Below are 72,089 nucleotides of genomic sequence, written 5' to 3' on the forward strand. Positions count from 1 at the left end.
GTGATACTAATAAGGGTCTGATTTAAGAGTTTGCTTGTGACCGATTTAAAAAGAACAAACGTGAGGGTGAACAGATTGATAGAACTTTATTGAAGCATGTTCTTGATATATTTCTTGAAATTGGGCTGACATGTCTTTAATAAAGATCTATCAAGCTGTTCACCCTCACATTCTTTTTCAATCTGCACAAGCAAGCTCTTAAATCGGACCCTCATTAGTATCATAAGACTCTGGAAAAATGAAAAGTAAAATGAGAGATATGATACTTGCCAATTCGAGACTCAGATTGGAGATGTGCAACCCCTTCCTGACGTTTGGTGGCATCAGTGTACCCTAACGAGGTCCGTTCATCGTCCTTAGAGCTAATCCTATGTCCATATCACCTGAAAATATAAAGGCTCCATATCCACTATTGTAAGGCCCTCTTCGAACCACTTCTAGTTGATCGATCAACTCCATCGTCTTAACCTGGATCATACATGAAAAAAGAACACGACTATTAAATAATTTCATAGTGTACAAATTTGTAGCACCATGTTAAATCTAGAAAAGAAACAAACTTTAACTTTGGTTTTTTATAGTATTAAGACAAATAGATAAGCTCGTTTGGTTGGGGAACAAGTTAAACCCGGAGTGCATACGAACAGCTTCAAAGTTGAAGTGAAAGATTTTGTGATAGTGACTTTGAAAATGGATTACTTATTTATACTCTCAAAAAGAAAAAACAATTATAGTAAAATCTCACTAAATTAATGATGAATCATACAATATTATTATTTTGAGAGATTCAATAATGAATGCTAATTTTGACTATATTAAAATCATTGTTGTAACCTATTAATTTATATATTATGTTTGTCCATTTTTATTTATCATATTGCACTTTTCAGAAGTCAATTTGACTAATTTTAAAAGTAATATTAAATGACATTAATTTTGACCACATTAGAATCATTAACATAACTTATTAATTTATATTTTTTCTATATTTTTCCACTTATTAATGAAAGTTGATTTGATTAATTTTTAAATATGGTCAAAGTTATTATTGTTTGACTTCAAAAAAAGAAAATTATAATAATTAAAAGTTGATGTTGGTAGTATCACATTTATTGAATTCACATAAAAATAAAATTATTTATTAATACATAAAGTACAATAAATACATCAGAATAATTGCATTTACTAATTATATTTATTGAATTCATACAAAATTATATTTACTATACATAAAATACAATGTGTGTATCATTCTTGTGTGTATATATATATATATATATAATGTGTGTATAATTTATTGAATGATTCATCGCAAAATAAGTTCCAATATTCGAGAATTCATTATACAAAATTTTCATTGTTTCTTACAGTCCGTTTGGATTGGCTTTAAAAATAGCTATTAAGTCAAAAATATAAAGATAAACTTAGATGACTTTTAAGTCAAAAAGTAAAAAGTAGGAAAGGCCAACAACTTTTGGCTTTTGACTTATTTTAAATCATTTTAAACTTTTTAATGTTATTTTAACCGTGTCAAACACTTCCTAACCTATTTTAAGTCATTTTGACTTATTTTAAGATATATTTTCCATTTGTCAAACACTTTCAGAAGTTAAAAAAAAAATCGACTTAAAGTAGATTTGACTAACTTTTAAGTTAATCCAAACACCCTCTTAATAATTAAACACTCTCGCCGTCCCGTTTTATGTCAATCATTTCTATAAATAGTTGAACCACAATACTTTTCATTTTATAAAATTTATGCATAAATTATCTTGTTTTGCCTATTATACCTTTGATAGAATAGTAGGTTAATCTTGTCATTTATTAATAATGTCTTAAGAAAATATTAAATAAAGGTAGAAGGATAAAGTTACATCATATCTTAAAGCAAGCTCAAATTAAAAAGGTACTTATAAAATGGGACGGAGGGAATATTATTCTTTGTGTTTTTACTAAAAACATTTATTCTCGAAAACAGAAGGTCTATTTCTCGACATCTGTCATAAAAACATGCAACAACTAAGCACTAACAAAGGAAACCACGCACGATAAGAAAGAATGAAAATAGAAAGTTTTCTAACAATTAATCTTCATAGTCTCTCAAAGATAAGTATAGATGTATTTGTATCCTTAAGACTCTACTTGAATTTGGCTTGTACACACATGAGATCTATGAACCTAACTCCGATACCGTTTGTCGTAAACAAAAAATGAACATGATGGCACATGTCTATTCCCAGAAAGACAAGTCAGCCTCAACCAAACGAAATGAAATAAAACTAGTAATATAAGCAAAGTTAAGAAAAGACAGAAAACCTATTCATTTTATTAACACCTCAAAACCTGATTGTCACGTGTATAAGTCTCTAATACTTAAAGTGTAGGATTAAGAAATAAATACAAGTTTCAATGTTTTTGTTTCTCAAATAGAAATGCTCACACATAACCGGCTTAGAACCCACATAAGTGTAGAAGCAAGGGGTGAGTATCAACAACACGGTGCCCAACAATCAACCTAACAAACCAAGTCGAATACTCATTTTCGTTCCAACCAAACCTCCTCAAACTAAAACCTGCAAGTCCAACCTAACAATTCTACAATGAAAAGGTCCACAAGTAAAGAACCAACATGCATCAAGCAGTTAGATCACAAGTATCAAGTACACCAATTGCATTAAACAGTAGGTCGATCATATGCATCAAAATGCATCAAACCACCAGTCGAAAATCACCTCGGGTTTATATCAATCACTAGCCAAAATGACCTTTAGTTTATATCAATCACTAGCCAGAAATGAACTCAGGGTTGTTTCAATCACTAGATTAAAATAAATTTGTTTTTATATCAATCACTAGCCAAAAATAACCTCGACATCCAATGAGAGAAGGCATGCTGGAATCTTCAAGAAGACTAGAATCAATCTTTTGACGATCAAGTTGAAATGTTAGCAATTTAATTAGTAACTACCATAATTTTTATGATCTATGAAGTTAGGCTTATATAAATTTTATACAATAATAAGGATCAAACATGTTTTACGTTTCCATGACTAGTTGTTTATATAGACACCAATGTCTTACTCGTTCCTTAACTTCTAGTCTGTATTTTACTCATGCAAATTAATATAAATATTATTAAAAATAAGAATTACCTTATTTTGGAAAGATATAGAAAAACTTATAATTCCAATAAAAGAGTAGAAAAAGAAAAGAAAAATTTGATAACTCCTACAGATCTTTTTTGAACATTTTCTTAGAAAGGTTTTTTTAAAACATCGAAAAAAGTTTGAGACCAATAATAAAAGGTGCTATATTACCACTATTTTATTATTTCATGGCAATATTTGCATATTTTTTTCTAGTCAACCATATGGCGATTTTCATATTTAGTAATATTTTCAATTAACACACTAAAGTAGAAAAAAATGAAGTGAGGAAAAATTGAAGAAGTGTCATCTATATAAACAATAGAGGATATGCAATTAATAATATTGTTCTTCTTTCATAAAGTTAAAGTCCGTATTAAGTTCTTTTGATTTTCTTAACAACATAACAATTAATAATATTGTCCTTCTTTGTATTTATTTAATTTATTGTTTTTTATGAAGAGGGTTATAGTACATTCACGCGTGAACAAAATAAATATATTATGACATAAGAAAAGTAAAAAAAATTGTAAATGTGTTTTGATTTAGTTTTGCATTAATCTATATAATTATGTTACATATTGTAGTGATAAATAGTGTTATTATCACTACAACAAAAATGATCATTAGCGGCAATTAATTCTTAAAAGCTGCAATTGTTGCTCCTTGTATATGTCCCTAAAGCCTTTAGCGACATTAGATCTAATGACACTTAACTAATGCTGGTAAAGACTTTAGCACTCTTTATAAGTGTCAATATTTAATGCCGCTAAAAGTTGTTTTTATTGTAGTGTATGTTGGCAAGTATCATATCTCTTATTTTAGTTTTCATTTTTCCCGATTCTTGTGATACTAATGAGGGTTTGATTTAAGAATTTGCTTGTGCAAATCGAAAAAGAACGTGAGAATGAGCAGATTGATAGAACTTTATTGAAGAATATTCTTGATCTATTTGCCGAAATTGGAAGGGGGGAAATGGAGTATTAGCCGCGATACTTCCCAAGATCGCAAGGTTGACATGTCTTCAATAAAGCTCTATCAATGGCTGCGGTTGTTCTATACTCTCATCAATTTTCTCTTCAGTCCTCACGTCCCCTGAAGCTTCGTTTACAATATAATATAATGTCCATACAAACATATTTGGGAAAATCTCCTTTTAAATCAACAAAAAAAACCTTTACTCATGCACAACTTGGTCTAGCTAGTTTTGTTAATCGTGCATGGCTAGGTCAAGTTGCACACACAGGCTTCCCCATTGCCAATGTTAAAGAGTGTTGGGTTTTAAAAGGTGTGCAGGAAAAATAAAGAGTTGCGACTTTTATGAAAGGTTGCGATTTTTATGAAAAGTTACGACTGTTATGAAAAGTTGTGACTTTTATGAAAGTTGACGACCTTTCCAAAAGATTATGACTTTTCCAAAGGTTTGTGATCTTTCCGGTAAGACACAATAAGAACTTTTTCGCACTACACCCTTTGTTTTCTATAAATTGAGAGATTTGCTCTCATTTTAAAAAGAGATTTTTCTGGACTTCTTCTTATACTACTAAATCTAATATTCTATGTGTACTTTATTGCCGTTGAGTGGCTCACTGATACTAGCGTTTTGGGTATCAATACACTCGTGATTGAGATCATTATATCATGGGAGGACATATTCCAAATCAAAAATCGGATACTAGAGGGGAATAATTTCCTTAATGGGACACTATGCATTTAGTGGGCTTGATCTTCTTTCTGTTTTTCCGGATTTTGATATGTGTTACAGATTTTAGATTTATGAATTAATTTATGTTCTTCTTTTGTTCTTCACTGGTTCACTAAACTTTGATAACTTCGTGTTGCTGCAAAAATTTTCAAATTTTTGTTCTAAATATGTTAGGAATACAAGATGAACAACAAAGACTCATTAACGAAGAAGGTTGGGGAATGAGATTATCCATGGCAACGCTTTAGTAGATGAGAGTACGCATTAAGTACGAGTAGCCATCTTTGCATGTAATATAGATAGCTCAATCCTGTTGAAGATATTATTATTATTATTATCCATATAGACACCAATGTCTTAGTTTTTCCTTAATATATACAAATACATATGTATAATATATATGGATAATAATAATAATAATATCAATGGAGTATTAGCTGCAGTATGGATAATAATAAGACATTGGTAGGGCAAAAAGAGGGAAATAGGTGAATTATATATGGATTGGTAGATAACTGTATATTATACATATGTACCATACAGGCGAGATCTCTCTTGTCATATACCAATGGAGTATTAGCTGCAGTACTTCTAAAAATCGTAAGGCTGATATGTCTTCAATAAAGCTCTATCAATCTTGGGAAGACATGTCAGCCTTACGATCTTGGGAAGTATGGCGGCTAATACTCTATTTCCCGCCTTCCAATGTCAGCAAATATATCAAGAACATTCTTTAATGAAGTTCTATCGATCTGCTCACCCTCGCGTTCTTTTTCAATCTGCACAAGCAAACTCTTAGCCTGGATCATACATGAAAATATAAAGGCTCCATATCCACTATTGTAAGGCCCTCTCCGAACCACTTCTAGTTGATCGATCAACTCCATCATCTTAACCTGGATCATACATGAACAAGGAACATGACTATAAATAATTGCATGTTAAATCTAGAAATGAATGAAACTTCGACTTTGATCCTTATAGCATTAAGACAAATAGATAAACTTGTTTGTTCGGGGAACAAGTTATCATGGGATTTGTAAGAGATCCATAAAAAATGAATGATCAAAGAATTTAAAGTCAGAGAGTGTAACCTTTGGTGCTCCACAGATGGTCCCAACAGGCAATGCAGCTGGGAGTGCATCCCAACAAATTAATGGGATTTGTAACATTTTCATCAAAGTTGAAGTGAAAGGTTTTGTGATAGTGACTTTGAAAATGGAACACTTATTTATAATCTCAAAAAAAAAAAACATGTATTGTAAAATCTCATTAAATTAATGGTGAACCATAAAATATTACTATTTTGTGAGATTGAGTTAATGAATGTTAATTTTGACTATATTACAATCATTAAGGTAAACTATTAATTTATGTACTATATTTTTCATATTTTAAAAGTCAAATTGACTATTTTTCAAAGTTAAATTAGATTACATTAATTTAATATTTTTATAAATAAAAAAATAGACATTCAAAAATTTTCATAATTTCCAGTTTATTGCTGCTAACCTGGAGTTTGCACTCCTAATTCAACTTGAAAACCATGTGGTGTACCTATCGCACCACCCTAAGAAGGTTCTCTAGCACACCAAATATACTCCACAAAGTCTCCTGAAATAACTCTTCATGGTATATATCAAACAAACAACAACAATATTGATTCATTTATTCAAAGAGAGATATTATCAAGCTTCAAAACAACAAGGGACCTGATAGAAATGTTTTTATTATTTTCTGTACCAATTGCATTTGTTTGCTTGTAATTGTTCTTATATAGTAGGATTGATTTCACTTGTGAAAGAAACGTTTCAAACTTGTGTGAATCATTCTAAGAAATTAGTTAAAGATAACTTAGGCTCTTGCTCTAAAAGTCTATATTAATCAAGTTAGGATTAGTACAGTGAGTAGTATTGTATTTGCTCTGGCTTAGGTAAGTGATAGGAGAGATTGCTTAGTGTAGAGATTAGCAGGCTAATCTTGTTTTGTAACTAACTTTCACTTTTTCTTGTTGAAGATTAGTAAAAGCAGTTTGAAAAGTCCTATTGAGAACAGGTCATAGTTTTACTCCCTTGAGCAAGGAGGTTTCCACGTAAAGTTGCTTGTCAATCTATAATTTCTGCATTTGTTCTTTACTGTAATAGCATTGAGGACTTGGTCCCATCAATATAAGTGTACACATACATTCCAACACCTCTTACTGGTGCCGCTACATGGACACGGCCTCTAGCCGGTGCAATTCCACGAGCATGGTCTCTAGATCTAGCCCAACTTCTACCCCTAGTTGAGGTCTCATGAACTGCTCCCCTATCTCTGGAAACAGAAGCTCTAATCCTCAACATCTGCCAAAACAACATGCATCAACTAAGCACTACCAAAGGAAATCACACACGAGAAGAAATAATGAACAAAAGAAAGTTTCCTATTTAGATGTATGTCTCCGGAAGCATTGTGTTCCTTTGTCTATTTAGATCTGATTACTTATTAAGATTTAGATCTTCATTAAGTGTTAGTGTTAGTGACTATGGATTACTTTCAGCGTCAAAAAAACTTAATGTCTAAGATCTATTTTATTAAGATTAGAATCTTCATTAAGTGCTAGCCTCAGTGGTTGTGGATTACTTTTAGTGGCAATGTTAATTGTTGTAAACACTTCTAACGGCAATTGAGTTAACGTCATTGCATCCAGAATCGTCAAAGACTTTAACCACATTTATAGAGCGTTGTTTAAAAATACTTATTATATTGAATATTGTAGTGAAATTACAAGTTAGGAGATTTGAACCCTAACTAACTGAGTTGCTAAGATACTCCGAATTCATTCTCATTTCATTTGGATAGTTAGTTTCTTTTTTTCATGTACTCTGCCCCTTGAAAATACATTTGGCACAGAACCATTTATCTTAACTACGGATGGTCTTCCCTTAACAAAAGTTAATTCAGCCAAGTCAATTGCCCTGCATAGAGAAGCTACTTTATCTTCACATTCTTTTTGTTTCTCATCAGGATCACTATCAGCAACGATTCGAGACTCAGATTGGAGATGTGCAACCCATTCCTGACGTTTGCTGGCATCCGTGTATGAATACATTGTGTCATAACGAGGTCCGTTCATGAACACCATCATCCTTAGAGCTAATCCTATGTCCATGTCACCTGAAAATGAAATGCCTCCAAATCCACCACTGTAAGGCCCTCGCCGACCCACTTCTAGTTGATCGATCAACTCCATTGCCTTAACCTGGATCATACATGAACAAAGAACAGGACTAAAAATAATTTCATGTTAAATCTAGAAATGAATCAAACTTCGACTTTGGTCCTTATAGTATTAAGACAAAAGATAAGCTTGTTTGGTTGGGAACAAGTTATCTTGGGATTTGTAACATTTCCATCAAAAATGAATGACCAAGGAATCTAAACTCGAGAGTGTAACCTTTGGTGCTCCGCAGATGGTCCCAACAGGCAATGCAGCCCGGAGTGCATCCCAACAGGTTAAATGATCAAGCAACTCTCCCGACACCTGTGGCAGAAAAAATGCCATGCTTGTAAAGATTGTCTAGACGTATCAAGTAGTAGGAAGTCAGATTTTTTATCACATGAAACAACCAAAGATCATTTTCCGAGATATAATCTACTGTATGCTATCATAAACAGTATAACCTCGGATAAAATTAAATATGGACTTACCGTGGAGCTCATGTGCATTATATCGGAATACCTCTCAACACTCATGAGCTTTTCAACATTCACAAAACCAGGTTTAATATCTTTTAACATCTGCATTTCCAACATCAGATCCTCATCAGGCATCCTCCCTCTTGTGCTTGTCCTAGCTAATGGTCGATTAACAATTCTTCTCTGTCAATGGAACAAATGATCAACATTACAAACTCTCAAAAACTAATTAAATGTGTGAAACAGAGAAAAGGGGAGAAAAACAACATCATCCCTCTTACTTTCTTCACACGCGTCAAAGTTTCTGGACTCGATGCAACTAGAGTACAGCCTCTGGCCTGATATAGAAAAGATAACATAGTAACTTCACTGAAAATCAGATATTTACTCACACTGAAAACACAAAGAACGAACGACTTACTTGTATGTAAGTCATGTATGGGCTTGGATTCACAATTCTCAATGCTCTATAGACTTCGAATGGATCAGCAAATGTTCTTCTCTCAAAACGTTGACTCAAAACAATTTGATGTATGTCTCCAGAAGCAATGTGCTCCTTTGCCTGTAAGATGGCGTTCTTGTACTCCACACGTGTCATGTTTTTTTGGGTTAACGATGTTTCAAATTCGTGAATACAGAAATCCACAGAACCCGGAGATAACCTTGGACTAAAAATTAAAAATTCAAAACGTATATAATGTTTCTCAGTTTCTTGTTTTTATGCAAAAAAAAAAAACAAAAAAAAAAGGACTTACGACTTAATTCCTTGTACTCTAGACATTAATATTTCCAAGTGTTTCTTCCCATCAAGATAAGCCTCAGGAAGAGAGGAATATTGATCCAACCACACCCAGTGAATCACATGCGCTTTCTACAGGAATAAGAAGTATTTATCCTGTTCTCATATATATGAAGCAAGTGTAAATCAAGAACAAACGACGATAACAGCTAGAGAGACATCTCATAAGTGCAACATTCGACAAATATACCTTTTCTACATGATCAAATACAATGACATCCTCATAAAGTCCTAACTGAATATCTGCAAGGTTCCGGTCATCCTCTGGAGCCCTTAGGAATGGTAACTTGTTGTTTACTACATATCGAACTGTGTCATATGAGAAGTAACCAAACCATCCACCTGTTTGAAGTGATATTAATGACAGTAAAATTGTGATTTAATTAAGAAAATGCAGAGTGAAGTAACGGTACGAGCAAATACAACATTCCCTATTCTAGTACTATTATTGCTGAAGCATGCTAACTTCCGAATTCTGATGCAAAACTACATCTATGACCAGGCGGAAAATTGTACTATTTATACATGGTTAAAATTTTATTTTATGTAAATATAGTAGATGTTGAACCCTTTTCGGCTACTCCGTGTGTCTATTTCTACGAACTTTGAACCCTCTTATTGAAAATTATACTATTTATACATGGTTAAAATTTTATTTTATGTATATATAGTAGATGTTGAACCCTTTTCGGCTACTCCGTGTGTCTATTTCTACGAACTTTGAACCCTCTTATTGAAAATTCTGGCTCCGCCACTGCCAGTAACACGCATATGGAAATATTTATGACTCTCATGACATTTATGTATTCAGATGAACACCCTCGCGGGGCCTTAGATCCGCCCCTGAATATATCTTTCCAGTGAAATCTAGTTGTTAATCGAGAGCGAAGCCCTATATTTAGTCCTTGTAGCAAGCTATAGTGGGAAACTAATTAACTAAGTTACTCGTACTACAATAAGTGAAAACAGAATACTCACCACAAAAAGTATCAGGTAGTTCATCATCAATAAATCCTGGTTTCCATCCGTTGGAAATACTTGCTGGAATTGTCATCGGATCTTCGACCATCTTCTCTGTCAATTTTCCAGCATGGTGGTCCAATATAGTCACATTGTGTTCCTTAACTATGATTTCCATGGATGGTTGAGCTCCCACCACGCTGTATCGACCCTGAGAGAAGCAACTATAACTAGTGGAATTTATAGTAAAATTTCACAAACTATAACTATAACTGCATTTTATAGTGTTCGAAATGTTAGGTTGTGGAGCCTGATTAATATTTGATGTCATATATTAATGTTCACGCGGTCCAAATTTTAGGTTGTACTATTCATTCTCCATATATTCTCTGTAACTATTCATACTCTGAAACATTAATATATCCCCCACCGCCGTGGAAGTTTACCCACGGGGTGTTACCAAGAACTATTGGTTTCTCTCTTTCTCTCTCTAGATCTCTCATCTCTCTCGAGAAAGTTCTTGTGTTCTTCATTCATCAAGTGTGTGTGTGTTTGGATTCGATCCTAACACGAAATTGAAGTGAAAGATTTTAGTGATAGTAACTTGGAAATTGGATCACTTATTTATACTCAAAAAAAAAATTATAGTAAAATTTCACGAAATTAATGGTGAACCATAAAATATTATTGTTTTGAGATAAAATTAATTTTGATTACATTAGAATCATTAACATAACTTATTAATTTATATTCTATATGATTATATCTGTCCACTCATTAATGAAAGTTGATTTGATTAATTTTTTGAATTTGGTAATATTATTGTTTGACTTCAAAAAAAGAAAATTATAACAATGAAAAATGGATGTTGTTAGTATCATATTTATTGAATTCACATAAAAATAAAATTATTTATTAATATAAAAAGTGTAATGAACACATAAAAAATAATTGTATCTTACTAATAATATTTATTGAATTCATATAAAATTATATTCATTATACATAAAATACAACGTGTGCGTATAATTCATTGTAATATATATATTTTTGTTGAATGGTTCATTGTAAAATAAGTTCAAATATACGATAATTCATTATATAAAATATTCATTGTTACTTAGTGTCCGTTGGGATTGACTTAAAAATAGATTTTAAATCAAAAATGAAAAGATAAATTTAGATGACTTTTAAATCAAAAGTAAAAAGTGTAGAGGGACATACTCTTGATTTTTGACTTATTTCAAGTCATTTTAAATTTTTTATGTTATTTTTAACCTTGTTAAACATTTTTAAACTTATTTTAAGTCATTTTGACTTATTTTAAGATATTTTTATATTTGTCAAACACTTCCAGAAGAAAAAAAATGACTTAATTTAGGTTTGACTAACTTTTAAGTTAATCCAAACTCTCCCTTAATAATTAAATACTCTCAACGTACTATTTTATATGTCATCTCTTTCTATAAATAGTTGAACCACAATACTTGTCATTTTATAAAATTTAGGGAGAATGCACAGGTACCACCTAGACTATGACCGAAATTTCAAAGACACACCTTAACTAAACTAAGGTCCTATTACCCCATAAACTTATTTTTCTTGTAATTATATACACCTTTTGTCTTACGCGGCACACTCTGTGACCCTACGCAATTGAGGCCCGTGAAAGATATTTGAATGCCACGTAAGTCAAAAAGGTGTACAAAATTACAAAAAAAAATAAGTTCAAGGGGATAATAGGACCTTAATTTAGTTAAGTGTGTCTCTGAATTTCGGTCATAGTCTAGGAGGATACTTGTGCATTTTTCCTAAAATTTATGCATAAATTTCCATGTTTTGCCTATTATAGCCTTGATAGAATAGTTGATTAATCTTGTCATTTGTTAATAACGTTGACTTAAGAAAATATTGAATAAGACTAGAAGAGCAAAGTTACATCATATCTTAATGCAATTGCAAATTAAAAATGTGACATACAAAATGGGACGAAGGGAGTATTATTCATTGTATTTTTACTAAAATATTCAATGTATAATTGTGAGAAAATAAGTTATATAAGCAACATAGGAAATTTTTGAAACCATATCCAAATATGGATTCTCATTTAAAAGGTATCACAAAATTAGCAATGACAAATCAAATACGTAAAGTGTTATGTGAGTATGAAAAAATCATTCCACATGCACTTAAAAAGCCTTGCAGTCGTTGCAACACCGAAACTTTCGGATCCAATAAAAAAAGTTAGAGATGAGCTTCAACTAGCTAGATTTAAATTTCAACAACAAACAAAAAACACAATAGAATCATATTTCACTAAATTCTCTTTGATATATGTGTACTTTCAAAGAATTTTAAAAATATAATATTAATGAAACTATATATTTATATAGGAATCTTTTGAAAATATATTATCTTATCAAAAACTTAGATAACAATGTTGTGTTAGAAAGATTATTAATTTATTGAGATTTTACTGGAATTCTACTTTTTTTGGCCATACATAATGATCACGTGTCTCAATTAATAGGGATAATATAGTAAAGGAAAAATACTCAAATATATTGAATTTTGAGAAAAGTATTATCTATATCGTTCGTAAAAAATTTGGTTCATGTATATCATTTTCATTAGAGAAAAAACTCATCTATGCTATTATTTGTTAAATGAAAAAGGTTTCAATTTTGCAAAATTATTTTTATCCGTGGTCAATTATGATCTGACAATGCTATTAAGTAAATCATTTTTTTAAAAAAAAAGAAAAATGTCCAAATATGATATTATACTTTGAGAAAAAATTCATTTATGTCATCCGTTTAAAGTATGATTCATCTATATAGTTTCAATTAACAAATAATGGCATGGATAAATCTTTACTCAAACGAATATGATATAGATGAAGTATTGATATAAAAAGTCTTTTCTTAAAGCTAAATAACATATTTAAGCAGTTTTTCTATAATAAAATAATATAACAATAATTATTTTCTTAATAAATATGCCAAATTTAGATATAACAACTAAAAATAAACTAAAAAAGTAGTAATAAATTTAACTGCAACCGACTCCCAAAAAATTGTGACAACTGTTCTATTTATTATTTTGTTTTAAATTTCTTAACCTACTGGAATACTACTATTAATTCAAAATTGCTATTTGCACCATTGCCATAAATGAGGAATTTATGACGTGCAGGCAATGACCACAATTATGTGACTAAAATATGATAATAAATATCTCACGTTTTAAAAAGGATGATCAAATTTGATTTTGAACGGAGTTTAGGAAAAAAAATAAAAATTTTTAATCTTGTGGTTCAAGTTATGTCAAATGTATCAAAATGTTCTTTAATTTTGTGGTCTTAAACATGTCACGTGAAAAGTTAAAGCTAAAGTATTGTCAAATATAAAAAAAAGTAATTCTTTTTTAACAAACTAAAAAGGAAATAAAGACATTCTTTTTTAAACGGAGGGATTATAAAAAGATCAATATGATCCTTTTTTCTCCCAAACAGAGGAAAAAATTTATTCGCATTCAGTGTTTATATTAAATTAATTTAATTTTGGAAAAATATATAAGTACCTTGTAGACTATGATCGAAATCTCAGAAACACATCATAACTAAACTAAGAACCTACTACCCCTTAATTTTTAATTTTCTTTTATAATTTTTTGCACCTTTTTGGCTTACGTGACATTCAAATATTTTCCAGCGCCTCAATTGCGTGGGGTCACAGAGTGTGCCATGTAAGACAAAAGGTGTATATTATTACAAAAAAATAAATAAGTTCAAGGGGTAATATGACCTTACTTTAATTAAGGTGTATTTCTGAAATTTCGGTCATAATCTAGGTGGTACTTGTGCATTATCCCTTTAATTTCTATTACAATGTAATTTAATGAAGTAAAATTTATGTTATTAAGATTAAGTAAAATGAACAATAAAATTTAAACACATGATAGACATGTATTGAATTGATATAAGCATCTTGTATGAATAAATTTTATCTCAAATAAAACTAAAGTCTTTAATATTCCTTTAAATTCTAAAAGTTCAGATTATTGTTATTCAAGGGGAAAAAAATAAATATATTTTTTAATTTTGCGATTTAGAGTGAATATATCTTTTACTAAAAAAATAATTATATATATATATATATAAAATTTAACTTACGGTGCATATTTGTTATATTTCAGCCGATTAAAATAAAAGTTTGTTGCTTGAAATGACAAATTAAATTAGGAAATGACTACTCAATTAACATTTTTATTATTATTGTTATTGTGAAAAAAAAAAAAAAAACTAGGCAACCTTTGATGTTCCTAACTAAAATTCATTTATTTAAATTATTTGTCCATTCCACATGTATTGAGAAATAACTAAATAAGAAAATTTAAATTTGGGAGGAAGAGCAAAAAAGCAAATGACTAATCTAGCATAATTAAAGTAATAAAATCTAATTAAATTAAGTATGTCAATTTAAGTTGAGAGAAGCAACTATATAACCAGTGAAATCTAGGAAGGATAGAGTGTACACAGACCTTATAACTACTTCACACAGATAGAGAGATTGTTTTCGATATATACATCAAATCAATCAAAAAGCTAAAAAATAATCAAAAGAAAAACTTACAACACTAGAACCTTCAACTGACTCATATAAAAAACTAGGAGCTTCATGATCCTCTTCTTTCACCAAACATCGATACGCCAACACCGGAGTCAGATGATCGGAAAAAATGGTAGTGTGCAGCGGAATCAAGTTTCCGGTTTTAGAAACTTCAATGAACCTCTTCTCATCCATAACTGAACAAAACAAAAAAAAATAATTTATTTATTTTGTTCTCACACAGTTTAATCAGTCAAATTACGTCACATAAATTGAAATATATACCGTGACGAAGAGATGAAGAGCAGCAATGGAGACGAGCATAAGTTGAACTCCGAGAGATCGGCAGAACATTCCGATGACAGATAGGTAACAACTGCATTTTATAGTGTTCGAAATTGAAGTGTGAGATTTTGGTGATAGTGACTTGGAAAATGGATCACTTATTTATACTCTCAAAAAAAATTTATAACAATGAAAGTTGATTTAATTAATTTTTTAAATTTGATAATAATATTGTTTCACTTAAAAAAATAATTATAACAATGAAAAGTGGATGTTATTAGTATCATATTTATTGAATTCACATAAAAATAGATTATTTATTAATATAAAAAGTGTAATAAACACATTAAAAATAATTGTATCTTATTAATTATATTTATTGAATTCATATAAAATTATACTCATTATACATGAAATACAATGTGTGCGGATAACTCGTTGTAATACATATATATTTTTGTTGAATGGTTCATTGTAAAATAAGTTCAAATATACGATAATTCATGATATAAAATATTCATTGTTACTTAGAGTCTGTTGGAATTGACTTAAAAATAGCTTTTAAATCAAAAATAAAAAGATAAATTTAGATGACTTTTAAGTCAAAAGTAAAAAGTATGGAAGGACATATTTTTGGTTTTCGACTTATTTCAAGTCATTTTAAACTTTTTTATGTTATTTTTAACCTTGTTAAACACTTTTTAACTTATTTTAAGTCATTTCGACTTATTTTACGATATTTTTATATTTGTCAAACACTTTTAGAAGTAAAAAAGATGACTTAATTTAGGTTTGACTAATTTTTGAGTTAATCCCAACTCTCCCTTAATAATTAAAGACTCTTAACATACTATTTTATATGTCATCTCTTTTTATAAATAGTTAGACCACAATACTTGTCAATTGTAAATTTTAGGGAGAATACACAAGTACCCTCTAGATTATGATCGAAATTTCAGATACACACCTTAACTAAACTAAGGTCCTATTACCCCCTAAACTTATTTTTCTTCTAATACCTTTTGTCTTACGTGGCACATTCGGTGACCCCACGCAATTGAGGCGCGTAGGAGATATTCGGATGTCACGTAAGTCAAAAAGATGTACAAAATTACAAAAAAAATAAGTTCAATGAGGTAATAGGACCTTAGTTTAATTAAGTGTGTCTTTGGATTTTGGTCATAGTCTAGGGGAATACTTGTGCATTTTCTCTAAAATTTATGCATAAATTACCATGTTTCCTATTATATCCTTCATTGAATAGTTGATTAATCTTGTCATTTATTAATAAAGTTGACTTAAGAAAATATTGAATAAGACTAAAAGAGCAAAGTTACATCATATCTTAATGCAATTGCAAATTAAAAATGTGACATATAAAATGGGACGAATGAAGTATTATTTATTGTATTTTTACTAAAATATTCAATATATGATTGTGAGAAAATAAGTTATATAAGCAACATAGGAAATTTTTGAAATCATATTCAAAAATGACTTCTCATTTAAAAGGTGTCACAAAATTAGCAATGACAAATCAAATACGTAAAGTGTTATGTGAGTACGAAAAAAATCATTCCACATGCACTTAAAAAACCTTGCAATCGTGATAACATCGAAACTTTCGAATGCAATAAAAAAAGTTAGAGAAAAGTTTCAACCAGCTAGATTCAAATTTCAACAACAAACAAAAAACACAATGGGATCATATTTCAATAAATTCTCTTTGATATGTGTGTACTTTCAAAAAAATTTAAATATATAATATTAATGAAATCATATATTTATATAGGGATCTTCTGAAAATATATTATCTTATCGAAATGCGTAATTTATTTCATTAACCCAAGTCGAAAACCTAGAGAAAAATGTTGTGTTAGAAAGATTATTAATTTAGCCAGTATTAATTTATTGAGATTTTACTGGACTTCTACTTTTTTTGGCCATACATAATGATCCACGTGTCTCAATTAATAGAGATAATATAGTAAAGGAAAAATACTCAAATACATTGAACTTTGAGAAAAATATCATCTATATCGTTCGTAAAAAATTTGGTTCATCTATATCATTTTCATTAGAGAAAAAATTCATCTATTCCATTATTTGTAAAATTAAAAAAGTTTCAATTTCGCAAAATCATTTTTTATCTGTGGTCAATTATGATTTGAAAATGCTATTAAGTAAATTATTTTTTTTAAAAAAATCTAAATATGATATCAAACTTTGAGAAATAACTCATTTATGTCATCCATTTAAAGTATGGTTCATCTATATAGTTTCAATCAACAAATAATGACGTGAATAATTTTTTACTCAAACAAATATGATATAAATGAAGTATGATATAAAAATCTTTTCTTAAAGCTAGATAACATATTTAAGTAGTTTTTCAATAATAAAATAATATAACAATTACTATTTTCTTAATAAATACATCAAATTTAGATATAACAATTAAAAATACACTTAAAAAGTAGTAATAAATTTAACTGCAACCTACTCCCAAATAATTGTGACAACTGTTCTATTTTGCACATAGGATAATTTATTATTTTGTTTTGATTTCTTAACCTACTGGAATACTACTATTAATTCAAAATTGCTATTTGCACCATTGCCATAAATGAGGAATTTATGACGTGCAGGCAACAGCTAAATGACCACAATTATATGACTAAAATATGAAAATAAATATTACGTTTTAAAAAGGATAGATTTAATTTAATTTAGAACGGATTTAAGAAAAGAGTTTAAGAAAAGAAAGAAATTTTTTTAATCTTGTGGTTTAAAATTAAAATTATGTTAAATGTACTAAAATGTCCTTTAATTTTGTGGTCTTAAACATATCACGTGAAAAGTTAAAGTGTTGGCAAATAAAAAAAGAGGTCATTCCTTTTTAAACAAACTAAAAAGGAAAACTAAAAAGGAAATAAAGACATTCTTTTTTAAAGAGGGATTATAAAAATCAATATGATCCTTTTTTCTCCCAAACAGAGGAAAAAATTTATTCGCATTGTGTTTATATTAAATTAATTTAATTTCGGGAAAACATATAAGTTTCTTCTAGATTATAATCGAAATCTTAGAAACACATCTTAACTAAACTAAGATCCTACTATCCCTGAATTTTTTTAAAAATAATTTTGTGCACCTTTTTAGCTAACGTGACATCCAAATATTTTTCAGCGCCTCAATTGCGTGGGGTCACGAAGAGTGTCATGTAAGACAAAAGATGTATATTATTATAAAAAAAATAAGTTCAGGGGGTAATAGGACCTTACTTTAAGTAATGTGTGTTTCTGAAATTTCGATCATAATCTAGGGGGTATTTGTGCATCTTTCCTTTAATTTCTATTACAATGTGATTTATTCAAGTAAAATTTATGTTATTGAGATTAAGTAAAATGAACCATAAATTTAAACATATGACAGACATTTATTGGATTGATATAAACATCTTGTGTGAATAAATTTTATCCCAAATAAAATTAAGTCTTTAATATTCCTTTAAATTCTAAAAGTTCAGATTACTATTATTCAAGGGAAAAAAATAAATATATTTTTTAATTTTGCGATTTAGAGTGAATATATATTTTACTGAAAAAATGATGATATATGTCTATAGTTCAATTTACGGTGCATATTTATTATATTTCAGCCGATTAAAATAGAAGTTTTGAATCTTTTAATAAAATATTAATTGCTTCAAAATAACAAATTAAATTAGGAAATAACTACTCAATTAACATTTTTATTATTATTGTTATTCTTATTGTGCAAAAAAAAAAAACTAGGCAACCTTTGATGTTCCTAACTAAAATTCATTTATTTAAATTATTTGTCCATTCCACATGTATTGAGAAATAACTAAATGGGAAAATTTAAATTTGAGAGGAAGAGCAAAAAAGCAAAAGACTAATCTATAGCATAATTAAAGTAATAAAATCTAATTAAATTAAGCATGTCAATTTAAGTTGATGAAATAAATAAACATCGTAGGTCTACTAAATGTTGAGGTGTTGTATGTTTTAATGCCATCATTTATGCTTTTATTCCCCGATATTAATGTAATATTGTACATCTCCACACCAATTAGAACAATATTGGTGTTCTTCAATTTTTTTTCGGGAAAATGCACAAGTATATTCAATCTATGCTCGAAATTTTAAAGACATATTATATTATATTAAGATGATTTTACTACCTCCTAAATTTATTTTATAAATAATTTTCTATTTCTTTTCAGCCTACGTGGCACTAGATTGAAATAAAATGTCAACACGCGCTTGACCCACAAGATAGTATCACGTAGCCAAAAAAAGTTTGAAAATTATTTATAAAATAAGTTTAGTAAATAATAGGACCTTAGTATAGTATAAATGTATTTCTAAGCATAAATCAGAGATAACAGTACTTGACTACAATTTTTTATAATTTGAATATATTCATGGTAAACTCTTTCTTAATTTTTATATATTAAGATTTTACATTATAATTTGAGACCATCCATTATAGTGGTAAAATCTCATGAGCATTGTTAGCCCAAACGTATCCATAGCATGACATAATATAGTGCACACATTTATTTTTTTTAGACAAAAACGGAAAACATAATTTCAAGCATTTGAGAGGAAATTTCTTATAAAATAGATACTCTTTATTAATTATATTACAATGAGAAAAGACATAAAGACACCATCAAAGTTGTCCTATATTTGCATTAAGACACCTTAACTTTTAAAATGTCCTATCACCTCACAGAACTATTTAATTTCTTTGTAAATGGATCATTTTGACCCATTTCCTAGTCTGAGTTGTTACCACGCACTTGAGGCGCGTCATGCATTATTTTTACTGCCATGGACCAGTTTAAAGGTGTCATGTGTCATTATTTTTCTTTATTATTAATTATTTTATCAATTTATGTCATCTTCCCCAAATTTAAACCCAAAATAATCATTGTTAGCCCTAATTTTTCAATTTCATAGTTTTTCAATAGCAAAATCAATGTTGATACTCTTTGTTTGACCACTTCATCATCTTCTCTAAAAAAATAAGACAACACTATTGGCGAAAAAATTTTGGAAAAATGAAGAATGTGATTTTCTTATTCAATAAATTCAAAGTAAACACTTCCAAGCTATGGATGCTCATGTCTAAGCATCACAACTGACCATAATGGCTGAGAAAAAGATTGTCTGCCACAAGTTGGCCAATGGAACATGATGAACAAGAAAATGGTTAATGGAGGAACTGTTGTCAATTGGATCTGCATTAACTTTTCTTGCAATGTGCAAGAAAGTGTTACGCATGGGTTTTGTTCTGAGTTAGCATAAATGTATGAGTTATTTAGGTCTGAGTTTTGCTACCAAAAGGGTTGCAACTAATAGCAATCCCACATTCAAAATTTTGTTGTCACTTAACTCCATATCTGAATAAAAAAAAATCCGAATGAAGAAAAATTAAAGAAAATTTCTTGAAGGTGCAAGCCAAACAGAGAAGAAAAGAAATGGAGAAGATGACTTCTCTTTAAAGAATAGGGTCGGGTCGGGTTGAATAGGAAGTTGAGCAACACGCGCCACTACATAGACGAGAAAATGGGTCAAAATGGCCCATTTACAAAGAAATTAATTAGTTCTGTAGGGTAATAGGACACTTTAAAAGTTAAGGTGTCTTTATGCAAATACGGAACAACTTTGATGGTGTCTTTATGTCTTTTCTCTATTATAATGTTAATTATCATACAACAATATAACGGCTAATAATATTTAATGATGGAGGCAGGATTTCTATCGAGGAGGTTCAAAAAATAACTAAGTATACTAATAGTATTTGTAGAAGTAGAGCGGATGAGGCGGGTTAAATATAAATGAGTTTCAGATATAAGTAACTAAAAAAATTCAACTCTACCTTAACACAACAGTAAAATTGAATAAATATATTTTTGACATAACATTAAATTGAGTAGGAGAGAATGTATTTTTTAAAACTATAATTATGAGTCTTGTCCGTGTCATTGTGGTATATATACATTATTCAATTTTTGAAACTTTCTTACTCCGATCATATTGTAGCAATAAAATTCGCATCGAAAAAATAATTATCAAGATTGAAAAATATCGCGACAATCATATTTATTTATAAATTTTAAATAACTACTCTTATTTATTTATAATTTTAAATAATTATTATTTATTTAGTCTTACTTATAATTATATTATTTTTTAATTAAATATAAATTAAGCATTTGACTTAAAATGAATACGAGAGAATGTATTTTTTAATTTTAATTATGAAAACTTAAAAAAGGTTATAACTTTTACTTAATTCTATAAAAATAGAAAATAAAATTATTTTTTAATGTCTAATAAAATATTATTAGTCCCAATAGGTTTCCAACAAAACAGATCTTTCATTTATTTAGGAATAAAAATGAAAATTAGTTGAAACAATGGAGAAAAAACATTGTTATCTATGGAGTTGAACTCGCAAGCACTTACCTAGCGAATTCTTGAACCCCTTTACCACTGAACCAAGCCCCTGGCTTATGTTCAAGGGGTTCATCACTTAGTATATATATAAATAAAGGAATTGAGCCTATGCATATTGTATAATTTTCCCAATAAAAGGGGATCGAATGAACCCCTCATATTCATGTAGATCCACCCTGTCGATACACCTTAAGAGAAATAATCTAACGTGCTGAAAGATAGGAGTTAGGGAACCCTTGAAAGCAGGGTGGGGGCTCATCCAAAAGTAGGATATGAAAATTTTAACGTGTTGCTTAATCGGTGTGTCTAGCTACATGCATTAGCCTGCATCATTTAAAAATATATAATACCCCTAACAGAAAGAATATAAGTAGATATTAAATTGTGTTATACATAAAATGACATAATGAAACATGTTCACACACACACACACACACACATATATATATATATATATGACATGAAAAGGATTAAGAAGTCAAAAGTCATTAGGTTGTCTTAATATTTAGGCCCCATTTGTTTGCACTCAACAAATTCAAATTCAACATTATTAAAGTTCATTTGCTTTTTTTTTTTTAAAAAGAAAACTTTTAATGAATTTGAAAAAATTTGAACAAGAGAGTCTTAAGTATTAACAACATTGAGACTTATTTAATACGTCACAAGATAATCATGTCGTCCGCCTCTCTCGCTGCCCAACTTTATCTCTCTCGCTACGACCTTTCATCCTTTCCTTTCTCAACCAAACACCATTTTTTCTCTTGAATTAGTAAGTTTTTGATGGACTAACACTCATATATAGCCGGTCTAATTATCGCTTTGTAAAATTTGCCTTTTAAGGTTTGATGACATTTTCTAATCACGTACAACTCTGAAAGTGAGCCTCCATTTTATCTAATCTACACCTATACGAGGTGTGACACTGTTGTCAATTTCCTTTTTCATTAAACAATAGACCTAAATACTTGAAATATCCTCTCTTTTGAATGACTTATGTATCAAACCTCACTTTCATGCTAGCTTCATACATTATGTCACTGAATTTTACTCCAAATATTATGTCTTGATTCTAATCAATCTAAATCTCTTAAACATCAAGGTTTACTCCGAATATTTTACTTATTTTAAATCTACTTTAAATCTTTTCAATCAAAATTATGTTATCCATTAAAAACATACACCATAATAAATATATGCGCATCAATACATCCATCACTAAAATAAATAAACAAAAAAGATTAAGAATTGATCCATGGTGAAATCCCTATCATAATATTTATATTCTAAAATTCCACATAATTATTGCTACTAAAACTAATTCAATCTATTAAATTTATGGATAACCCATTTTTATAATCAATTGTGCTTAGCAAGCATTGAACACAGTGATGAATTTGTTTATCAAATATTTTATGTAAAATGATAATTATTCACTAACACTAGTATAGTATAACAAGGAATTTACATTCATGTATACTTCCAAACTTAGTCCAATTTTAATAATTTAAAATTAAACAAACAACTATTAAAAATTCAACATAGAACTCATTTTTTTCTTGTAAAAATCTGGACTATAATATCTTCATTTACTATTGAGAAATATTGTTGATAAAACAACATTTTAAAAAATTAAAGAACAAGGAAATGAAGTATCAAAACAAATTTTGATAAGAAGATGATAAATATATGTTGCAATCAAGCATTTAAAAATTTAATTTATAGGAATCATATTTAAATATAGTTAAACTCATAAAAACCACGTATGACAAGGCTATACAAAATTCTATAACATTTTAAATTAGCTAACAAAATATAAAAGTTATATTCAATTCAATTCATTTTTTCTTATTTAATATCAAATCAAACAAAAGCAAATATATATAAGTATATAAGCAAATACATTGAATTAAATCGAATTTTAAAATAAAGTTATCAAACTCATTAATTTTTTCTTTTACTATATTTATTTTAAATTTATTGGGATTTAAAGCAAAAAAGTTCAATTTATGTACCAAAATAAATATTGCATCCTTAAACAATAAAGTGCTAAATATTTAGGCCCTAAGAAAAAAATAATATAAATAAACATCCCGCCGTGACCTATCGCCGGTGATTATCTCCGAAACCACGGCAAACGGCAATTCTTTTACCTTGTTCGGAATTCTTCCGGCGGAACATCGCCGGAGATATTAGAATACTGATACACTTGTTTTGAGCCTGTAGAAGAATCAAAACTGAAAAAAAAGCGAAGAAAGAGCATTAACAGAGTAATGGATCGGTTAGTAGCAGCAAAGGAGCTATCTTTTCGAATAGGGTTTACTGGACACAGTGGTCACCTCACGATCGAGCCTCTCCCTCCTGTTGAACGCGATACTCCTCTCAATTCTATTCCTGACTTCATTTTGGTAAGCTTTTCTGTCACTCACACTCCTTATTTTTTCTTTTATTAAGGGCTTCATTTGGTACGAGGGATAAGAGATAATAATACAGTCACAAAATGCAGACTGTGTTAATCACGAAATACCCCTAAGGGTGGTATTCTGGTCACCTTGCTTGCAACTGGGACTTTTTGAAACATGAAACTTTCTACAGAGATATATCTAGAATTTTTAGGCAATAGGTCCTGAATTAGGTGTATCATTTGAATTGCTATGTAGGCATTTGTTTACAGAGTGTTCAAAGCCCACTCTTTCTGCACTTTCACCTAATTCATTGATGATAATGATTGAAATGTATCAATTAGCAATGGAAATAATGATTCCAAGAGCATTGCGTGGTATTTTTCTAGTTTGATTGCAACGTATGGTTTGGATAAGTAAGTTAGAAAGAAATTCTTTCTCCGGAAGGGAAGCAATTGGTGGTTGGATAGGAAGGAGAGTGATTGGAATGACGTTGGGTAGAAAGAGGGATATAGTGCTCTTTAATAGGCATTTCATCTATTTTGGGTTCTATTATTTTTTAACAACGATCTTCAACATGTGTTTACTTGGAATGACTTTCAAGTTTCATCCGAGTCTTTGCTCTAGCATGAAAAAGTTCCTTTTTTAGGAAGGACAACTTACTATTATACATTTTGTATTATCGAGCCCTACTATGGTCTTAGAACACATAAACACACTCTGGCAACATGCTCAGACACATTAGGTGTTCATCCATTTTAGGTTTTAGTACTTCATAACAATTATCTACAACATATGTGGACCTGGAATGACTTTCATGTTCTTGCTCCATCATGAAAGTTTCATTTCACCGTAGGTAAATGTAGCATGATAGTTTCTATTTCATCGAGCTCTATTTTCGTCCTCCGATAGGAATACATGTTAACCAATCACATGTAAATAGGGTTTGAATCAGAGTTCACAGGTTTCATGGAACCTGTACTGGATAGGACTTACTACTTGGTAACTCTGTCAACCAAGACTTAGGTATATGAGAGGAAATTACTTAGCTTTTTATACATTTACACTCCCTATCTATACATTCCTGAAGATTTACAGTTCTATGTTTTTTGTTATTTTAGTTTGTTGATTGAATGCATGTTAGTTAGCGACCAATGAGAAGAGGAAAATGAATTTTAAATTAATATGACTTGCTTATGAAAACAATGAGAACTACACTTAATACCAAATTGTTGGGTCAATTATATGGGTACTCTGTATTCATTCTGCTATATTTGAAATGTTATATGCTCCCTACATAGGCAGTAACCCTTGGGGGTTTAAGGGGAGAGAGAATACACCATAATTTGACAAATATTTCCTACCAAGAACCTTACTACCGAATTCAGATCAAGCCAGGACCCGCCAAATTCTTGATATCTACCTAATAACAGGTGATATATTGTTTGCAGAATTTTTAGAGATCAAACTTTAGTGCTGGACCTAGTTTGATTGTCTTTTTCCCTCCAATTTGATTTTGCAGTAATAATTAACACCCTGTAAACTTCTGGCTGTCCTTTCTGGGACTCCTTAATTGAAGCCTATGTATTGTTTTGGTTCTATGATCTTAATCTAGGTTTTGGCCTCTGACTATTAAGTGGGGGATTTGAGGCAGCTTTAGTTTTAGAGAATCATTTCATTAAAGCACAATTCTTTTTGCATTTAAACAGAACGTACCTGGAGTTAAATGAATACAGAGGATTCTGATACCCAGACAATCTAATCTGGGACAGAATGATAGTTGATTGGTCGATTTCTCTTTGAACTGCTGCCTATAAGGCCAAGGAATTTCAAATCTTTGTTTAAATTTTATATACCAGCAGCATATCCATGCTTAATATTTCCAGTTATATGAAAAACTTCAGTCATTGCCTTTTATTAACCTCCCTAATAATGACATATGCACTTGATGTTTGATATTTAAAATTATTACTTCAATACTTGCTCCATAATCAGATCTCATACACATCCCTCTTAAAAAAAAGTGTAAACACAGTTTATGATCACTTTTATGTTGTTTCAGCCACCTGCATTTCCAAAGGAAACACCTGATACAATAAAGGAATATATTAGGGAGAAGTATCTATTGCCTCAGCTAGATGCAGACGAGTTTTCTCCCGAAAAAGTTGGAAGGCAGTGGGAGTTTGATTGGTTTGAGAGAGCTAAAATCCTTCCAGATCCATCTTTGCCTCGATCTGTTGTTGTCCCTACATGGGAAGTGCCTTTTAGACGTCAGAGGGACAGATTGGATAATGGAGGATGGGAACCAAAGTCAGAGGAGGTATACAGAATTTGCAATCATTTTATCAACTTTTAGGTGTTCATGCTTTAACAAGTTCCTTTCTTTACTGATTTTCATTTCCTTTTCCATACTAAGACCACTGGAAAATTTTGAGGATCTGAAATTTCCTTTTTGGTTGCTAATCCTGACATTTTTCGTCTCACTTCTGACTTTCTCAGAGAGATGTATCAGAACTTACAATTGGAGCTGATGATTCTGGGGCTCTACCGCGCATTGTTGGACCACCAAAAGATTTTGTTAGAGGAAGCATTAACAGTCGTCCATTTCGACCTGGTGGCTTGGATGATTCCCCTTCGTTGGGCAGAGTTGTTCCTGATGGTGCTACAAACGGTGAATGGGTAAGGGAGGTTCTTAATGGCGGTCCTGCCCAAACCGCTCCTCCAAGCTTTAAGCAAGGACCTGATCTTGGCGATCTTAAGGTAAGGTTTTTGAGTTTTTTAACCATTGAAGAGCTTTTGATTAAGTTATTCTTCTGTATATAAGACGTTATGAAACATCTTATTTGTATATTTCTAAGGATACACATTCATGCTCTTGGAATATATATGAGGATCAGAGTGCTGCTACAAACACAGTGGAGGTGAAACTGGTTAGTACCACAATAAAATCAAGTTTTCTTATACTCTTGTATAAAATATAGACATCGACTTCTATATTTCCATCCTATCAAGTAAATACTGTGGTGGATTATATGCACCCTAGGCCTGCTTGCCAGATTTGCTTTGGAATGTGTCAAGTAATTTTGTTCTCATCTTCTGTTTTTTTGATAAACATCTCTGTCTGGCAATCTGCAGAGTGACTTATCCGTGCAGTTTGATGACTTGTTCAAGAAAGCTTGGCAAGAGGATGTCACAGAGTTTGTTGGAGATGGTCTGTATCATCTAGAGACTTCTTTTAATTGTTTTATGTTTCTTGTGTTTGAAGAGTGGTTTCATAGTCAAAGATCTCTAGATTAGCCAAAAGTCAATTTAGCTAGGACAGAGTTAGTTTTCTTTATCTGATAAACATAGCAAACATGTAATATTTTAGGATAGCATGCCTATATGTCATGCATTCCTCCTTGAAGCTCAGGTTTTCCTGTATTTTCCCACTTTTGTTGGGAAAGCAGTTTCCATAACAGAAGAGTGAAATGTTTGTTGAACACCATCATGTGCTTAGGTAGTTCTGATCACGGGTCTTAAGTGAAATGTTTTGGTCATGGATGCTGGTTTAGGTTGGATAAGGGGATTGGATAAAGCGATTTTATGTTGATGACAATGAAGGAAATGGAGACGAGATTGCACATGTGCTTTATGCTGATGATACCCTATTGCAATGTGAAGTAGACAGGGTGCAAGCTCTATATTTGAGGGTCATTTTTTTGGTGTCCAAAGTTGTACCAGGGCTGAAATTTAACTTATCCAAAGGTACTGTTTTCTGTATTTATCCTGCGGATTCTATTGCTCAGTATGCTGAGATCCTGCAATGTAAAGTAGAAGTTTTTCTCACTACACATTTGGGAATTCCGTTAGGGGTGGCAATTAGGCGGGTTGGGTCAAATTTAGACGGGTTATAATGGGTTAAGACAACAATTGGGTCAAGACCCAACCCAACCCAAAATTGCTTGAGTCAAAATGGGTTACATTATGGGTCAAGACCCAACCCAACCCAACCCAATTTTTACCAAGCTTAATTGTTTTATTTGTTCTTTTAAACCTTTTTGGTACCTAATAAAATTATTATTTTCTTTATTATGGCTATATACAACATAAGAAATTGGAAAAAGAGTTCTATAAAAATATTTTGAGCAGATTTTTCATGAGCCAATTTGGGTTACATATCAACCCATTTTTTAATGGGTTGGTCTAATGATTGGACGGGTCAATTACCCGCCCAAACATAAACGGTTTGGGAGGGTTGGTCTTGATTTTGCCACCCCTAACTCCTGTGGGTGCTAGAAAGAATGATGTGGGGTTGCAGGAAGGATAGTTTTGATAATTAGCATCATGGTCTCTCTACTTATGTTATGTCACTTTTCCCCTCATCTCCTAAGGTGAAAAAACGATTGGATTCACTTAGAAGTAACTTCATAGGGAAAGGAAACGAAGAGAACAGATGTTCACCTTGTGGGATGGAAATTTTTGATCTCTAGTTAAATACTGGTGGAAATGCCGAAAGGACAAAATTTCATCTGGTTAAATGGGAGTCTGTGACTAGGAGTAAAATGCAAGAGGACTTGGAGTCAGGAAATCAAATTAGATAATAGAAGTCTTCTGGAAATGGTTGTGGATGTTGAATGATGGGACGGATGCTTTGTGGTAGAGGGTCATTGTTACTAAATATGACAAAAAATAGATATTAAGATCCCAGAATAGTTGGTTCTCTCTTTGGGGTTGCAGCTCGGAAGCAGATCATGACTCTATGGGGTGATTTTGAAATAGCATTAAGTTGAAATTTGGTGATGAGAGAAAAAACAAGAATTGGACAGATTTCCAAGCAAGCGGGGCTGAGTTTGAAGAGGATCATTTTGGGGGACAATGATGAACTTCTTAAGGGTCAGTTCCTAGTACTTTTAGCCTAGTTATGGACGAGGAATGCTTAATTGCTGCCTGCTTTTCTAATTTAAGGGGGGGGGGGGCTTAGATCAAGGAGAGGACAGAAGAAACTGTGGATGTAAATACCCGTCAGTATTGCATGGATAGTTTTCTCGAAAGAAGTCAGAGATGTTTTGAAGACAGAAAGGATTCCACTTCTTATGTTAAGCCATCTATGTATTCAGAATTTAGTCTTTTGTGTTGAAAGAGAATGTAACTAGGATTCTAAAAACAATGGACTTGTTTGTTTCTTTATGATGTAGGACTGGGCATGTTCTTTGCTTGTACTGAATATTAGTACCATCTTGGTACCTTTATTGATAATACTTCTTACCTTTTAGAAAAAAAGTGCTCTCTTTGACATGTTAAGCTTTTAGATGAGATGTCCACATAATTCAACTATGAGTAAGTAAGCATGGAAGTTAAAGGAGATGTTGAATTGTGAATAACATATGCATAGGTGAGACTTTTTCTAAACTTTATTTTACAAGAAGTGATGCTTTGAAGATAAATCAAGTCCTATCAAGCAGATAAAGTTGATTTTTTTGGGTACTTTTGTATTTTTGGTGTAAAGGAACATGTGTAGAAAGATCATGATTTAAGTTTTGATGTTTTAGACTCCTTGTAGATGATAGAGGAGCTATAAGTTTGGTCTCGTTACAATCCTGTAATCAGGGAGGATTATACTTTCTTTGTATAGTATTGCTATTTATATAAGATATGTTAACTGTTTCACAAAAGAAGTGATGCTTCTAGTTAAACATTGGGGAGACCGGAAGATTATAGCAAAGCTATCAAACAATGATATATATTTGAATTATGGGCTATTCTGAAATAAATTAATTATTAGAGAGCATTATCTTCTCTATTTGTTCTCTAAGAAGAAAATACTGAGGATGCTATCCAGTTGGTAGATTTTAGGATATCTGTAATTAGTTTTTTTCCATTTCATTGTTGATATCTTTTTGGAGATGGCCAGCATAACCCTTAATTCTGAGGAATACAATTACCAGTTTTAAAAAAAAATGATTATTCCTCTCATGTAGGTCATACGTCTGAATTGCAATCTGAAGCGGAACAATTGCCATCTGTCAAGCCAGAGCTACTTCAGGTTGAAGCTGAAGTAAACAAGTCTGAAGTGGCTGACAAGGGTCTAGACACTGAGATATCTGTCTTGGATGAGATTTTGTCCATTGAAGCAGAAGGATCAATATCAAGATTGGATGTGGATAATGATGGTGCACGTCAAGAGAATGACGTAACAGACACATTTCTTGCTTAACACAGTTCTAGATTTCCTTCATTTGATAAGTTAAAGTGGAGTTATCCATTTTTTTGAATACTGCATCAAGTATAGTGATCTTTTTTATGCTTTTGTTCTAAACATCTGATGCAGGGATGGGCTGTTACTGGTGGCGGTGAAGTAATTGTAGAACGATTTCATGATCTCATCCCTGATATGGCTCTTACTTTCCCATTTGAACTCGACCCCTTTCAAAAGGAGGTATAAATCTATGGTTTATGTTGTGTTTTTCAATGCTGATATGGAACTTGGCATATCTCTGCCTTATTTAATCTTATGTCCCTTAATTGTTGGGTAAATACATGCTTTCAATCTATGTTGCTTAGACTCTTCAAAAATGTCGACGGGTGTGTGTCGGATCCTCCAAAAAATAGTGTATTTTTGAAAGATCCGACGTGCAGCAACATTTCTGGAGAGTCCGAGCAACTTAGCTTTCAATCATGGGCCCCATGTTTTAGTCAGATGATGTTCCATTGGCATGAATGGCGAAGTGTTAATTTTGAACATAATAGGCTGAGTTCTGTTTGCTTTTTTATTAACTTGAAACGATTTGTTGTGTTTCTTTTTCCTTTTCATTTCAGGCATATATATGCCTGTCGAGCTGTTAAAAAATTATGGTCCTTGTGATTGCATTAATTGCAGGCCATCTATCATCTTGAAAAAGGGAACTCTGTCTTTGTTGCTGCTCATACATCTGCTGGGAAGACTGTTGTGGCAGAATATGCATTTGCTTTGGCAGCTAAAGTATGGATTCTCTTTATATCATGGATTTTATACTATTTGACTCTTGTTTTGGTTATAAAAGAATATATTAAAAATTTTATATTGATATCTAAAGTATAATCTTCTTCTTTGCTCATAAATAAAATGTCTTCTCTTTTACATATCCTATTTATAAGTTCCTTTACAACTTTTTGAGTCAATACTGTCCAAATTTTCTTGTCTTTATTTGTCAACAGGTCTGCACCAAATTTATGTTTTTTTATTGTGTGCTGCAGCATTGTACCAGGGCTGTATATACAGCTCCAATCAAAACAATCAGCAATCAGAAATACAGGGATTTTTGTGGGAAGTTTGATGTTGGCCTTCTCACAGGTGATATAAGCATAAGACCTGAGGCCTCTTGTCTTATAATGACCACTGAGATATTAAGGTCAATGCTTTATAGAGGGGCTGATATGATTCGGGATATAGAATGGGTAATTATTAAATATTTTGCTCTGCTCATTTCACTTCTACAACCTTTCCAGTACTTGAGATAATTTGGTTGGTTACTGGTATTTTTTTGTTGCGAGTGTAGGTTATATTTGATGAAGTGCATTACGTCAATGATGTTGAAAGAGGTGTTGTTTGGGAAGAAGTTATCATTATGCTCCCAAGACATATCAACTTTGTCCTCCTTTCAGCTACGGTGGGTCTTGATATTTTAGTCACTATACTTTGTGCTTTGGATCAGTACTCTTAATGAAGGTATGAGAGTTAAAGACACAACAAAAAGATGTGTAAGGATGCATGAGACAAATGTCTTGCACCTGCACTTTCTTATACAAACTTTTCTATGTATAACTTCACATTTGATCAACACAGGACACAGATATGTAGCGTAGAACAACTTCTAACTATTAAGCTTAGCAAATCTAACATTCTACCTGAAGTCAGTGCCCCCTGGTCTAATGTCGATGCAACTTATTTGATGATGGACATGGTAAATATGTTTGGATGATCATTTGACATTATGAATCTAGTGACAATGTCTCTTGAGAGTATCTTTTCTGTGAGAATCTTGTATGTATTCGATTCTCTCTTTAAACTCTGAACTTGATGCAATATCAGGTGCAGCTTGATCATCACACACAAGTTCCATCTGAGCGGGTTATTTGAACTTAAATTCCTTCCATATTTGCTTGACCCGTATGAGTTCTCTAGTTGCCGTTGCGAAGGCTCAAGACTTTGACACTGGATCTTGTAATCACGCTTTGATCTTTGCTCTTCAGGATACTAAATTGTCTCCAATTAGAACACAATATCCAAAAGTAAAATGTGTATTGGAAGAGAACCCTGTTCAATCAGCATCAATATATGAGAAATAAAGACATGCAGACGATTTATGGGAATGCGTGAGACCAAGGCCTTATGCGTGCATCTTTTTATATGCACACTTTACAAAGTATAATTATACATTTGATCAATGTGGGGTACTCATAAGTATAGTGACAGCCCCTTTCAACCATTGATGCTTGGCCTATCTAAGAAAAGGTAGCATTTGACATTTGCTTGATCTGAGCTTAGTTATTATTGTCTAAAATAGCATAATAGGGTCAATTTAGGCATATTATACTTATGTCAAAAACAATTGTAGGGTGTCATGGATTAGAGGCTTCCCTTAGTTACTATTTTGAAAAACTTTTTTGGTCATCGAAGTCATAATTGCTGTACTCCAACAGAGTTGATTAGCTATCATTTTTATGGCATCAGACATCTTTCTTATGACATGATACTCCTTGATCAATTTTGGGTATATATTAATTGATGATAATGAGTGCTTGGTTGTTGGTCAGAAAGCAGTTGCTTGATACATTGTTCTGCTGAGAGGAAACATAGGAAACCAGATTGAAACGTTTGAAAAATCTGTAACTTGGTAATATGCTGATTTGTTCTTTCACCAAATCCCGTCACAAGAAATCTTTTGGTGCCACAAAGAAGAAAAAGAATATCTTCAAATTTGTAATTGACCATCAAATTATCTCTGTGGACTGTGGCTTGTAAACAATGGGTATGTTGGACAAAAGTCTTAAGGTTCATCTAGTTGAGCCCTCGCTCCTCTTAAATAAGAACCAAAAATAGAAGTAGAACTAGTCCGCTAATGTCAGATGTTCTTCCAGAAACCCTTTTTTTGATGTGTCATTGACGGTAAGGTTTTTGCTATATCCAAAGGTGTGGCTTAGTGGTCAATGAAGTGGGTGGAGAACCATGGGGTCTTGGGTTTAAATCTCAGCGGTGACAAAACAATCAGCGATTTCTTCCGATTTGCCCAAGCCTTTGTGGTGCAGTACCTATTCTGGTTGGGGTAGTAGGTATGTGGTGGACTAATCGAGGTACTCACAAGCTAGCCTGGACAGCACTGTCATAATTTCTTTTTTTTGGTTGCTGTTTTTGATATGTTGAGGTGGCTTTCAATAAAACTCTCCCCTGATCAATTTAAGCACAAAGGGGACTATGCTCTCTAGACTTCAGTGTCAAATTTTGGACCATTTCAACCATAAAGACAACTATGTCGAAAATCTCTTAATTTCTATTGGAATGGGAACACAATCCTTACTAAAAAAGGACTTCGGGAACCTATTGCATGATTTTAGTAGGTTGGCATTGTGCCTACTTTTGTTTATAGAAAAAGTCTTGAATTACCTCATTTACTTGATTGTTTTACTATAGTCTAATGAAAACTAGAAAAAAAGGAAATGAGAAAAGTGAACATAAGAAATCATATTAGGGCTTATGGCATACAGCTTGAAATAAATGGAAACCCGATTTCTTGGATCGGCAGTTGGTCCCGATTCGCCATTTGTCTGTAGAATTATCACCGATAGATAATTAAGATGGTAACTAAAGATGTGCGGGGGCAGAATTTCTGTAACTTGCCAGCGTGCAAATTGCTGGCAGTAAAGAGATTTCTACCATTGAAAGGCCCCAACATTTTATGACATTTCATGGATGTTTGGAGGGAACCAAAATTGGAAAAGATGCTAACCTACTGCAGTTGCCATGTAATATGTTAGTAAAACCTGTCAAAAGGAGCTCTCGAGGTGGGAAGACATAATATAAGTAGGTGCTTCAGTGGGAAGAAACGTTAGCCGCACTATTGGTCTCTATCTATGAACTAGAAAAGCAAATGCTTGAGCTTGTGCTAGGAGGGAAGCTAAGAGATGTTTCATTTTTTCATTGCAGGTACCCAACACAATTGAATTTGCAGACTGGATTGGTCGTACAAAACAAAAGCAAATTCGTGTTACTGGGTTAGTCGTGCTTTATTTAAATTATCATTCAAAAAATTGAAGTTACATGGCTTTGTTTCTTGAAGTTCTCTGGGACCTACTATGATTCAGGAAACAAGATAGGAGCTTTTATCATAAAAATATACTCTCTCTATTCCATAGTAATTGAATTTTCGAGGCATTTTCCATTTTTCGAATTAACTTAATTGCTCAATCTTCAAGACTATTTTTAAAATATTCTTCCAATTTAACCCTTCATTTGGATTTTCAATGTGATGACTTCAATACATTGGACAATAATTAATAAGGGTAAAAATGAAAAACTATGTTCAATTTATGTCTTAATATACTTTTCTTAAAGGGTGTGAAACACCTCAAAAGTTCAATTAATATGGAATGGAGGGAGTATCTATAGAGTGCTTGCTTGATCTGGTTTCCTTTTTTCTTTTGTGGCCTTCTCTATCAGGACGACCAAAAGACCTGTCCCTTTGGAACATTGTCTCTTCTATTCTGGGGAGCTTTACAAAGTGTGTGAGAATGAAGAGTTTCTGCCTCATGGATTTAGAGCAGCCAAAGATGTACATAAGAAGAAGACCACAAGTTCTGTCTCTGGCGGCGCCGGCTTGCGTCCTGGGTCTTCAACAGCTGCTGATAAGGGTCGAGGGCAGAGGCGTGATAGCTCTTCTCAGGCAAAGCAGCACAAGCATTCTGGTCCCCAAAGATTGGGGAATTTTGGTGGTGGTTGGGGAACGCAAAGCACTGGGCCTGGACAGAATGTTATGGGGTTTAGGAGATCAGAGGCGTCTTTGTGGTTGACGCTGATTAATAAACTCTTGAAGAAATCACTGTTACCTGTATGTAAAAAGATTCTTTTTAAAACATGCATGGTTCCTTGTATATCTTCCTTCCACCGCGTGCTTATAGTGTAGTTAGCATTGCTGTTAGTATTTTATCTCTTGATAACTTGTCTGCTGTGTTTTTCTTTTCCTCTTTTAAAATTTTTAACAGTACCGTTTTTCGTTTACAGGTTGATAGTAGACTTATCATGTATTAAAGCCTAATATTTATCATGAAATTGTAATTTCAGGTGGTTATATTTTGTTTTTCGAAGAATCGATGTGACAAATCAGCTGATAACATCCCTGGTACCGATCTCACAAGTAGCTCTGAGAAAAGTGAAATTAGGATATTCTGTGATAAAGCATTTTCGCGGCTTAAGGGATCCGACAGAAACTTACCGCAGGTGTCCTACCTAATTTGCTGCATTTGTTAATCTAGCTGACCATCTGGTTCTTGGTGTCCTGCTAATTGCAGAACAGTGTCTTATTGATGGTCATCTAAACTACAGATTGTCAGAATTCAAAGCCTTCTCCACAGGGGCATTGCTGTGCATCATGCAGGGCTCCTCCCAATTGTCAAGGAAGTTGTAGAAATGCTTTTTTGTCGAGGTTTGGTTAAGGTAATATAACATGCCATCTTTTTTAAGGGAAAGGGCACATTGTTCCACAGAAATGCCCATATCGTTAGGACGTTAGAACAACATACCTAGTAAATCCCACCAAGTGGGGGCTCTGAGGAGGGTAGAGTGTACGCAGACCTTACCACTACCTCGTGGAGGTTGCACATTGTTAGGATCTTACCATATTTAATTACTTATTTAATTTCAGATATTATTCTGCATTAAGCATGCAAGAGGCATATAATTTTATGCTAGAGCACTTGTTAGTGTACACAAAGACATGCTCATATACTTCATTAGATACACAGACATACAGAATAAAGTTAGAGACTCAATCAAAATTAGTGGAAGTTAGTTTAAGATATTTGAAAATTACGTTACTACTTACTACTTACTATTACATTGCCAAGTAACTACACGCCTGTGGTGGGTGGTCCGTAACTGGTTTGGAGTACATTGGTTATGTTGAGAACAATAAAGGAGGCAATGTTTAGCTGGCTTTCTGAAGATGGAGGAGAAAACCTAAATGTAGTTCGACTTGCAATCAAGTGGGTAATTTGGAGAAAGAGGAATGGGAGGGTTGAGAACATATTTGTACATGTGAGGAGTAACCTCTGGTCACTAGTTTCTTTTTGTTTTATCCATGAGGCCCCCTGTTTGTGATAATTATTTGGTGACCTTTGTAGAGACATATTTTGGTTAATGTTTCTCCTCTTTTAGGTATACATACTTAAAATGCAATGTTTCCCTTCTATAAATAAAATTATTTAACCTTTAAAAGAGAAAAAATAAAGCAATTAGCATTTGGTCATGTTTGTATATACTAGCACTGATAGTATATCCTAGTAGGAAATTATACTAAAATAACTTCTTAAGATCTGGGAAGAGTCTACTAGCTTTGGATCCAATTAAGAAATTTTGGACCCCGTGATTCTTGTTTTTGAAGTATGACTCGTGATCAATGTTATGTTCTTTTCAAGTGAAAGATTAACTAAATAAATAAAGGGAAAACAGTTGTGATGAAATAAATTATCAGTCAAGTGGTGAAATCCTTGAACAAAGTTGAACGTTGCGCTAGTCATTTTCATGTTATCTACTTTTACCACTGCTGCTGAGTTTTCTTTTCCTCTAGCATTCGCGACCCATTTGTTATCAAAGTTCCTATCCTTTGGTGAGTTTTACTTTTGAAGGTCTTAGATGCTCATTTAATTCTTGGTTCTTTCTTAGGTTCTGTTCTCGACAGAGACTTTTGCAATGGGAGTTAATGCTCCAGCCAGGACGGTAAGTCATCATTTGTAGTGATCTTGTTACTTTGATTGCACTTATTTTCGTAGAAAGTACTCACTCCATCCCATTTTATGTGGCGATATTTTATTGGGTACGGAGTTTACAAAAGAAACGAAGACTTGTGAAACTTGTGGTCTGGAACAAATCAAGGACATTTATGTGACTATAAATAATTTCATTGGTAAAATGAAAAGTGTAAAGTTAAGCTTATTCTAAACACAAAAAGATGTTATTCTTTTTGGTATAGGCTAAAAAGGTAAGTCTGCCACATAAATTGGGATATTAGGAATAAAAAGTTTACTCTTTTTATGATAAAGAGTCCTTTTCATATGATTCATACCATGTCCGACTCTTGAGTAACTGAGGATAGTGATCATGTTTCCATTTAATTCTTGTAGAATGGTTTTGCTATTTATTCATTGTTAATAGTTGAAGGCTGAGAACGTTTTTTAAGAACTTTACTCCCAGTTAAGAATGAGCTGGGAGTTAAAGAACTTAAAAAACGGATATCATGTAGTAAAGCAGAAAATGTAGAGGAAAGCACATAAATTTCTGGAATGCGTTTCAATCAAGTTCGCCAGTAGCACAAAATATGCACATGTTTTATGAAGAAAAGACCACATAGGAAGTCATATGTTAATGACAATCTCATGGGTTATAGTCTAAGATTTGGTGGGTATCTTCAAGAATTTTTTCTGTGGAATTGACTATCCATTGGTTCCCAATGGATGACTCATCTTGAAGGGGTGAATTTCTTGAAGTTCAATTTGACTATTAATTTGAGTAATTATTTGTTTGTAGAGGTATCAGAGAGAAAACTTATCCATAACTTGAATTATCTAATGTTGTCCATATTCTAGATATCCAGTTCCGGGTGTGCGGTGTGTGTGTGTGTGTGTGTGTGTGTGTGTGTCTGTTAAGTGTCCCACATTGGTGGAGGGACTGAGCTGTTATCTCTGTATATTAAAGAAAATCATTCTTGTTGAAATTTTGAATTTTCAGTACCAAACATGAAAATATTTTTTATATAGTTTTTTGTAAGGTTTGCTTTCTGGTTCTGGTCATTGCGTATTTTCCTTGATGTTCAAACTTCCTATGCTCTCTAATTCCTTGATGACATGTGGCATATTATTGCTGAGTACCATCTTAGACTGCATAATTTCTTATTAGTTTAATATTTGATATGTGGGCTGTCGACCTTTTGGCTAAGATCAGGGTAGTATCTATTCTTATAAGTTTAATATCTAATATGTGGGCTATCAGCACACACAATATTAATTCAATTTTTTTAAGGGGAGCATCCATCAGGGTAGCTTGCTACCTGGGCTCTTGTGTGTTGCTCAATAGGTAAACAACTTAAGTGGTGACACTCATAAGCTAAACAACTTCAGTGGTGGAATTGTCAAGATGACAATACTTGCTATAAAATATTGATTTCTCTTGTAGTACCTCCCAAACCTCTAAGATTACTATTTGTATCGAAGGAAGTATTGGTTACTTCCAACCCTATGTGCTTTCTCCCTTTATCCAATTTAATTGTCGCATTTCCATGGGCAGCAAATGATCAGATATAAATATTAGTTGTTAGTACAGAAAATTTACATTGTGATTGGGTCTAAAGTATAATTGACCACTTCACATTAAATTTTTAAAGTATAATGAATCCAACTTACCTTCTATATCTTTTTTCTGTATAGTTATTAGAAAATGGTATCGTGAGGAGAGAAGGTCAAGAACAGTTTGAGCTGTTCACTTCTTATGTGGGATCAATTGATCTCACTCAAAGGACTATTGCTAAAAGGTTTCCTCAGTTCATTATCTGATAATGTATTGATCAAATTTTGAATTTTCAGTACCAACCATGGCAATCCTTAATATAGCTTTTGGTGGGTTTGCTTTCTGTATTATGGTCATTCCCGACTTATAATTTTTACCTGCTTATTTTCCTTGATGTTCAAATTTCTTGTGCTCTCTTATTCCTTGACGACATGTGGCATATTATTGCAGACTGCAGAGTACCATCTTAGATTGCAGAATTTCTTTAGTTTCCCAGTTGATATTTGCTATTAATTATTTAAGGATCTATAGGCAAGCATATCTCTCTATTCAAATATGCTATTGCTATAAAGTTAAAAATGTATTAAATTTTGGCCAGGTTGTTTTTGATTCTTTAAGAAAGTTTGATGGCAAGGAATTTAGGCAGCTACTTCCCGGAGAGTACACTCAGATGGCTGGGCGTGCTGGAAGGAGAGGACTTGATAAGACTGGTACAGTTGTGGTGATGTGCCGAGATGAGATCCCTTTTGAAAATGATTTGAAGCATGTAATAGTTGGTACTGCGACTAGGCTTGAATCTCAGTTTCGACTGACCTACATCATGATTTTGCATCTACTTCGGGTTGAAGAACTGAAGGTACATAGTTTTGACTAACTAGGAAAGAAGAGAAAATAGCTTGATTTCAAAATAGACCTATACCCAACATCTAATTCAAAATTCAGTTTCTGACAGTTCATTTTTCCTTGCAATTTAGTTTTATATGATTTAAGAGCTAATTGGTTCTTGCTGCATCACTACCATTCTCATTTGTCTCTCCTTGAGCTAGTACGTAGTAGCGAGTCGAAGTATTTTCAAGTATCTTTATTCACCTCCAAAACATTGTTTAAGATAGCAGATAAAGTTCATGGTTATTGAATACATACAATAAGTCTAAAAGTTTCAAGCATCCTCAGGAAATTCAATGTTTCTTCTTCTTTTTTCTTACATTAACTACTTTAGAAGTACTGCATATACTGCTGACACAACCTTTTCTTTTTTCTTTTGCAAAATACAGCTGATTTGCTCAACATCATTATTGAGCAACGGCGTATTGCCATTACATCTCTAACTCATAATTTTAGAGTAATGGCGCGTGTTAGTAATATGATTCATGTTAATGATGTGTTCCATTTCACGGATTGATGTTCATTCTCAGTGCATAGTTAATTCATCCCAGCAGATTTCTCCCGATGAAGTACAGTTCCATAATTTTTGCAGGTTGAGGACATGCTGAAAAGAAGTTTTGCTGAATTTCATGCTCAGAAAAAACTACCTGAGCAACAACAACTCTTGATGCGAAAGCTTGCTCAGCCTACAAAATCTGTTGAGTAAGAATTACTAAAACAGTTACACTATTGAGTTTTCTACCATAATTGTCTTTCTGGATTCATTTTTCGACATGTATTTGTCACACCTTAAAACACTTATATGTGCTTTTTTTGTGTGCATGTGCTTCAGTGCTTTGATATTGTGTAGATTTTCCCAAGCTTATTCTTCTGTACTTTTTTTTTATTGGAACTGGTAATGACTTTACAAAATCTCAACCTAGCTTAGGTTACTGCTTCACAAGGATCCAATGATATCAACTAGTGATTCAACCTCCTCAGCATAGCTTTTTACACCAAAAATAAAACAAGAACATACAACTCATCTTGATTTTCTGCACAAAATTGTATGTCTTTAAAAGCTTATAGTTCCTCTCCTTCCAAATGGTCCACCGTATGCAAGCAGGGTAAGTCTCCAGCATTTTTTCTGACTCACTGCCCATTTCTTTTTATTCTTTTGTACTTCCTGGTATTGTTTAACATGTCCCCCCTCTCTCTCACACACACTCATGCAGATGCACTCTCTCTCTCTCTCTCTCTCTCTTCACACACACGCGCACGCACACACACACAAGAGAGAGAAGCACAGACACCAATGGTCTTGAGAATCCTGTTTTTTGGTAGTGCTTTTAATTGCTAAATTCTATAAGGCCTGTCTGGTCTATGAAATACTTGCTTCTATGAAGCCTATTATAGCTTCTAAATGCCACCTTCTGTGGATGACTCTTGCATCATTTGTGATATTTATTTGCATAGTGGTAAGTACAATTTGTCTAATATAGATGCATAAAGGGTGAACCAGCAATTGAGGAATACTATGACATGTATTTGGAGGCAGAGAAATATAGCCACCAAATAGCAGAAGCAGTAATGCAGTCGCCAGCTTCTCAGCAGTACCTTAGTCTTGGGAGAGCAGTGGTTGTAAAATCACAATCAGTAAGTTCTATTACATTCTTTTCACTAAATAGGCATTAGGCAGTACCCTCTTTTCATCTTTAAGGTCAAAAGATTGTCAGCTATCAGGCATGCAATAACAATAATAATAACTATGCATCGATTCCAAAGTAGTTGCATCTGTATATCAAAGCATTATTCTACTTGCACATGTTCCATTCTAATTCTCGACAATCTTTCTTCTGAGACACAGTATAGTTGAGCTATCTGGTATGATTTGGAAATTTACAAGGCCAAGTTATTTAGTTCCATGATCTAGTCCTCTGCAACAGAAAGTCACATCATAATCTTCAGTATGCAGAAACAAATGACATTTTGATGATATATCATTTAAATGTAATCAAATATGGTATTATTAATAAACCAGCAAAGAAACATATGGTTCAAAGTATTCCCTGCAGTAGGTCAACGTCTCTTAATGATTTTTCAATGGTAAAAATGGCTGAAGGTTGATAATCTGGATGATTTGACTGGGCATCCTAGAATAGAAACTTCTGCAGTTTGAGAACACTTGTTTTAGAAACTGAAAGTGTTCCTTTTACTTTTGCGGTTTGTTCTGATCACTCTTCATTTTAGGAGTATCATAATCCTGTCTACTTTTGCCCATCTCATGAGGTTACTTGGATATTGGAACTATATGAGTCCAAAACATGTGCAAATGTTTTTCTTTCCCTTTACTCCTTGCAGGCTCAAGATCACTTACTAGGCGTTGTGGTGAAGACACCTTCCTCTAACAACAGACAATATATAGTTCTAGTTCTGACTCCAGAATTGCCTTCAACTCTGGAAACTTCGTCAGATAGAAGCAACAGGAAAGATAAAAAAAATTCTGAAATGCAGATACTAGTGCCTAAATCAAGACGAGGTTATGATGATGAGTATTGTTCGTCAGTCACCTCCCGGAAGGGATCTGGCGCTGTCAACATCAAATTGCCTCACCGCGGTAATGCTGCCGGCATGAATTATGAGGTTCGAGGAGTTGATAACAAGGATTTCTTGTATATATGTGTGAAAAAGATTAAGATCGACCAAGTTCGGCTTCTTGAAGATGTTAGTGCTGGGGCCTACTCTAACGCAATACAACAGCTGCTCAGTTTGAAATCTGAAGGAAATAAGTATCCTCCAGCCTTAGATCCGGTTAAAGGTATGTCAGTATTATTTATATGGTTATCTGTACCTGCCATTTATATCCCGCCTGATTCTTGGCTCCCATCCTTAAACTTTATAGTTTATACTGCAAATCAATCCCTGTACTTCCTTTGAACCCCTAGTTTTGGTAGATAAATAGAAGAGTTACATAACTCACCCATAGTTCATCATCATCCTTCCTGGTTTCTGGTTCTTGTGGAATCAATTCCAGTTGCATGTTATCTTGTACCCCAAAATATCTTCCTCTGGTTCAGCAATTGCGATTGGAGTGACATAAATAGTATTCTCCAGCAGTGGATAAATTATCCCTTCTTGCATCGGGTCTGAGTTGTGCCTCTGCATTCTCTTTAACATCAATTCTTGGCTGGAGCGAGACCCGTAGAGAAGGATCAGATTCTACAATGAAGGTCTTAAAAGATGGGTTGACCATCTCCGTGTTTTGAAAAGGTCCTGGACCAATTCCTATTAATTCTGTCAAGTTTGGCTTGTGAACTTGGGTCAGCCCACCTCAGATAAAATAGCATCTTCCAGATTCTCCATTAATTTCTTCCCATGTGTTGAGGCATGCACACTTGGTTTGAACTTTATAAGACCCCCACCCAATATAGGATCTTCCATATCGTCTAGCCCTAGACCCAGGCTATTACCGATGCCAGCTTTTGAGCCCCCTGCGACTGTCTGTAAGTCGCCGAAGGCTGATTCTTTTCAGAATGTCTTTTCAAATGGGGATGGGATAGAAAAGACCCTCCCAATTAATGTTGATGTGACTAGGTATTCACTCCTTGTCTCCTTTGACCCACATGTGAGCACATCGCAGATGATTTTTGAGCTCGGTTTCTTCGTTTTCGATTCACCCTCTGCATCTTTCTTGATTTCTTTCATCATCTCCTTTATCCCAAGCTTTAGAGGGAGGCCCAATATTCTAATCCATGTTCTGGTGTATCACCAATTCTCCGTCACGCAACCAGATGCCGTAGACCACCATGGCAGATGTAGTGCTTTCCTTTCCCACTCCAGTCCCCTGTGAGAGTGTGCTCCACCATGATCAGTCGGGAACTCAAAGAGAAAATGATGGTCACACATTTCGAATACCTCTACATAGCTGCCCCATTTTCTGTTTGCCCATATGCACATGTCTGTATGGTTTGGGATCACCTGACCGTCGAAATGGCCCAGCCAGCATCTTCCCAGAATCTCTTTATCTCTGATTCCTCCAATCCGTTTGCTTTTATGGAGTTCCTCCATTGAGAAAGTGCCAGATCTCACTGTCCATCTGTTTCTGTTAGTGCCTTCAGCATGCGAAGAATTCAATTATTGGGGAGATGTGATTGTTGTAATCTTGTTTTTATCTGAATATAATTTTCAATTTTATCTGCTGGCTTGTCTCAACCAGCATTGAATGCTGATTCTGGAATAATAAAAATAACGGACCTTTTGCTCCCATGTACTGCGACAATGGAAACAAATCTGCCGAAAGCACTGAACTTCTTTGTACAGAAATAAACGGCTCGATGGTCCCTAGCTTTCCACCTCCTGACTTCATTACCTCTGACCTCAGAAACCTTGTGCAATAAATATCAAATCCACGACACAACTTTCCATCTGATTGTCATCCTTCTAAGCAAGTTATCTCTAGTTTCCCTCCATTCAAACCATGTTTTCTGACGAGGTGACATTCTTTGTGATATTGGCTGACTTGTCTTCAGCGATAATATTACTCTTCTTGACCATGTTTCTAGTCAATAAAGGATGCTTGAAGGAAAACACGGCTAACAAGGTTTCCGTTGGTCCTGGAGAAAGAACCTGTTGACTTACTAGTCCAGTGTTCGCATTGTCTCTAAAGTTTTGAACTTTTTGTAGTGAATATATGGCAATGACTGTCTGTAAGGTTCTCCACATTTCATTCTCTAATGAAGATTCTATGCCAGATCTGAAGTTGAAAGACATGAATCTTGTGGAAGCATACTACAAATGGAATAATCTCTTGCAGAAAATGGCACAGAATAAGTGTCATGGTTGTATTAAATTGGATGAGCACATGAAATTGGCTAAAGAATTAGAGCTGCACCGAGCGGAAGTGAATGCTTTGAGGTTTGAAATGTCAGATGAGGCACTTCAGCAAATGCCAGATTTTCAGGGTCGGGTATGGAACCACATTATCATAACAATTTGGTTTCCCTTTTCATGCCAATCAGTTCTTGCAAAGGAAGGGTTCATAAACATCCCCTTTTACACTATTTGCAGATAGATGTGTTAAAAGAAATTGGCTGCATAGATGCTGATCTTGTAGTTCAAATCAAAGGTCGTGTTGCTTGCGAAATGAATTCCGGAGAGGAGCTGATATGCACAGAATGTTTATTTGAGAATCAGCTTGATGACCTGGAACCAGAAGAGGCAGTGGCGATCATGTCTTCCTTTGTGTTTCAGCAAAAGGAGACTTCTGAATCTTTCCTCACACCAAAGCTTTCTCAGGCTAAAAAGAGGTTATTTTCTTCTCAAATATTTGGTGTGATATGCTCATGTTGACGTGTTGTCATTTTTCCTGTTCATCTATGATATATATATTCAATTGTTTTTGGTAGTTTTGGATAAAAGTTTTTATTGAAGATTTTTGATAAGATTTTGTGTTTGCGGTGTCTGAGTTTTTGAGGGATCAAACCTGTATATCAGCCATGTATATTTCTTGTAATGTTTCTTTAATGGATGGGCTTAAAAGACTGTGAAGACTTCTCCTCGTTATACATTAGGTTTAATGATAGAGAACTCATCAAAATTAATTGATGAGATGATTGGAATATGATATCTATAAAAGATGTACTTTCCTTTTTATCACTGCTTTGTTGGACAATTTAGGATTCTAACTTGGTATTTATATCTAGGATGGAATGAAATACATCATTCTTGTTTTTTATGAGAACAGAACATATCATGTTAAATGTATTCTCATGTTTCACAGAATTGCATATGCAAGTTGTATGGGATGCTAGTTACTAACTTGGGTGTATCTCTATAATTGGATTATAATATATCACATTTTTCACGGAATTGCACATCACAAGGTCACAGATCAAAGAGCTATGACACCTTTTCTTGATATAATAAAGTGGGTGCTGTGAAAGTAGAGATAGAGTAAATGTGTGGTAAGCAATTTTTGTTTAGTGTCCCACGTCGATGGTGGAAATGGGCTGTTGTTTCTTATATGGTTTTGGGAAATCCTCATTGCATGAATTAACTTTTGGGGTTTAGTTAGGCCAAAGGTCCATTTCTCGTCATGGTATTAAAGCCAGACCTGTTCCTGTTCTTGGTTCACTCAGCATTGGGCCCCACTGTTTGTTGTTCGCTCTCCAATTATCCAGTCCTGAGCGTGTGAGTAATGTTAAATGTTCCACATTGGTGGTGAAAATGTGTTGTTGTCTCCTTATATGGTCCTGTGCGATTCTTACCTCATGAGTTTTGGAGTTGATTTAGGCTCAAGACTCATTTCTTATCAAGTTGTTTCTTCTTTATTATAGTGAATACATTTTTTAGAGGGAAAAGAATTTTCTGGCCAGCTGCTAATTCTCTTATATTGTCAGTGTGTGCCCTGCTTTTCCTTTATTGAAAGGTTTTTTGAAAATGGGATTTGGTCAGATTTACGAATCAAGCATGTAGTGGTCTAAGACCTGGTTGCTGCTTTTGGGTCTTTCTCTGAATGCACAACTGCTAGTGGAATATCTTTTGACTGCAAAATATCCAAATTTCTTTCTGTCAAAAAGTTACTGAACAACAGAGAATAGAGTTTTACACAGCTTCAGATCTTCCGCAGAACATTTCTGTCATTATTTGTGCCAACAAAGGCTGTTACTGTTTAAACGGTGTATGGCCACTTGGCTCTCTTTTACTTCTGAAGTCATGTCATCTCCTCCTTGCACTTCTCAATGTTGTCTACTTGTCTTTATTTGACTAGTGCAACTGTAGTTGTTGATTACGGTAATTTCATTCTTATAACTTAATTTGTACTTTTTCTTATTGTTTCAAGTCATTCTGATGTATTCTGTAGGTATTTTCTCATTAATTACCATGAGCTGTAACTTAACCCTGTTCTTTGGTATTATAGTTTTTTTGTTACTTTGTTGTCAACGACAATATCATTCTCGTGGCATTTCAGATTACATGAAACTGCAATAAGACTTGGGGAGCTTCAGGCTCAGTTTAAGCTGCCGATTGACCCAAAGGAGTATGCCCAAGAGAACCTCAAGTTTGGTTTGGTTGAAGTGGTATATGAATGGGCAAAGGTTCTCTCTCTCTCTCTCACTCACACACGCACAAAAAAAATCAAGGATTTGCATGTGTGGTTGCGTATGACTTAATTATCATAATATCCTACCTGTTGCTTGATTCTCCCGTTCTCCAGTGTGGGGTGTCTCTAATTCTGCTTCCGTCTTGCAGGGGACCCCATTTGCTGAGATATGTGAACTCACAGATGTCCCTGAAGGTGTGATAGTGAGGACTATTGTTAGATTAGACGAGACTTGTCGTGAATTTAGAAATGCTGCTGCAATTATGGGCAACTCTGCACTGTACAAGAAAATGGAAACTGCATCTAATGTGATCAAGCGCGATATCGTGTTTGCAGCTAGCTTGTATATTACCGGAGTTTGATTAGGTCAGGAAGCCTTGATTTCATTTGCAATTCTAAAGGACCTGACGATACACATGTTGTACACTAGAATATGTTCGCCAAGGTGTGGACTTTGGGCAAGGCTACCCTACAATTTGGCTAATTTGTACAGAAATTCAAGTCTTTCAAATGTACATTTAGCAATCGACAGTAGATTACACCCTGATTAGCACAGAGAGATACATATACTTAAAGGATTTACTGTATGACACTCTTAAAATTTAGGTATGATTTTGAAGTTCTGCAACTATGTGTTTTGTCTTAAAGTTATTACACAAGACTTGAGTTCTTGTTTGTTTCTTTTGAATGTGATTGATACTAAGCAAGCTGTTGATCTGGTCATCTTTGTATTTCTCTTTGGGTGACAAAGAAGGTAACGAAGTGTTCCCTCAATGTGGGTACCAGACTCCGAGTGGAAAATAAAAAAAAAAAAAAGTGCCCCCCTAACAAATGGTTAATTTGAGAATAAATGGAGAAGATGGAAATTCAATAGCCTTTGTTTAATAACTGGAAAAAGATTACAGCAGTAGCAATAGAACAACGACTAAACACAATTAAGAAGGATTTCAGATTTCACACAAGAAGAAAAGGATATCCCTATTTCTCGTTCTCGAGACGTCTGGTTAATGGTTTAGGTTATTCGAACCATTCCATCACACCCCCTTAGCTGACATTTGGCTAATGTAAATTCTTCATTAAAATCGTTTGAAATAATTCATATAGCATGTTATTCAAATACAACCAAACAAAAGAGACACAAGTTGAAGCCAAGCTTCACAGAAATACAAAATAAGCAGATACTGTCTTTATCAAAGACTCAATTTCAGTTATCACTTCTGTGTGGTTTTCCTGAGATAAAATTAACCTGATCCACCAAAAATGATAGACAATTAGACATTAATTTTGAGAATTACAATAACCAAAGAAATAAAATAAAACATTTTCCTATCATTCAATCATCTATTATACCAACCAAAACTAGTCATTATTGTCTTGTGTAATATTTGAACAATGAGAGTCATAATAATGTACTATGTGAGTTAGTTTGCTCATACGTATGGGAACTTGCCCTACTCTTTCTTTATCGAGTCATAAATTAGAGCGAACACTAAATAGGTTAACAAACACTAAACCAATCTCATTTCGTGAGTTTCATATTTAAATTATTGAGTGCTCACAGAATTATCCGTTCAACTTTTTTTTATAATACCCTTGGAGGAATATGACATGCTAGGTGAATAGCACACTTCAAAAGCTCCTCCAAAGAATTCCAAGTGGCAATACATGTGGAAATCAATTTGAGTGAATAAAATAACCCCCAACACCCTCCCTAAAACTATTATTGTCTTTCGAGTTTCAAACCTAAACTATCAGGTGTTCACCATGAACTCATTGTGTCACGTGAGATCATTTCTAAGACTTTTTCATCTCACGCGCCTCTCAACAAGTTATCGCAAACATTTTGTCACATATAAAAAAAGTTTCATTTGGTCATACCTCATCAACAGCAGAAGGAATCCAATCATTAGTAGCTGGATTCCCCTTGTAAACATGGCTTGGATCAGTAGTAGAATCAGCTCCTATATTAAAAGTGTTCTCATTATTCTCCACTTTGATAAATCCTGTTCCTGTCTGCATTTTCCCACACACAAAAAAAGTTCATCAACATTATTTTTTAAACCAAAAGCTACATTGTTCTTGGATCCAATAAAAATACGGCAACGAGCATGTCAGATCCTCCGAAATTACATTATTTTTAGAGAACCCGAGCAACATAGACACTAAAAGAATACAATCAAACCTCTCTGTAACATCCATCCTCAATAACAACATTTCACTCTAACAACTAAGTTTTCTCCGAAACCGAGTTTTCACATTTGATTATAATATATGTTGAGTTAATGGTAAAAAAGCACACATAAAACATCATTTTTTCGCGTGTTTCATACCTCAAATATCTTTTCTTCTATTTACCTACCTAGTCTATCAATTTCTCCCGAGTTTCATATCTCAACCGTATATCATTACCTTTGTATTAAAACATATCTCGATGCTGAGTTGGCCTACACATGCCTATCGTTGATTGTGGACAAATATTTGACCAACTCAGCATTGATGTGTGCTTTAATACAAAAGAAGTGATAGTTTAGATAAAGAGAACAATGGTAGTTGGCGTATGAAACCGCGAAAAAGTGTGTAAGTGTATTTTTTTACTATTAACTCTTTTATGCTCTCTATAACAACATTTTTAGTTTAGCAACCAAAAAATATTCAGACAAACGATGTCGTCATAGAGAGGTTCGATTGTAATTGGATTTTTTTGGTAATAGGAGTGTTATAAGAGTGAGTGAGAGTAGTAACCGTGTGATGCTGCTTGTCAATGCAATTAAGATCTTTGTAATACTCTGTTTCAATAAATTCCTCTGTCACTTGGCTGCCATTGTAAACCAATTTCTGCAAAACCAAAACCAAAAGATATATAAATCCGATTGACATTAATGTGATTTATAATCCGCGACTATGTTACTCAGACCCTCCAAAATGTTTCCGTTCCCGTGTCAAATCCTTCAAAAATACATACATTTTGTAGGATTCGACACACACCTGGCGATGTTTTTGGAAGAACCCGACCAAACATAGATACCAAAGTCTTTTACATAATGGTTCCTGTTTACAATCACATCATATAGTCCGGTCCCCAACCCCGTCCCCCGTTATCTTCCTTATGAGTAAACCGGAACATAGTTCATAGGTACTCTTTGATACATCGGGAAGAAAAATTGTGCATGACTCAACACTTAAAGCGAAGTGCTATCTCTGTGCCATTGGATCAACAAAAGTGTGATTCAAATGGATCAACTACACTTCAATTCCAAGCTAGTAAAAGTCATTGTTCGGTGGCTACGACCACAAATATTTTGATTAAATCAGCGAGAAAAGAAAAAAAATAGTAATGTTTTCATATGAGAAAAGGGCAATGTACAAGTACTACTAGCACTCATTTTATTTTTGTAATTTTATACTCCTTTTGGCTTACTTGGTATACTCCGTGACTCCACGCAGTTAACGCACGTAAGAGATATTTAAATACCACGTAAGACAAAAAGGTGTACAAAAATACAAAAAAATAGGTTCAGAATAATATGACCTTAATTTAGTTAAAGATATGTTTTTGGAATTTCGGGCATAATCTAGGGCTACTTATACCTTATCCCTACGAGAAACTTATGAAGTTTCTCACTATTTTAGTGGGAAGTTATTCTCCACTATGCATTTTCTTAGTAAAGCTGGTTCGGTGGGAAATAAGTGGTAAAATCATGTCCTATATATTACACAAATTTTCTACATTTTCTACTGATATATTATTCACTAACAAGAAGAAACCCCAAAAGTGAAAAATGAGAGAAGGGGGGGGGGGAGCTTAATTAACATGAAAATCATTTTCAAAAGAGTTCGACAAAATTCATTAACTTTAGCTTCAAACATCATATTTGTATATCTAATATGTATAAATAATCAATTCAGAACCTATTAATACAAAAAGTATCATGATTCAATGCTTGGCACGGAGTTTAAATGTATTAAGAGTTCAAATCCTGAATCCGCCTCTACTGATTAAAACAAAACAGACATATGTAGAAAAGGAGGTAGACCTGAGGATCATTTTCGAGACGTTGGAATTCGAGATTTTCGGGAATTGTGTCATGAGAAGAAGGATAGAGATTGATGTGATCAACATAAGTTGAAGAATAATCACTTCTTTGAGGTTTAGTGTGTCTTTTTGGTGCAATGCCATCAAAATACTCTCTTGTTTCCTCCTCTATCTTTGTTTCTTCCTCTTTTGATAAATGAACATCACTTCTACTTGGTCTAATATTTCCATTCACTTCCATTTTCTTCTTCTTCTTCTTGTTAAAAATCTTGAAAAAAAAAGGGTGATATTATTTGTTTGATGTTAGTTGAAGGGGTTCATCAATGTAATAATATCATGTGCTACAAATGTTGTAAAGTAGTTAGATATCTTTTGGGGTAGATATTTTTTCCTTAAAAGATATTTTGAGAGTTTGGAAGTTGGTGGTAGGTAGGTTACTTTTGTAAATACATCTTCATTTTTACAAGAGATATGAAAATAACAAATGATAATATAAAAGGATTAATTTTTAATGTTTGAATTGTTAAGTGGTTATACAAGATTTTATTTTATATATAGCAGATTTGAAAATAATATATACGAGTTTTGAAAAGATTATTTTGTTCTATTCAAATGGTTAGTGGCCATATAAGACCATTTCATTTGAAGGAGTTGGTCATTATTTATGTTTTGGAAGAAAAATACTAGGTTAAAAAGAACCGATCGCGTAATGAGATTTTTTTGCATGAATTTATTGTATACTCAGATTAAAGTTATGCTTTGATATTCACTATATTTAATGTCATTATGATGAGTTTTTACATATAAATTTATAGTACGTGTCAAAAGTAATAAGTTGAGATGAATAATATCGAAATGACAGATCCCCTATCCATATCTTCCGTTTCAACTTATGTAACTTTATTTAAAGTGCGAAGGTCAAATTAACAAATTTTAGGTATGAATTTGAACATAAAGTGTTTTACAAAGTATTTGAAAATTAACGTGGGTTAAAAATAAAATCTTTAACTTTCTAAGTAGTAACAATGACATATAAACTGAAACAAAAGGAAATGTAGATTTAGGATTATGTTAATTCCGCACTTGATATTATTTATATTAAATAGATATAAACACCTAATATAAATAAATTTTTTTCGCACTATATACTTTTTTTTTTATGTTTGATAAATATCTTATGAACCTTATCCACTCATCAAAGAAGTTGTTGAGAGGTCTCTTTCAAGGGAAACAATCGAGTGGTTGTGTGAACTCCCTCAAAAAATATGTACTCTAAAGATGGGTGGATTTCATTAAAACTTGTCATGCATTGTCTCTCTTTTTTTTTTAAATAATTTAATCGACACAGAGAATAATAATGTAATCTCATAGATGAAGTCTAAAGGGAATTAAGTGTGCACAAATTTTACTTATATTATTTTTTGGCCAAATACATAAACAAATCTCTAAACTTATTGGATTTTTTCCCTCGGGTACTTTAACTATGTCATTTTTCTATTGAATCATTGAACCACCCGTAATTTGTTCCTTTAAAACACTGTTGGTTGATTTTGATCGGCTTTTCTATTGTAAATGCCTTTAATTGTGTTCGAATTGTAATAATTCTGATTGAAGGAATGAAGACAAATCGTGTTAGTCTCATTTGTTTTCTAATGTGTTCAAATGACTTAAGTAAAACACAATTATTCTCGAACATTTTCACTATCAATTGGACTAATGAGTTGTGGAACAACATATGTATCCTCTATCAATACCCCTCATAAATTTGGTTCCACATTAGACAACGGTGTTTGTTTAAAGGAAACAAATTACGGGGATTCAATGATTCAATAGGAAAATGACGTAGTTAAAGTACCTGAGGGAAAAAAACCCAACAAATTTAAGAATCTGTTTATGTATTTGACTTTATATTTTATAGGGAGATAGATAAGTTGTTTTGCAAAAACACTTTGGGCTCAAAATAACGCATATCAAAGTAATTGAAAAAGAAAAAATATAAAAATAAAGAGGACATGATAAAATAAAGTTAAAGGATAAAAATACACACTTAATTTTCCTAGTATCTTGAGTTTTATATCTGAACTAGTCTCTGGAAACATGTGTTGCACATTACGTTTGTCCAATATAAACATATATAATTTTTAAAATAATATTAATGAACATGTAAATAATGACTAATTAAAAATTTAAAAGTGAAGTACAATTATTTGTAGCTATATATAATAATTTGAATTGATTTGATCTTTTTCTTGTGTGGTTTTAATGACATATGTTTCTTCGTCTTTTGATATTTCAACAACAAATAGTTGGAGTATTGAACATGTGCAACATGATCAGTGATGTTTGCAAATGCTTCAAGTCTTAAAGTTTGTATCTTGTCTTAAGAAATTGCAGCATTCTCCATTTATAAAGTCTCATACTCTAGTATATTATTGTCAATTTCATGGCTCAACACGTGTAAAAATGAAATAAAATCTTGTGATAGAGATAGTTAATTAATAATTAGTGATATCATTAAATTTAATCAATATTACATGTATATAAATATAGTTGTATATGCATGCATCCTTTATTTGATTCAAGATTAATATATACACTAGTTTTTGACACGTGCATTGCACGTGATTACTATTTTCAAAAATATATGTTATAATAATAATAAGCTTAGCTGATTAGTGAAGTGGGGGTGAGGGAGTGTGGTACATGTGGAGTAGGGTAGTGGAGAATAAGGGGGTAATGGGATAGTTTTAGGTTTTAATTTTTATTTTTAATAATATCATATAATATTATTTAATTATTTTTAAATTAACATTGAGTAGCTAATAATAAATTATAAATAAAATACATTTTTTTGTTATTTTCAAATCTTTTAAAATAAATTTACTAATATAAGATAAAAGCAAAAAAAAATATTTAATTTAAAATTTTGAAAATGTTTAAGCTCTAAAAAAATGGTGTAAAATTTTAGTTCGATCAAAAATTACGTGTCTGTACCTAGAGTCGATTGATTTCTTCCAAACTTCCTTAGATTCGTAAACCCAACATAAGTAAACGAAAATCTACTCATATTTTCTCAAGAAGAACCCTCAAACTCAAAAACCTAACCTCAAGAACTCATTAAACTCCATTAATAAGAATGAAGAACAAAACTTCAAGAAGCCTCAATCAAGAACTCAACATACGAAGTCTCATGGATAAATTCGAAATTTGAAACTGATGATTGAATAAATTAACAACAACAAAGCCATAATATCTACGTAGCCCATATGAACGCTTTCGGATTATGGACATCTACATTGGCCATGAAGTAGGCTAAGGAGTCGAGCCAAGCAGACCGCATCTATGTCAGCCATGCACGCGACGTGTGTTAAATGAGGCGCTGAAGTAGGTTATTGAGGCAAAGGGTCATGAAATGAGACAACAACCATTTAAGATGTTGCATGACATGCCTTTATAGTGACAAAGATGTTTGACAAGGACTTGAGGTGCTCCCAAGGACTTAAGCCTATCGGCGAAGTCCGCGTGCAGTGAGGTTTGTGGCTGCAAGACATTTGGGAGCTAGATATAGAATCTGGGACTTCCCAGTAATGGATTTGTTCCTAGAATGTCCTTGTATATTCTTACAAATTTGGGGCCAAACGGAGTTCATTTGGATACGTCTTTGACTTTGCCAAGGCTGATGGCATTTTGGTAAATATGTAAAAAGTACGAAAGCAATAACCTGCTCTACGAGTATAAGAATGGGCTGAAACTTCATGGAGGTGTGAAGGAAGTCAAGAAGAGTAAGTACAACAAAACATAATCCAACTTGGAGGTCGGATGATCCGTCTATGACCTATTATGATTATCTAGCAAAATGATGTCTACACCTATCACATGGGTTTTATTTTAAGCATATCCGGGCAGATTTGCCCCAGGTGGGTTGCCTTGTACCCGTACGAGTTAAGGAAGCTCTATGGGCAGTGTGCAACTCGGAAGTTGACGTTGGGCGTTCGGACGACTGTGGGAGTTTGACATATCGAGCGTTGGGCCCTCCGGTCCGTTCTCCTTGTAAGAAAATACCTCCTAGACGAATGAGCAATCAAGGGACTCACTCAAGAGGCTCGTCAGCTAACTTGTGAACTTGGCAAAGGTTCAACCAAGCGAGCAAGGTCCGTAGGACTAGATATGCACTCGTAGGGCGACGCTGCGCTGTGAAGCTTGTATGCATGATGAGTGGGCTGTATTGGGCTATGCCCTAAGACAAATATTGACACGGTAAGAAAGACATACATGACTAAGGCCAAGGATATAACGTTGCCCTATTCAAGCGAAGCGACAAGCCAAATGCAGACGCACGAGGCGACTAACAAGCTTGAGAGTAGGACTGTGCACGCGGAAGCAATACTCAGGTTCCGACATGGCATATGTATGTCCATTGTCAAACCCCAGGGAGCACATGGAAGTAAGATGACAAGTACGGGTGTGCCATATGAGTAGAATACATGTCAAGGCGATAGTCATACATCAGATGGTCGGCACAGTGAGGGGTGTTAGGATCGAATTCACGCACACACACTTGATGAATGAAGAACACAAGAACTTTCAAGAGAAAGAGATGAGAGATCTAGAGAGAGAAAGAGAAAACCCAATATTTCGTGGTAACACCCCGTGAGTAAACTTCCACGGCGGTGAGGTATATTTATATTAATAAATCAGAGTATTTTTTGTTATAGAGAATAAATAGTAAAGCCTAAAATTTAGTCAGTTATATATATTAATCAGGCTCCACAACCTAACAAGGGGAACTATGGGGTGAACCTCGCCACATGTACAAGGATCATACTAAGGTAATTGGTAGAAGTTGAAAGGTTGGCCCTAAGCTATGAGGAGCTTTGGGCGCCGCACGGGTACATTGTGTGCCGCTGACGCAGTGAAAATTAGCCCGTGACACCATACCACTAGAGCAGTCTGGTTAAGATAAAAACAGTCTAGAGAAGGATAAAATACAAGTTCTACAACCTACATTCACAACAAACCTATAATGTCTTTGCAATCATACAAGCTTTTCTAAACTCAATTCCTCCAACTGCAGTACAAATAACAATGCACTAACAAAAAATTGATACTCTAAAAGTGTCAAATCACAAATCAAATAAAATATAAAAAACATGAATTTATTTTTTTTCAAAAATTTACTTCTTCGATGTAAGTACATAACAGTCTGAAACAGTAGCAAATAAAATAGCAATAACAAATTAGCTTTTGAACACATACAAATTAAAGAGATGGTAGATCATTCAGTGAATTCAAACAATCAACATATATTACAATTTATAAAGATTTACAGTAACAAAGTATCTGTTAACTAATGGAAACATATATTATACAAGGACCGAAGTGCTATATGAGCTTAAACAATAACTGCAAGTTACTGAAACTCACAAAACACATACTACTACTACATTTTGGTTTTACAAATAACACACAAGTTATGTGCATCACCATTGCGTGAGAAAATGATTTTGTAAAGTAAAAGAGAAGATACTTACCAACTCCCCCTTCAGCCAAGGGGCCAAATGGACTTCAAGTGGAGGAACTCTTGACAGTCTTCCTACCAGCCACAATTCTACAAAACTCATGTTTGTCTACGATGACTTGTTTCCACTAATCTCTATGAGTATTTAACATGATTTTATCATAACCTTTGGGTTCTCCCATGTTAGTCAATAGAATATACTCATCAAGAGAATAATGTGTTGAGCTTCGCTTCTCTCTAGTGGATCTTCTACAAGAGGTTTCTGGAGCATCCGAAGTGGTCATCTTACCACAAGTTGGTTGATTATCAACCACAACATCATCAATAGGAACATCTATAGGTTCTACACCTTGATCATTATTTTCATCATTATCTTGAGTTTTTTCATGTGCAAAAGATGTATCAATAATAGGGATTGGATCAACATCAACTAATTTCTCATCAGTCTGAGAATCTGGTTTCTCGGCCTTGTCAATATCTTTAATAGTCTGATCTTCAAAGAACACAACATGACGACTTCTAATGAGCTTCATATCAATTGGATCATAAAAGCAATATCCAAACTCATCTTGACTTTAATCAATGAAGATGCGCTGCTTAATTTTAACATCTAATTTTGACCTCTCATCCTTTGGAACATGCAAACGGGCTTTACACCCAAATACTTTCAAGTGATCATAAGAAACATCTTAGCAAACCAAACTCTATTTGGAACATCACCATCCAAAGCAACAACAGGAGACAAATTGATAACATAAGCAACAGCGTTAAGTGCTTCAGCCCAAAATGAATTAGGAAGTTTAGCCTCTGAAAACACGCATCTAACTCTCTCCACTAAAGTTTTGTTCATCCTCTCAGCCAGTCCATTTAATTGAGGAGTCTTCTGATGACGAATCCCTTGGGATTTGCAGTAGTTATCAAAGGGACCAATATACTCACCACCAATATCAGTATGAATATAATTTAATTTCTTTCCCGTTTGTCTCTCAGATAAGGCTTGAAATTCTTTAAACGCATCAAGCACTTGATCTTTGGATTTTAAAGGATATTACCCAAATCTTGCGAGAATGATTATCAATTAAAGTTGCAAAGTAAAGTGCACCACCTTTGGATTTACTTTAAAAGGACCATTACAAATCAGAGTGTACTAGCTCCAGTATCTCAGACTTTCTTGAAGGAGAATAACTGTAAAAAGAAACTCTTTTCTGTTTTCCAGCTAAGCAATGAACACATCTTTTCACCTTTGCTTGTTTCACATCAGCAAGCAAATTCTTCTTACCCAAACAAGTGATCCCCCCCTCGCTCATATGACTAAGCCTTTTAAGCCATAATTCTGATAAGTCTCATTTCCACCAAATTTACAGAGTCACCAAGAATCGATCCTTGTATCACATATAAATTTGAATGTTTTATTCCTCGAGCTACAATCAATGAGCCTTTGTTGAGCTTCCATTGAACAAGTCATTATGATAGCAATCATCATCTAGTTGTCCTACAAAGATCAAATTCACGGAAATTTCTGGAGCATGCTTGACATTGAAGGACTAACGTTGAACCAGTATTAGTTTTTAAACAAACAGTGCCAACACCAAACACCTTAACCTCACGAGCATTACCTATCTTTAACACCTCAGAATGAAGTATAAGATGAAAAGAAGTCTTTTCTTGGTGTGAAATGTAATGTGGCTCCAAAATCTACTATCCAACTTGTATCTTGAGATACAAAATTGATGATGTCTTTATCATAAGCGAAGAGAAGATCATCTCGGACAACAACAACAACATTGTTTCCATTATTTTCTTCCTTCTTCCCTTCTTTAATATCTTGCTTCAATTGTTTGCAAGATCTTCTAATATGTCCTTTCTTTTCACAATGACGACCTATAATATTTGGATTCTTGAATCTCGACTTGCTTCTGCTTTTACCTTTACTCCTCAGATCTCTTGTCTTATCTCTCCCTAGATCTTTTGTATATAGAACATCTAAATGTGAGGATGTGCTTTGAGATTTTCATCTAAAAAATTTTCATTCAACACATCACTTTTTGCATATTCCATAGTCACCTTTCCACCAGTGGCAGAATTTGTTAAAGAAACATGAAGAGTTTTTCAAGAATCCGGTAGAGTATTAAGAAGCCAAAGTCCTTGTATTTCATCATCAAAATTAACACCCATTCCTGATAGATGATCAATAATATCCTGAAAGTCATTTATGTGATTAAGAATGGGACTGACCTCCTTGTATTTAAAGGTCATCAATTGCTTTAGCAAGAACATTTGGTTATTGCCAGTTTTTGAAGCATACAACGTCTCCAACTTTTACCACAATGTTCTAGCATGTGTCTCATTCACAATATGGTTGCGAATATTATCTTCAACTCATTGTCTTATATATCCACATATTTGTTGTTGCTCGAATTTCCAATTTTCATCGGTCACAGTCTCAGGTTTATGAGCAACAAAATAGACAAAAAAAAAATTAACGTGGTTTGATCAATCGACCTACGTCTACAAACGAAATGAATAATACACTATAAATATAAATATGAGAATACAAAATATAATGAGAAACAACCTCAACCAATACACTCAGAATACATGAGTGGTTCACACAAGTGATAACGTATCAAGCTTGTGTCCCATAAATTCTCTCCCCAACTAAAACTCTCAAAGCTCTTAAGACTATATTGGGAACATTAATTAAATTAGAAGGAACAAACCTATATATATATATTCATAGAGTACCAAAACCTTTCTTACAAGAGAAGGACTACTCAAAATATTAAAACATTTTCCTAAAAAGAAAACTTATTTATAATAAGAAATCAGGACAAATAATCCCCAATACTAATCTCAGCCGCGGGGTTAATATCTCATATATTTGGAAGGGGAGAATTTAGATTATATATATTTATTCTCTAATATCAGTAACTAGTGTGGTGATATAGTGAAATTTCTTTCTTCTAAAATTTGAACCCTTGAAACGAAAATTTTTAATGTAAAGTATTTATAACCAACACAAAATTGTCTTATTTGGACGAGTGAATTCCAAATAATAAAGGTTAAGCCAAGTGGCAACTACCCATTATAAAGTCACACAATTTTAAGATGATATTGTAAAGCATTTTTTGAGGAGTCCGGAGCTAAAAGGGCAAAAAGTTTGTCGAAAATTTTAAAAGGATACATCAATTATTTTATAACTAAAAGGGTAAAATCGCTCCCGATGAAGCGATTTCATCTGACACGTTCCAAAAAACTTTTTTTCTTTTTTCTAATCAAATCTGATGAACTTTTTTTTTCTTACATCGCTGCAGGGGCAGTGTTTTGGACAATATACACAATATTTGATGCATGAGGAAATTGAATTATAATAATAATAATAATAATAATAATAATAATAATAATAATAATAATAATAATATTGAATTAAAAAAAAGAACTTTAAAAGGAAAGATTAGACACATAAAAAGATTCCTGTTTTTATTTTTTAATTTTATCAAAATCCTTGGAAGTAAAGCCATTTACTGTAATAACAAAACCTTTTAAAAAAATTCTTAAGCAATATCGCTGCTGTAGCAGCGATTTAGCTTTAACACAATTTTTTATATATAAATACGTTGCTAAAGCAGCGATTTCTAAGAAAAAAAAAGTATGTTAATTTTTGTCAGAATAAAATCGTCCTGACAGAGCAATTTCGTCATTTTAGTTAAATATATTTTTTTATGTGCCGTTTTAGTTTTTTTTAAAAAAAATAATTGCCCTTTTGACTCCGGACTCATTCTTTTGAGTATCTGCCTTGACCTTGCTTTGTACCTTAGGTCTTAGGCTCATAATAAGATAAATGTAAAATATTGTAAAGTGAATTTTTTGCTTTAATGATTCTTTACTTTTTGCAAAAAAAAAAAAATATTATTGTTTCCTTTCAACTTCCCTTTTTATAATGGAAGACTCTTAAAAGCAATTTGAGTCTATTTAAATGTTATTTTTCACAACATATGTAGAAAGTAGTCTCAGATAAGGTTGTTGGGAATTATTTTTTTTTTTTAATGTTACTTTTATTGAGGGTCCTTTATGCTTATGTGTTGTTTCTTTTAAATGTGTATATTTTCATAGTAAAGATGAAAGCTTTAGTAATTTTTTGTTGTAATAGTATTAAATTCAATGAATCTTTTTTTCTGTTCACGTAGACAACACATATATTGCATCATTATAAATAGTAACTTGTCCAACTAAAAACTTATATATATCTTTTTTTAAAAAATTATTAAATAGTCCAGGGTAATAGATTTTGCCCAAAGTTTGGAATTGTTAAAACAATTTCAATTAAAGTTTGGATATATTCTTTTCCAATTTTCAAATATGCAAATTAAATCTAATATATTTTCGTAGGATTTAATATTTATTACTCTAAAAAGTTTACTTATTGAAATTGGTTTCGTAGAAGGGGAAAAAAACAAAGTACCTAAATTGATAATCAGGAATTAAAAATCACGAGCAACACACATGGTACAAAACTAGTGTTAGAAAAGAATAACACTACAATATAGATATCATTAAATTTGATATCTATATTAAATACATCTTGTTTTAGCTCAATGAGAAACCTTCTTGGCTTGATTATGGGCAGAAGTTCCACTCTTGTCTTTTTTCTTATAATTTTCTACTACATGCCAATGCTAATAATATTAGCACTGATGAATCTGCTCTTCTTGCACTTAAATCACACATTTCTAACAATATCATAGCAACAAACTGGTCTTCTTCCGTCCCCGTTTGCAGCTGGATTGGAATCACTTGCAGCTCCCGTCACCATCGAGTCACTGCTTTAGACATTTCAAGCATGCAACTTCATGGTACCATTCCTCCACACCTCGGAAACCTTTCATTTCTTTCTTCCCTTGACGTCAGTAACAACACTTTTTATGGAGATTTGCCACAAGAATTGGCTCGTCTGCAGAGGTTGAAATCGATTAATGTCACAAGCAATAACTTCACCGGAGCCATTCCATCATTTTTAAGTTTGTTACCAAACCTACGCTTTGTGCACCTATCAAGCAACCAATTTTCAGGGGAAATTCCATCCTCCCTTTCCAATATAACAAAGCTGCAAATGTTGAGAATAAAGAGAAATTTTTTTCAAGGAGAGATCCCTCGGGAACTCGGTCATCTTCGTTACTTGACTGTCCTAGACCTTCAATTTAATCAGCTTACAGGCTCTATACCATCATCAATCTTTAACATTACTACTATGCAAGTAATTGCACTTACTAACAACAATCTTACTGGAAAGCTTCCAAAAACGATATGTGATCATCTTCCAAACTTGGAAGGACTTTACCTCCAACAGAACTCCCTAGATGGAGTTATTCCACCAAACCTGGAGAAATGCAGAAAGCTTCAAATATTGAGATTGTCTGGAAATGAGTTTTCTGGAACTGTACCAAGAGAGCTAGCCAACTTAACAGCTCTTACAGGATTACATCTTATGGATCTGAACTTGAAAGGTAGTATAAAATTTTCTTCCTTTTTCTCTTTTCCGCCAAACTTGTAGTCATGATATATTTCCTGAAAATTGACAGGTGAGATACCAATGGAGCTCGGTAAACTTAAGAAACTTCAAAGATTAATATTATCAGGGAATGAGCTTACTGGCTCATTCCCTGACAGCATTTACAATATGTCAGCACTGCAGACTATAGATTTTGGACTAAACAAGATTTCAGGTACTCTGCCTTCAGATTTAGGTCGTGGAATACCAAACATCGAATTGTTTATTTGTGGAGGAAATAATCTGAGAGGTTTTATCTCTGCTTCAATCTCTAATTCTTCAAGACTCGCAATCATTGACCTCTCAGATAATAGTTTCACAGGTTTAATTCCTAAATCACTTGGTAACTTACAATACCTTGAGCATCTCAACTTGGAGCTCAATAATTTTATCAGTGATCCATCATTGAGTTTCCTGGCATCATTAACAAACTGTAGGAAACTACGCGTACTCGCGTTAGATTATAATCCATTGGATGGTGTTTTGCCTGCATCTGTTGGCAATTTCTCAAACACCTTGCAAGTTTTTGAAGCACCAGCTTGTAAACTGAAGGGTGTCATTCCAAAAGAAATTAGTAATCTTACTGGAGTGATACATATGAGTCTGTCTAACAGTGAGTTGACTGGACATATTCCAAATACTGTCCAAGGCATGTTGAACCTTCAACAACTTTCTTTATTTTACAACAAGTTAGAAGGATCCATACCAGATATTATCTGCAATTTAAAGAATCTAGGTGCAATAGACTTGTCACAAAATCATTTTTCTGGTTCAGTGCCTCCGTGTTTAGGTAACATGACCAGTTTGAGGGAACTTTATCTAGCTAACAACAACCTGGATTCCAGATTACCTTCAAGCTTGGGGAGCCTTCAAGATATCATAGAATTCGATGTTTCATACAATTTATTGAGTGGGGAAATTCCACTGGAGAGCGGAAACTTAAAGGCAGCAACACTCGTTGATCTGTCGAATAATTATTTTTCTGGTAAGATTCCTAGTACTCTAGGTAGTCTAGATAAATTGATTAATCTTTCTCTAGCACATAATAGATTAGAGGGGCCTATTCCAGATACATTTGGCAAAATGTTGTCTTTGGAATACTTGGATTTGTCGTATAACAATCTTAGTGGTGAAATTCCAAATTCATTAGAAGCTCTTGTGTATCTCAAACACATAAATTTCTCATTCAATAAACTCAGTGGAGAAATTCCCACTGGTGGTGCCTTTGCAAATATCACCAGTCAATCTTTCTTGTCCAATGATGCACTCTGTGGTGACTCCCGATTTAACGTAAAACCATGCCTGACAAAATCTACAAAGAAGTCAAGAAGAAAGCAAGTGCTTACAGGTTTATATATTCTATTAGGGATTGGATCACTCTTCACGTTGTCTGTTGGATTTGTGGTGTTAAGATTGAGAAACACAAAAAAGAGTGCAAGTCAAAAAGATGGGTCTCTCGTAAAAGGTCATAAAAGAATTTCGTATTACGAACTTGAACAGGCAACTGAAGGATTCAACGAAGCCAACTTGCTTGGTAATGGGAGTTTCAGCATGGTTTATAAAGGGATACTTAAGGATGGTACTCTTTTTGCAGCAAAGGTATTCCATGTGCAATTGGAGGGTGCATTCAAAAGCTTTGACACAGAATGTGAGGTACTCCGGAACCTTCGCCACAGAAATCTGACCAAAGTCATCACCAGCTGCTCCAATCTTGATTTCAAGGCCCTAGTGTTGGAATACATGCCCAACGGGACACTTGACAAATGGTTATACTCTCACAACTTGTTCTTGAACCTATTGCAGAGATTGGATATAATGATAGATGTTGCATCTGCAATGGACTATCTCCACAATGGCTATTCAACGCCTGTGGTGCATTGTGACTTGAAGCCAAGCAATGTGTTGCTAGATGAAGAAATGGTTGCTCATGTAAGTGATTTTGGCATTGCAAAAATGTTAGGTGCAGGGGAGGCTTTTGTCCAAACAAGGAACCATTGGATATATTGCTCCAGGTATATTTCAATTTTTTAAAGTTTTCTCATATCGCCTTTAAATACTCAAAACAATTCTTTCCCCTATGTGTAAATTGATTTATGGTCATTTTCAACCATGAATGCAGAGTATGGACAAGATGGAATAGTATCCACGAGTTGTGATGTTTATAGTTTTGGCATCGTGATGATGGAGACGTTCACACGAACAAGACCAAGTGATGATATATTTACTGGAGACTTGAGCATACAAAGCTGGATTAGTGATTTCTTTCCGGGTGAACTTCACAAGGTGGTGGATTCTAATTTGTTACAGCCAGGAGACGAACAAATCTCTGCAAAGAAGCAATGTTTGTTATCTATCATGGAATTAGCTTTGAAGTGCACTTTAGTGAGACCTGATGAAAGAATTAGCATGAAAGATGCTCTTTCAACACTCAAAAAGATGAGGCTACAGCTTGTTAGTAGTCGGCACTAGGTGGAATCATTACCAATCTTCTCTTGTATGTTATTTAGTTACCAGTCTGCTCTTTTATGTAATTTAGTTTCGCACTAGGTGTATTTTATGTTGGTTGTTGGAAGTAACTCAGTTCTTGATATATGGAGGTTTAAAATGATAAGTTAACTTGATTATGTCAAGATGCATGCTAATTGTTACTGTTTTTTAAATATACTAGTTTCGAAAACGTGCGTTGCACGTTTGTCCCATATAATTATTATAAAGTTGAATTATTATATAATGTTGAAATTAGAAATATTAATTTTACTAATTTATATTTCATTAATTAAATAAAATTCATAATAATCGAATAGTACATTGACCATCAAGCAAGAAATATGAAAAAATAATTATATTACTATAGCATCTAATAATATGAATATATCTATATGACTTATCCTTAATAAACTCTCATTATGCTCCATATTAGTAAGTATACAAATATGTAACTACTTAAGGAAACTATATTAGTAAGGAAAGATAAAAGTAAATAAATATTATAAAAGTAAATTTAAAAACGAATCTAAATGTCATAAATTAGTAATTTCAGCACTAATAAAAATAGACTTATTAATACAACATTCATATCCTTCTTAAGACTTTTATTATAACAATATATATAGTAAAAAGAAATACACAAGGAGTAGAGTTTTTTTTTCTCCCGTAACAAAAAAAACAATCTAAAATGTTAAAGATAAAATTTATGATACAAAATATCATTCTGATGAGGATCAACAAATATTAATATTTCAAAACAAAAAAAAGGTACCTGAAAATTGTCTGATGATTCACATCAACACGAGGCAAGTGGTAAAGAAAAATTATTTTTTCATGATACATATATATAGCTAAAGATTCATTGGATAAGATGAAAAGGTGAAGAGTTGTTTAAGTTAATTTTCAGAAGTTAAGTGATCTTAGACATGGGGTAGAGGGAAAGGTGATTGTTTTTACTAATAATTCAATACATTTATTTATACTAACTAAAGAGAGAGGATAACAAATTTAATCATTTAATCACATTAATTATAGAAAAAGAATAGATAATTTTTATTTAAAAAAAAAAGTAATTCCTAACAATTTCCTATGAAATAATTTCTAACAATCTTCTATAAAATATTTTTGTCTTTCAAAGTTTGACTTTACAACTTCTTATTTTTAGTATTTAGTATAATATAATATAATTATTACTTAGTATGTAAATAATTAGAATTTAAGGCATTGTGTCTAGATGCATGTATTTAAATATGATTATTTAATATTAAATTAATTATATATTAATATTTTATTTAATTTAAAAATAAAATAAGGATAAAATGGTAATTCAACTTTTAAGTTAGGAGCTTCCTACTTATAATAATATATGATATATATAAATTAGTAAAATAAATTAAAGACAAGCTAACTTAATCCTCTTAAGATACGATGCTAATTGTTACTGTTTTCTTAATGAAATTAAATAAGCAAAGACGAAAAATATAAAAAATAAAATAACAAAAAGGGAGAATCGAAAAATAGCGTCGAAATGAATTTAAAGAAACGTGGAATTATAGGAGAGAATTAATTAATGAAAAAATTAATAGAGATAACTATTACATATATACTTTTTACTTAACTATAATACATATATTGAACCCTAAACTTGACTTCAAATTTTAACTTTGACCTCCAACTTTTATAATGCACAAATAAGCACTTAAACTATCCTACCTTTTAATAAATAAACACTCGAGTCCAACCTGGCAAAAATCGTGAAATGCACGTATTAAACGCGCGTGAGGAGTAATTTTCATGGCCCACAACGAAAAAAAAAAGGTGAAATGACAATTCTACTCCCTGAATTCCGGCCAATCTCCGGCAACCCAAAATCCTCATTCATTTTACCCAGCCATTCTCTTTCTTCCTCCACACCGGAGCATAAACCATGAAGTGAACAAGCTTTCAGCTCGCAAAACCCACCAAAATACCCGACCCCATACCCAGCAGATCCGCTGTCTCCGGCGAGAACCATTACGAAATAACACTGCTGCAACCTGCAGCTCAAACCGGACATAAAAACAGCAACCAAATGACCCCCAAAACCCTATTAAAACAGACCCAACAACCACAAAAAACCTAAATCAAGATGCCAACCATCAACAAACCTCTAAGCTCCATCAAACAATGAGCTCCAAGCTCTAAAAACCAGTAGGAGTAATTAGTTTTGATTCTTGTATGTAAATTAAAATTAAAATTAATTTTGATTTCTTCAATATAAATTAAAATTAATTTTGATTTATTTTTAGATCTAAAATCGACGTGTAAAGTATTTAACTAGTTGGCAGTCATTGAGTGGCTCATTTATACACATTGAAGCGATTGACTTTCACGCTCTTTGAATGTAAAAATCGCGTGTTTATTTATTGAAAGGTAGGATAGTTAAAGTGTCTATTTGTGCAATATGAAAGCTGGAGGTCAAAGTAAAATTTGAAGCCAAGTTTAGGGTCCAATATATGTATTATGCCTTATAATTATTCTAAAAATTTACTTAACTTTTTCTCTTACACTTTAATTATATGAAATATAATTTATCGCTAATAATTATTAGTATTCATATTATTTGGGAACAATTTTTTTTAATATTTACCTCACTTAAAAAAATCCAAGAGTCTAATTATAATTTTTTATTAGATGTTATAAGAATTTTTTTTAAATCTTTATAACATAAAACTTTTTATCGTTCTTTTATAATTGCTCATTTATTACTTATTTTATTATGTATTTTAATAACAATATATTTTTATTTTGTTAATTATATATCACCACAAATTATTTTGCATAACAAAAATCAATGTATCATCCATCTCCTTCAAAGAATCAACATATAGAGAAACAATTTAAATTTTAATATGCAATTGAAGTACTCTGTTAAGTATTCAAAAATATAGATAGCTTATTTATAACAAATAATTTTTCATATTTCTAAGATTGTTTTTGGATGTGTTACTATTTTAATTTTTTTGACATTTTTTAAAAAAAAATTAAAAGACTAAAAAACCCACTTAATTTTTTTTTACAAAATATCAAAGTTGACCATATTTAATTTCGAGAGCTCATTCAAATGGATGATAAAATCATAAATTATTAATTATATATTATAACTAACATAAAAGAATAGGCGAGAAAATGATCAAAAATCCTTAATGTATGGATTTGGATTGATTTGGTTCCTTATATATGCAACTTATGGAACAGGTCTTTTATCTATGTAAAAAACTTATCAACTTAATCTTTCATCCTAAAATCCTAACTACACAAAAAAACTCTGTCAAATTTAACCGAGATGTGCAACTGATATCTTTTTAAAACAAAAAAATGTGCCTACATTAAAGATAGTTGCTTACAAAGTACATACTCAAATCCATGGCAACAGTATCTTGGCAAAATGGTAAAATTAAGATCATGGTTTCTCCTTCTTCTCCTTAAAGAGAGCCAAGACAGAAACACCAGAAACCTTCTCAACTTTGAACCTGACACTAGGAATATCTCATAAGGCATGACCCTTTCGACCAAATTCAGCGATCAACGCCTTTCTTCAATGTAGTTCAAACAACCATCGTTAGGAGCGAATGCAACACATTTACGAATAGCAGAGTTGGGCTGCTTAGCCTCAATACCTATCTATTCAAGCCCTTTAGCATGGGATAACCCGACAAATGGCTTCTTCCATTCATTTTCAAGATGAACAACTCATATGACATACACAAATCTTAAACAAAGCCTCTGTCTTCTTTGATCAGTTCCAAAGGATGAGAACTCCCGTCTTTCCATTAGGCGAGAGAATTTTCGACTAAGGTTTGTAGATCAATGAGGAAGTATACATAGTCTAGGTTTTGTAGTTCAAATTCAAAGGTTATCGTGAATAATAAGTAGCTACTACTTTCATAGTTTCTTCGAGTCAATCATTTTTTCGCTTCATTGATTGTCAACAATTTAATATGTTTCCGTTTTTTCTTTGAGTGCGGCAATTTTACTCAGTAACTTTGAAATGTCAAATTTGATTCCCATCATCTTATCGGAATGCATCGGGTGCATGATTCCAGTTTCTCCAATCTGTCAATTTATAGTTATTGTTGTTATACTCCTGTCTTTGATAAGCAACAATTTTGATGAGTGTCAGTATATCTTCTTCACCTTCGTCGAAACCTACCCAGACACTAACAATTGAAAAATCTGTGTCCATTGATTTACAAGAAAATGATTTTTGTTTGAAAGGCGGGAGTTCTCATCCTTTAAAATTGATCCAAGAAGACAGGTTTTGTTTTAGATTTTGTATGTCACCGGAGTTGCACATCTCTGTTAAATTTGACAGAATACTTTGGTGTAGTTAGTGTTTTAGGGTGAAAGACTAAATTGATAAGTTTTTGACATATATAAAGGACCTTTTCCATAAATTGCATATATGAGGGACCAAATCAATCTAAATCCATACATTAAGGACTATTTTGATCATTTTCTCAAGAATAGACACTATTCAACCAAAAAAATTGTATAGGTATTTGACCGTACTGCTAATTTGAGGATATTTATTCTTTTGATAAAATCAGTTCATGAATTGAGTTAAAATTGCGAATCTAAAAGTCAAAATTTATTATCTATTTTATTCGAATTTGACTTTATTTTGAAAAAAAACTTTAAAATTTTTATACACCGCATGTAGCGCGACTAAATTTCCTAATGATATAATAATTGAAATTCTTAAAAAACGTTATCATTAGAGGGGATTGCTTCCTTTTGTAAGTATGCTCAAGTCTGGAATTGCAGTAGTTTTAAGACTTCACTACGTCAAAAAATATTTTTTAGCGGCAAATAATTAACGACAATAGCTCAATTGTCCCTAAATATGTATTTTTAGGAGCAATTACACTCTTTGTATATGTCCCTAAAGTCTTTAGCGACATTGGATGTAATGACCCTTACCTAATGGATCTTACTAATTTGCAGGTCTAGGACAGTCAGGTAATGAAGATCACCAATTTCTCGAGGGATCTCTCCTTGATAGGTGCACAATGCGTAGGTTTGGTAACAAACTTAAAAATGATGGAACGGCTCCGGTAATTGGTTATTGATTTTGGCAACAATGAATTTCAACCTCTGCAAATGAGCCAACTCTTGTGGCAAATCTCCATGAGAAGTGTTGTTACTACTGATGTAAAGGGAAGAAAGAAATGAGAGGTTTCCAATGTGTGGATGTTAGTTTAATATGGCCTTTGAAGACTGACAAAACAAACGAGCAAAGGAACAAGTTGTACAGAATAAGGCTAAGTAATTCTAAATCCAACGTGAAGAAGGAAGATAAGCAACGTAGTTGTCAAAGCCAAGTCATCAAGAAAGGAAACTACAAAAAGGAAAGCCGTCAAATCATGTTCAAGTCGAATAATTAAGGATGTGAAGAAGCTTTTAGAGTGCTGAGATAGGTTCTGTATTCAAGTCCAAATCTATAAATAGAGTAATAACTTCTTCAAAGAAGTTTTTGCGCACTTACCTGGAGAGAAAATCAAAACACGATCAAAGAGTTTGAGGGAGTTTTGATATTTGCTTGTAGTTTTCCTACTTTACGTCAGCCTCCTAATTCCTCTTCCAGTAAGCTTTGGCGACTTAATTCAGGTTTGCTCAGCTTGCTCCATAATGCATCGGATTGTCAGTCTTCAAAATATACATATACATATTCATATGTACCTAACACATTCCAACATGAGACCTCTCTGCTTTCCATACTCTTGAAGAACACAAGGTAGAATTCGATTCTCGTGTTCTTGTTGATATTAGAGAACATCATATGTCTGGGATTAGTAGTCTACTTAAATACTATTCCTGGGAAGTTTGCAAATTCCTGTTATTGCTTATACCCAAACACCCTGCCTTCTTCATCTCACTTGCACCGCCATCTAACACAACTGGCAAGCTCAAGCTCCAGGTACTTTCACTCTTACTCATCTGCTTCTCTTCTCATACCTAATTTACCTTATTGAGTTTAATTGTTATAGCATACAAATTGTTAGTTCTAAATGTGACTAACAAATTGAGACTCACAGTCTCTATCTTAAAAATTCTATACATACTGAGTTGCTTGTTACAATTCTTGATACAACAAAGTCCTGTCTTGTGAAGTATATGAAAGTACTCGTGCTAAGCTGAAACCTTAACACAACCAATATAGGTAATTAAACAACATACAAGAGACAATGGTTTAATTATATTCCACCTAGTAGCGACTACCAACAAATCGGAGCCTAATCTTTTTAAGTGTTAAAAGAGCATGTTTCATGCTAATTCTTGCATCAGGTGTCACTAATGTGCAACTCAAAGCTAATTCCATGATTAATAACCAACAGTGCATCTTTGCATCGATTTGTTTATCCCCTGACTCTATCAAATTAGAATCCATCACCTTATGAATACCATTTGGGAAGGAATTACTAACCCAAAGTTGTATGCTCAAGTCGCCAGTAAATATTTCTTCAGTTGGTCTCATTCTTGTAAAAAGTCTCCATCATCAAGATACCAAACCTGTAAACGTCGCAGCTCATGGATACTATTTCATCTTGTCCATACTCTGCATGCAATCATGGTAAATAGTTCTCAAAAAAGCTTCCTAGACCCTAGTTATCATTGAATGTGCTAACTAAGAGTACTAGTTCATATTTACGGCCAATAATTAATTATGTAAATGCGAAAAAGAAATCATGTGTTGAGCATTGAAATCTCATTTTCAACTTCCATATATCAAGAACTGAGTTGCTTCCAACAACCAAGATAAAATACACTTGCGTACTTGTGCAAAATTAATTGAATAAAACAAGAGAGCAGACTGATAACTAAAATAACATACAATAGTAGGCTGGTCCGATTCCACCTAGTGCCGACTACTAACAAGCTGGAGCCTCATCTTTTTGAGTGTTGAAAGAGCATCTTTCATGCTAATTCTTTCATCAGGTCTCACTAAAGTGCAGTTCAAAGCTAATTCCATGATAGATAACAAACATTGCATCTTTGCAGCGATTTGTTAATCTCCTGGCTGTACCAAATTAGAATCCACCACCTTATGAATTTCACCCGGAAAGGAATCATTAACCCAACGCTGTATGCTCAAGTCCCCAGTAAATATCTCATCACTTGGTCTTGTGCATGTGAACGTCTCCATCATCAGGATGCCAAAACTATAAACATCACAACTCGTGGATACTATGCCATCTTGTCCATACTCTGCAATCATGGTAGAAAATGATCATAAATCAATTTATACCTAGGGAGAGGAATTGTTTTGAGTATTTACATGATATGAGAACTTTAAAAAGTTTCAATATACCTGGAGCAATATATCCAATGGTTGCAATTGTCCATGTTTGAACAAAAGCCTCCCCTGCACCTAACATTTTTGCAATGCCAAAATCACTTACATGAGCAACCATTTCTTCATCTAACAAGACATTGCTTGGCTTCAAGTCACAATGCACCACAGGCATTGAATAGCCATTGTGGAGATAGTCCATTGCAGATGCAACATCTATCATTATATCCAGTCTCTGCATTAAGTTCAAGAACAAGTTGTGAGAGTATAACCATTTGTCAAGTGTCCCGTTGGGCATGTATTCCAACACAAGGGCCTTGAAATCAAGATTGGAGCAGCTGGTGATGACTTTGGTTAGATTTCTGTGGCGAAGGTTGCGGAGTACCTCACATTCTGTGTCAAAGCTTTTGAATGCACCCTCCAATTGCACATTGAATACCTTTGCTGCAAAAATGATACCATCCTTAAGTATCCCTTTATAAATCCTGCTGAAACTCCCATTACCAAGCAAGTTGGCTTCGTTGAATCCTTCAGTTGCCTGTTCAAGTTCGTAATACGAAATTGTTTTATGACCTTTTACGAAAGACCCATCTTTTTGACTTGCACTCTTTTTTGT

At 33.1% G+C, this 72,089-nt stretch overlaps 4 protein-coding genes, 1 non-coding gene and 1 pseudogene across 5 annotated transcripts in view; 3 read left to right on the top strand and 3 right to left on the bottom strand.

The window, feature by feature from the left end:
- Window positions 1-7,675: 7,675 nt before the first annotated feature.
- LOC107021745 (anthranilate synthase alpha subunit 1, chloroplastic-like) lies at window positions 7,676-15,359 on the bottom strand. Its single transcript, XM_015222452.2, has 10 exons — window positions 15,184-15,359; window positions 14,923-15,095; window positions 10,307-10,499; window positions 9,519-9,670; window positions 9,285-9,400; window positions 8,951-9,197; window positions 8,811-8,867; window positions 8,542-8,712; window positions 8,288-8,374; window positions 7,676-8,092 (listed from the first exon to the last, which is right to left on the bottom strand). Exons 1-10 carry the CDS (start codon window positions 15,278-15,280, stop codon window positions 7,676-7,678), a joined length of 1,710 nt encoding a protein of 569 aa, XP_015077938.1. The 5' UTR covers window positions 15,281-15,359.
- An 8,359-nt stretch (window positions 15,360-23,718) lies between these two features.
- On the top strand, window positions 23,719-47,242 carry LOC107023455 (DExH-box ATP-dependent RNA helicase DExH11). The gene is made up of 23 exons (XM_015224148.2): window positions 23,719-24,082; window positions 26,139-26,396; window positions 26,576-26,836; window positions 26,935-27,006; window positions 27,212-27,287; window positions 30,037-30,248; window positions 30,387-30,494; window positions 30,936-31,037; window positions 31,292-31,492; window positions 31,594-31,704; window positions 34,239-34,306; window positions 34,752-35,139; window positions 35,373-35,528; window positions 35,634-35,744; window positions 36,972-37,025; window positions 39,187-39,444; window positions 40,066-40,175; window positions 40,955-41,108; window positions 41,814-42,270; window positions 44,204-44,418; window positions 44,520-44,758; window positions 46,423-46,549; window positions 46,704-47,242. Exons 1-23 carry the CDS (start codon window positions 23,948-23,950, stop codon window positions 46,914-46,916), a joined length of 4,086 nt encoding a protein of 1,361 aa, XP_015079634.1. The 5' UTR covers window positions 23,719-23,947; the 3' UTR covers window positions 46,917-47,242.
- On the top strand, window positions 38,217-38,408 carry LOC114077723. The gene has a single exon (XR_003579094.1). It is a non-coding gene; the product is annotated as a U2 spliceosomal RNA (small nuclear RNA).
- A 174-nt stretch (window positions 47,243-47,416) lies between the features above and the next one.
- LOC107023917 lies at window positions 47,417-50,989 on the bottom strand. The gene is made up of 4 exons (XM_015224760.2): window positions 50,589-50,989; window positions 49,297-49,389; window positions 48,433-48,567; window positions 47,417-47,800 (listed from the first exon to the last, which is right to left on the bottom strand). The coding sequence occupies exons 1-4, from the start codon at window positions 50,826-50,828 to the stop codon at window positions 47,759-47,761; spliced, it is 510 nt and encodes a 169-aa protein (XP_015080246.1). The 5' UTR covers window positions 50,829-50,989; the 3' UTR covers window positions 47,417-47,758.
- Window positions 50,990-60,652: 9,663 nt separating this feature from the next.
- On the top strand, window positions 60,653-64,269 carry LOC107022701 (annotated as a pseudogene).
- Window positions 64,270-70,974: 6,705 nt separating this feature from the next.
- Window positions 70,975-72,089, bottom strand: part of LOC107022746 — a 14,274-nt gene continuing 13,159 nt past the window's right edge. The window contains exons 8-9 of the mRNA XM_015223337.2: window positions 71,492-72,089; window positions 70,975-71,388 (exon numbers count right to left, since the gene is read on the bottom strand). The exon at window positions 71,492-72,089 is cut by the window's right edge and continues 1,391 nt beyond it. Coding sequence (XP_015078823.2) covers window positions 71,189-71,388; window positions 71,492-72,089 — 798 coding nt within the window. The 3' untranslated portion in view covers window positions 70,975-71,188. The remainder of the gene's footprint in view (window positions 71,389-71,491) is intronic.

This window comes from Solanum pennellii, chromosome 6, assembly GCF_001406875.1.
Source record: "Solanum pennellii chromosome 6, SPENNV200".
NCBI classification, from domain to species: Eukaryota; Viridiplantae; Streptophyta; class Magnoliopsida; order Solanales; family Solanaceae; genus Solanum; species Solanum pennellii.

Excerpts from the sequence above, each read along its gene's own strand:
- LOC107021745 (XM_015222452.2), bottom strand. The coding sequence starts at position 15,280 with ATGCAGTTGTTACCTATCTGTCATCGGAATGTTCTGCCGATCTCTCGG. Across the intron at positions 15,096-15,183 it reads CTCTTCATCTCTTCGTCACG|TTATGGATGAGAAGAGGTTC; the intron begins GTATATATTTCA and ends TGTTTTGTTCAG. Across the intron at positions 8,713-8,810 it reads CTTTGACGCGTGTGAAGAAA|AGAAGAATTGTTAATCGACC; the intron begins GTAAGAGGGATG and ends TTCCATTGACAG.
- LOC107023455 (XM_015224148.2), top strand. The coding sequence starts at position 23,948 with ATGGATCGGTTAGTAGCAGCAAAGGAGCTATCTTTTCGAATAGGGTTT. Across the intron at positions 27,007-27,211 it reads ACACAGTGGAGGTGAAACTG|AGTGACTTATCCGTGCAGTT; the intron begins GTTAGTACCACA and ends GGCAATCTGCAG. Across the intron at positions 27,288-30,036 it reads CACAGAGTTTGTTGGAGATG|GTCATACGTCTGAATTGCAA; the intron begins GTCTGTATCATC and ends CCTCTCATGTAG.
- LOC107023917 (XM_015224760.2), bottom strand. The coding sequence starts at position 50,828 with ATGGAAGTGAATGGAAATATTAGACCAAGTAGAAGTGATGTTCATTTA. Across the intron at positions 48,568-49,296 it reads TTGACAAGCAGCATCACACG|ACAGGAACAGGATTTATCAA; the intron begins GTTACTACTCTC and ends GGGAAAATGCAG. Across the intron at positions 47,801-48,432 it reads TTCCTTCTGCTGTTGATGAG|GTTAATTTTATCTCAGGAAA; the intron begins GTATGACCAAAT and ends TTGGTGGATCAG.